General features: G+C 41.8%; 2 protein-coding genes and 1 pseudogene across 4 annotated transcripts; 1 reads left to right on the top strand and 2 right to left on the bottom strand.

Annotated features, from left to right (window-relative positions):
- Nucleotides 1–13,655: 13,655 nt before the first annotated feature.
- ATOX1 (antioxidant 1 copper chaperone) lies at nucleotides 13,656–25,499 on the bottom strand. Its single transcript, XM_069484343.1, has 4 exons — nucleotides 25,440–25,499; nucleotides 20,136–20,211; nucleotides 16,676–16,846; nucleotides 13,656–13,790 (listed from the first exon to the last, which is right to left on the bottom strand). The coding sequence occupies exons 1-3, from the start codon at nucleotides 25,443–25,445 to the stop codon at nucleotides 16,722–16,724; spliced, it is 207 nt and encodes a 68-aa protein (XP_069340444.1). The 5' UTR covers nucleotides 25,446–25,499; the 3' UTR covers nucleotides 13,656–13,790; nucleotides 16,676–16,721.
- Nucleotides 25,500–37,748: 12,249 nt separating this feature from the next.
- On the top strand, nucleotides 37,749–70,607 carry G3BP1 (G3BP stress granule assembly factor 1). Of its 3 annotated transcripts, none has more exons than XM_069483904.1 (12): nucleotides 37,749–37,846; nucleotides 52,460–52,601; nucleotides 55,326–55,407; nucleotides 57,289–57,462; nucleotides 59,880–59,970; nucleotides 60,971–61,067; nucleotides 61,925–62,126; nucleotides 63,716–63,817; nucleotides 64,064–64,175; nucleotides 64,392–64,520; nucleotides 64,921–65,030; nucleotides 67,088–70,607. In XM_069483904.1, the coding sequence occupies exons 2-12, from the start codon at nucleotides 52,507–52,509 to the stop codon at nucleotides 67,292–67,294; spliced, it is 1,401 nt and encodes a 466-aa protein (XP_069340005.1). In that variant the 5' UTR covers nucleotides 37,749–37,846; nucleotides 52,460–52,506; the 3' UTR covers nucleotides 67,295–70,607. The 3 variants fall into 3 exon arrangements, with proteins under 3 accessions (XP_069340005.1, XP_069340007.1, XP_069340006.1); XM_069483906.1 differs by having other exon boundaries at nucleotides 37,763–37,846; nucleotides 52,489–52,601; XM_069483905.1 differs by lacking the exon at nucleotides 37,749–37,846 and adding an exon at nucleotides 38,307–38,393 and having other exon boundaries at nucleotides 52,489–52,601.
- Nucleotides 46,506–47,100, bottom strand: LOC138393195 (SERTA domain-containing protein 3-like; annotated as a pseudogene).
- Nucleotides 70,608–71,634: the final 1,027 nt, after the last annotated feature.

The raw sequence follows: 71,634 nt of genomic DNA, 5'->3' as shown, positions 1-71,634 counted from the left end.
GCTATAAGTTGGGGGTCACTTCCAGTAAATCTCCCAGCCTCTCCGGATCCATGCTTCCCGCTCTGAAAACTGAAAGGGCTGAAGCAAGGGTAGAGCCTTCTACTGTAACAGTCTCTGAGACTGGGGGGAAGTCTGAGCCACTCCCTGCTAAGAAGCTGCGGCTGCTTGGAAACGCTGTTTTCAGCGCCTCGGTAAACTACACCACCTCGGGGAGCTCCCCAGCCCAGCGGGAAGGCTGCTGAGTGACAGGGAGCTTTTCAAGATATCTGGCGGGAGCTCTGCTGACTCAAACTATCCGCACAGTTCTGTGCTGAAGGTAACAAGAACACCCCTGCCAGTCCCCAGAGAGAAAGCCCCGTAAACTCATGTATGGGGGAGGAACTTCCATAGAAGTCTAGAATGTCAAAGCTGGAAAAACTCTTAGGCAGTTTCTTGTTTGGGGGTTTTTAAGGCACATTCTGTGAATACTTTGCACTTCCACAAACTATTCATATTCATCTCATTTTGTATACCCAAAGCTATTTAAAATTAGAAGTGAAAAACGACAAAGACACCTAAATCGGTCACTCATCAAGTTTGAACACACCAGAGACCAAAATCCGTTAATGTGTCGTGGCAGATTCTGCTCTTTGTCCCTTTTTTCCTTTGGTGTGGAGACTACAATTAGGTGGGGCCATCCCCACCCAGATTAAAGACCACATTTCCCAGCCTCTCCTGCAGCCAGGTAAGGCCATGTAATTAGGTTTGGGTCAATGGGATGTAAGTAAAGGCTGTGAGTGCCACTCCTGGAAGTTTCCGTAAAGAGAGGTGTTATGCCCTTCAGCTCATCCCCCTTCTTGCTGGCTCTAGCATGGATTTGATGGTGGGACTCAATCATTCACCTTGGGCTTTAGATTGACAGGGGTCCTTGATACTCAGTGAGTCCCCTACTGATGAAGGACTTATATCGAGTGCCCTGGACAGCTCACCTGCAGACTTCATTGACATGATAGAGACATACACTTGTATCTTATTTAGGTCACTTCTATTTCGAGTTTTTGCCTTTTGCAGCCAAATCTAATTGACACATTAGTAATGTAATTTTTTAAAAAATATTTTTATTTAATTTTTTTTAGAGACTGGGTCTTACTATGTTGTCCAGGCTGGTCTCAAAATCCTAGGCTCAAGTAATCAGCCCACTCAGCCTCCCAAGTATCCAGGATTACAGGCACATGCCACTGTGCTCAGCAGTAATGTAATATTTTTACAGCTTGTGGAATAATCCTAAGGAAAACCACTCAGGTCAAGAAATAAAATTTTGCAGCCACCCCAGAAGCCCTCTGTGTGCCCTGTCCCAATCACAACTTCCTTCTAAAAGCAACCTCTGTCCTAACTTGTATAGTAAATACTTTCTGTTACACAGTAATGACATAACAGTCCCTTAAAAACATGTTTGTCAAAGACTACTTTTATCTGTTTTATATGGGATATTGCCTAAGATTGCTTGACAGAAGGCTTCTTCTGATCAAAAAGTTGGAACAACTGAAATAGTCTGACCCCTTCATTTTACAGAGGAAGAAAATGAAGTCAGACAGTGGAAAGATGTTTCTTTTCTTAAATTGACAAATAAAAATTGTATATATTTATGGTGTACACGATGTTTTGATATATGTATACATGAAATAGGATGTTCTGTGATCTATCAGCAAATTAGTGGCTGAGTGGACTCAGGTTCTCTCCGGCTTTTTAGCATTTTGTTTCCCAATGCATTTCAAGGGGAGCAGCCCTACATACAAGGTATCAGCCTTGTCCAATGATTCAAGGATGGGAGAGACTTGCAAATACAGCCTCTAGTACAAGGCATTCCATCCTCAACCAATGCCAAACACAAATCTCAGGAGAAAGGGGCTACCAAGAACCCTGACCATGACTCTTCCCAGACAGCTTTGCGTCTTTACCCAAAGGAACGCATCCGCAAAGGTGGAGTCAGACATACAGCCACACAGTGGAGATGGCAGTCAGAGGAACTCAAAACTCTGCACTGGGACATCTCTCCCACCGTGCCATGTGCACTGAGCCTGACACTCACAGGCCATCAGAGGTCACTGTGGTTAAGGGTGACACGGAGTCTCTGGAGACCAGCGATGTAATGCAGAGATGCAGAGAGGAACACGCCCAGGCTCTCCTGCTGTCTCTGCCGGGCTGTTCTGACCGGTAGAAGGCTGCGCCTAAGTCAGTTTCAGGAGAATCCTTCATGCTCAGGAAAGTCAATTATTTTATGCTGTGAAAGATGCCCATCATGCTTTTGTGTAGGGCATGGCACTGGCCAAGGTCTTTCCTTGGCCAGATTCTATAGCCCACTCTCCTAAATTCTTGGAAGTTTTGGGGTCAGGCCTGTTGGCTTCTGCCTTATCATATAGGTTAGAATTAGGAAGCAACATTTATCAAAGATGTCATTATTTGTTCTGTGGGGAAACGGAAGGTGTTCTAAGGACTAAAAGTTCGGAGAATGATATGCACTTTATCTCCTTTTTGAAAAGTCTCAAGTACAGTATTAGCATATTGAAGGCTCTGAGAATTCCTACCAATCAAGTTTTGCTTGATTTTAATAGACCTGGCATTTCCCAAACTTTTTTTGACTTTGGGGCCTTGTGTTTCACTAACAGCATTCTGTCCAAAACAGTTTGGCAAGTGATACTGCAGCCTTTGATGCATAAAGGAGGCATTAATACACATAGGATAGACAGCATGGCTGGAAAATCACCTCTCTGGCCCAGGTAGCCCACCTCTCTGGAAAAGTACTAAATCATCCCAAACTCTGTAAAAAATCCATTTTTAATAGCCCCAAGAAGCAACTGCAGAACTGATCTAAACCTGCCCAGTCTGGGGTGGGTTCCCAGAAGAGAGCTGGCTGGGACCTGCAGCCTGGCACCAGACTTATTGTACCAAGAGCCCTGGCCAGCCAGCAGCCACCCAGTGTGTGTCTGGACTTGTTTTTCCTTCCTTTCCCTGCTCCTTTTAGAACAGAGCTGAATAGCTCCAGTCTCTCAGGCCTGCTCCCAGCCAACACTGGACCCCTCAAAGTCTGGCCAGCTCCTCTCCCACCGCCTTGATAAACAACCCCCTTCAAGCTGGGAACCACAGCACTGGGCTGTTTTTCTCCCTCGTGCACCCCAGGAAGCCTCTCCTCTTTGCCTGGGCTTCCTTCCCAGGGTCTTGGCTGACAACCCATTTTAAAGCCATCCTTAGCCCAGTAAGTCACCTGAAGAAAAAGGGACTCACAGAAGGCCCAAGATGAAAGACTCTTTAATCCTGTGGCTTTTTGAGTTTTTGTTTTTAGCAGGAAAACCTTATTTTCAAAGCAAATTATTACGCAGAATTTACCAGTTTATAGAACAGATAAATAAGGACATTTATGCAGACTTGTTTATTATAGTGCAACACTGGAAAGAAACTAAATGTCCAACAGTAGAGAACAGGTTTAATAAAATTATGGCAAAAATCATACAATGGAATACTATTCAGCCATCTAAAAGCATGAGGCACCTCCCAACAATAATAGCAAAAGTTCTGAGAAGATTCTTATTTTATGTGGACAATATTTGGTTAACAGTTCCATTTTAGGGCAAAGACCAAGATTGTTAATTATTTTGCTAAAATTTACCACCACCTATTCAAATTTGTCTAATGTTTATTTGGAACTTAAATATAGTGACCAAACATCCTGGTTTGCCCAGAACGGAAGGGTTTCCTGGGATATAAGACTGTAAGTGCTAAAACCAAGGACATCCCAACAAAGGGATCAGTTGGTCAGCCTATACTAAACAGAAATCAACATTATTTTAGCAAGAATAGATAGATTATTACCAACTTAAGCCCACGTTAATAAGCCAGTGTATTTGCAAATGACATTGAACCAGTGTTTATACTTTAAATAAAAGGGCAAAACTATGTGGACTGATATGAAACATGAAACTATCTCAAACTATAGTGAAAAGTAGGGGGAAAAAGCAAGGCATAGAACGGCGTGCTAAGTGTGCTCCCGCTTTTAGAGTTTTCTCTCTCTTTTTTCTTCCCCTTAAGGTGAGAGCAAGGGCGCAGTGGGGATTTATCCACACGATAAAATGAAGTTCGTGACTTCTTGTTTATTTGTATACTCCATCATAAGAGGCTGTGCTGTTTTTTTCACCAAATTTTGAGGATGTATTTGCGATGGTCTGACTTGAAATGCAGGTTGTTTGGCACATGAAAATTGATGCTGCTAACTCTGCTGAGGACGCCTGAAAGAGGTGAGCAGCCGTTCCCCAGAGCTGACCCTGGTTAAACAGGGAGGCCCACGTGATCACCAATCGGAAAACGCAACTCAGATGCGTTCGGGTCCCCTGGCAGGGAGAAAGCACAGCCTGGTTTCCAGCGAGCCTCTAAAATAAAGGCTCACAAAGCAGACTCTCCAAACAGAAGGCTGCTTCCCACATGGGTGAGTGCAGTCAAGATGTCGTGTGTAAGGATGGCTGATAGTTGTTCTGAAAGGAGCAGCTCTTTTGGATATTGTATTTCATTTGCATACACAATTTCTGAAAGATGCATATGAAATTGGAAATAAGAATCTCTGAGGAGGAGGACCATGGATCTGAAATGAACAGAATGTTTATTTGATTATATTATATATCCTTTTGAATTGGCAATATTTTCCACGTTTATATATCAAGTCTTTTTTTTTTTTGGAGACAGAGTCGCACTCTGTTGCCTGGGCTAGAGTGCCGTGGCGTCAGCCTAGCTCGCAGCAACCTCAAACTCCTGGGCTCAAGCAATCCTCCTGCCTCAGCCTCCTGAGTAGCTGGGACTACAGGTGGGACTACACCCAGCTAATTTTTTCTATTTTTGGTAGAGACAGGGCTTTCACTCTTGCTCAGACTGGTTTCAAACTCCTGGCCTCAAGCAATCCTCCTACCTGGGCCTCCCAGAGTGCTGGGATTATAGGTGTGAGCCACTGCTCCTGTAATTACTGAAGCTGGGTGATGAATGCATGGGTTTCATGATGCTATTCACTTGACTTTCATATATTTTTGTAAACTTCCATAAGAAAACATTTAAATAAAATCCAACTAGTTAATTTTAACAAAGAAGAGCTGCAGTCTTGGTAGGAAGGTGCTAGAGACCTGAAGCCCCACCCTCAGCTCTTTCCTTTTCCCTGAAGTCCCTCAACAGAACCCCAGGTCTCCATAGAACAGTTTGAAATCGCTGATCTAGACATGGATCAACATGTTTTTTCTGCAAAGGCCAAGATAGTAACCATTCCAGGCTTTGTGGGCCATATGGTCTTTGTTGCAACTATCCAATTCCACCATCATGGTGTGGAAGCAGCCACAGATAATATTAACATGTAAATGAATAGAACTGTGTTTCAGTAAAACTTTATTTGCAAAGACAGATGGTGGATGGGGTGGGGGAGGGTAAAAATAAATAAATAAATAAAGACAGACGGTGGCTGGATTTGGCCCACAGGCTGTAGTTTGCCAACCCTTGATATAGACCAAGCCCTCCTTTTATAGATGGGGAAACTGAGACCCAGAAGGTTAAAGTGGCTCAAAATCTCTCTCTCTCACACACACACACATACACACACAGAACCTTGTGAGAGCAACTACTGTAGATCCCAAAATATGACTTTGGGCCTGTGGTACCTTTGGTGTTATGGACAAATTAAGGTAAGAGAAGCCAAGTTAGCATTAGTTCCCAAAATAACAGTAGCTATAAGAAAAATGAAGGTTATTTCATTCTCATTTGGAAACAAAGTCTGGACATAGCCTAGGGCTCATGTATAGGATCCATCATCTCCAGAGACCCAGGTACCATCCTCGGCCCATGACTTCTCCTCCTCAAGGTCACATTGTGGACCAGCATGGCTGCTGGAGTTCCACCATTGCATCCGCATTTCAGGCAGCAGAAACAGGAAAAAGGGTTAGGGCTTTCTAATTGTATCAGTTCATTTCAAGGCTCCTCTCTAGAATTTCCTTGCATCTTGTTAGCCAGAACTTAGTCACGTGCCACACTTAGGGGCAAAGGAACCTAGGAAATACCTTTATTTTGGGTTGCAATATGCCCAGCTACAAATTGGGTTCTATCACTAAGGAAAAAGGGATGAAAGACTTTTGAATAGGCAATTAGCAGACTCTGTCACAAGTTATTTGGATGAATGTGAGTTGGGTCCTTTTCACCTGATAGACTCCAGGCCTGGGGTATTTAGTGGCCATGACAAAGCAGCATGGACCAATGGAAAGAGCACCCCAGCTGTCACCACTTCTGTATGAGAACTCAGACAGTTCACCTTCCTGTTGTTTCACTCTACCTGCTCACAGTGAAAGGGCTGCAACTGTTCCACTTGGAGGATTTTATCCCTAGGAAATACTGGGAGACCTGATAGCTGAAAATATAAGCTTTAATAAGTTGTGGAAACATAATTCTGTTCATCTGAGTTCAGTTGTGGGGAATGGGCATCACCTGAGCTCAGAAAGGGACTGCATCAGGTGCTTACAGAAGGGCTGGAAGGGCTGCAGAGAGGGGTTGGGTGAGGCTGGGCTTCCAGGAATGACTCCTGGAGCCCTGCAGGGGAACTGGCCACCAGGGGAGCAGCCACGTTGCAGTCCCCAGAAAGGCAGGGAAGCAGGGGGTAGCCCTGGACAATGAAGTCCAAGTATGCACTGCCATAGCTGTGATCCAAGGGACTGAGAAGCCACAGCCACTACCGCCTCTCAACATCTATGAGGCTAGTGACTAGACACGGGAGCACCACTGCCAAATAACCTAAGTCTCCATGCTGGGCTGGAACAGCTAAGATCTGTGGGACAGTGGCTCTTCCTGATTTTCTCCTTCCATCTAGCAGAAGTGGATCTAATTGACGAAACCTAATTTTTCGATGAGAACCTTAGCTACAAGGAAATCAGGTGAATACAGGGTTTGGCTTTGAATACAGCCTCGCATATGGAAAAGCACACAGGGAAGAGGCCGAAATGGATGTGGAGTGCCAGTGAACTATATGAGCCACTCGGTAGGAGATTAGCTAAGCAAATTAGGGTACGTTCTCACAGTGGAACGTTTTCCAGCCATTAAAATCAGTCTGGTTTTTAGCCATTACGTATTTTCCAGCCATATAAATAAGCAAGACGGGACAAATCCTCTTAGAAGAATTCCAAATAATACATTCCAAATAATAGACGTAGATGGAGTGGAGTAGGAGGTGGAGTTTATTTCCCCGTGCATCCTTGGATGTGGCTGCACTTAGTGACTTGCTTCCTGAGAATAGGGTATCAAAGGGAAAAATGGTAACTTTACATGGAGGCACCTGGCAAATGCTACCTTAACGCTGTGACCAAAGTCAACATTGACAGTGACAGGCCATGTGGATATCGTGTACCCCTGAGATGATGTAGTAAGAGGGACACCTTACCTATGTGTATGTTCTTCCCCTAACACTAGTCCAAGTGTGAGAAAAATGTCAGATGAACCCAATTAGAGGGACAGTCTATAAAATACTTGCCCAGTATTCTTCAAAACTATCGAAGTCATGAAAAACAAGGAATGATTGATAAACTGTCAAGGTCAGAGGAAATTAAGGAGACCTGATGACGAAATGCAATGTGGTACACCAGACTGGATCCTGGAACAGAAATAGGACATCCGTGGGAAAACTGGTGAAACACAAATAACATTTGGAGTTCAGTTAATAACAGTGTACCTAGGGACTTTGGTACCAAAGTACCGGTTAGATCTTAGTTTTGACAAATATACTATAGTTATATGTTAATATTAGAGAAAGCTAAGTAAAGGGTATATGGGGACTCTTTGTACTATCCTTACAAGTTTTCTATAAATCCAAAATTATTCCAAAATTAAAAGTTAACTTTTTCAAAAAAGGGATAAATATTGCTCTGAAATGAAAATGAAATTTGATATGAAAATATGTTCGTGAGCTATTTAGTGAATGCAACGGGTTATAAAACATCAATACTAATAAAATGGTTAGTTAGCACTTATTGAGTGCTTACTGCATGCGAGCCTCTGTGCTAAATGATGTCTGTGGATTGTCTCATTTAATTCTCAGAACCACCCTGCGATGTAAATACTATCATCCCCAATGTACTGATGGGGAAACAGTAGCCTAGATAGGTTAAATAACTTACCAGTAAGATAGGGAGCTAGGATTTGAACCCACACAGTCCACCTCCAGAGCCTGAGTTTTGAAATAGTACCATATATCACCATTTATGCTTACTTATACTGTATATGTTTACATAAGCCTAAAAAATACATACTCCAAACAGTAAGAGAGGATTTTCTTTGTCATATAGAGATTATGGGGGGTGGGGAAGAGGCTGTTACATACATAAGATTATTTTAATTATTTACAATTATCCTGTATTATTATAGTAAGTCAGATATTTCCATTAATGACAACAACAAATGAAGCATTGGACTTTTTTTTCTAAGGCCTGTGCAGTTCTAACTCCCCAGGATTCCCAAGACCCCTGACGTCTCTGAAGGTTTGGTCCGAGGGGAGGAAGAGGCTTGAGGTGGTGGTCGGAGCATCACTCGGCCCTGGAGGTGAGTTGGAGCTTTTGGAGACTCCAGGCTGCGCTGCCAGCCTCGGCCTTCCCCTTCTCCCTCCAGCCCTCCCTGCCCTCTCTACGGCTTTTCTGGCCTGTCTAATTACTAGGAGCACAGAGAGAACCACCGCTAATGTTTAGGCGAAAAAGCAGCCGTATACCCACAAATGGCCGCCTCCGCCTCCGTGAGGGCTGTTACCAACTTGGACGCTGGAAGGGATCGTGACCGAGGAAAGCGTAGGGGCCAGGCCCCATACTGAGGCAGCCTCAGTCCTTCCACAAAGTGGCAAGATTCAGGGACACAGTCTCAAAAGTGTAAAACGGCGAAGCCAGGCTTGAGTGAGCGTCTGTCACCGGTGCTATCGCATTGCCTGTAAGGTAGGTGCCATCCGGGGCCACATCCCCGGAGGAGATGGATGCCGTAGTCCCCGGATTCCTCCACGTGGTAACCTCGGGCTCTCTCAATGCAGCCCAGCTCTCTCAGTGGGGCCCCACAGCTGCGTGGCCTTTGCCATGTTTTCTCAGGTTCCACTATCCAAGAGCCATCAACCAAGGGCCTAGTGACCAGGTGGTCCTGAGAACTCAAAACTCTGCTCCTGAGGAATGGCGGAGGGAGGGAGTTCAGGACATTCCTTGTGGAGTAGAGGGAAGGGGTGGTGGAATGGAAGGGGAAAGACTTCTGCCTCTGAGGATCGGGCACGGGCAAGGGCTAGACTATCGCCCTGCCAGTCAGGACAAACTCAGGTCTGCTCGTGAGAACTGCCAGGGAGATGGGGGTGGGTTCAATGTCAGCACCCCCTTGGCAGAGCTGTGCAGAGCACGCAGCTGGCCGTGTCCCTCTCAGGTCTCCTCCACTCCTGGGACCCTGCAATGATGACAACCGTGGCCACACTGAGCTCCTTCCACGTGCAGGCATCATCCCACTTCGCTCTAAGAAGGTATTATTATTCTCACTTCACAGGTGAGAAAACTGAGATCCTGGACAGTGAAGCAACTTGCCCAAGTTCACACAGCTGGTAAACAGTCTGCCTGCACAGCCTGTGTTCTGATCCAGGATACAGCCTGCTTCTGGGAGTCCGGGCATCTGCTGTTCTAAAAGGATTAAGATCCTAAGAGCCCATGAGAAATACACCAATAAGAGGTGGCACCCTTATTTCCAGAGGCTTTGAGATTTTATTTCAAGGCTCCAGTCTCCAGTGATGAGATTTGCCCAGGGACAGACAGACGTGCCCTGTCTCAGGAAGCAGATCAGAAGACTTGTCCACTTCAACTAAGTGGCCACAGACCCTAAAGACATGGAAATCTAAAAGCAGCTCTGATGGACACTCCCAAGAAATTACAGACTTAGGCTTTTTAAGAGACTCTCACTAATTAAAGGAGATGGCGTGGAGAGAGGAGGGTGGTGACCTGAACAACTGCTCATCTCCCACATGGCACAATCCCTGAGGTTCCATTTTTACTTTTCATAGTCTGCCGGGGTTGAAGGGATCTAGATCTGAAGTTTTTCAAACTTCAAGTGATATAACTGTGAAAATTTTGGGTCAAATAAAACACTATTTATGGAATACCATTATCAAGAATTAGGCACACGATCATCTTGTTTAATTCTCACAATAGTCTGGCAGGTACTATTATAATCCTCACTTTCCAGATAAGGAAACAGTTCCAGAAAAGAATTAGTAATTTTACCAAGGTCACATAGTTATTAAGTGGTGGGGGAGGAATTTGAATCCAGATCTGAAGTCTAGAACAGGGCTTAATACTGCTGGGCTGTAGGAGGAAGCCTGGTAGATAAAATGAAGAGTTGAGCTGTCTTGATTTGGGTTGGAAGAGTCCAGCCCACGGAGACTCTCCCTTGTACCCTGTGGGGCCCTTGGGGAACCTCACTAGCACCAGAGCAGTTTAAAGAACTGGGAACAACTCAAATGTCCATCAACAGAGGAATGAATCACACCTTGTGGGGCATCTATACAATAGAATACTTACTACTCAGGGATAAAAAGAAATGTGATACCTACATGTGTAAATATCAAAATAATTATGTGGAAAGAAAAAAGATGAAAATGAGTACATACTGCAATTGCATTTATATAAAACTCTAGAAAATGCAAACTAATTGATAGTGACAAAATCAGATGAGTGGTTACTTGGGAATGGGGAGAGGATGGGAGGCATTACCAAGGGGCGTGAGAAAACTTTTTGAGATGATAATATGGTCATTATCTTGATTGTGGTGATGGTTTCACAAGTGTGTGTGTGTGCGTGTGTAAGATATATATATTAAAAATTATACACCTTAAATATGTAGTTTATTGAATAAAATTCTACCTCAAAAAAACCTGTTAAAAAATAAAACTCAAAAGTCAAAACAGGTTATCATGTCTACCTCATATGTGAAAGGCCCTGAGTTTGAAACTGGGTAGAAACACACACACACACACACACACACATTAAAACAAACAAACAAACAAACAAACATCAAATGGGCTGGGTGCAGTGGCTCGTACCTGTAATCCTAGTATTTTGGGAGGCCGAGGCAGGAGGATTGCTTGAGGCCAAGAGTTTGAGACCAGCCTGCTCAATATAGCAAGACCCCATCTCTACAAAAAATAGAAAAACCAGCTGGGCGTGGTGGTATGCACCTGTAGTCCCAGCTACTCAGGAGGCTGAGGCAGGAGGGCTGCTTGAGCCCAGGAGTTTGAGGTTGCTGTGAACTATGATGATGCCACTGCACTCCGGTGCAGGCAACAAAGCAAGACCCTGTCTCAAAAAAAAAAAAAAAAAAAAAAAAGTTAAAAGTGGCTTCTCTCTAGTTGTGAGGTTCGTACTGGACAAGCCAAGGTTCTGGCCACTAGGTGGACGGATAGGACAATGAAGGCAAAGTGAGTGGGAGCTTTGCCCCATCAAACACAAAAACAATGGACAGCTACTGGGAACACCCCAGGGCTGGCTTCGGGCTGCTGTACTCACAACCAGGGATCTTTGACAGAGATATAAACCTGCTAAAAGGATTAGACCAGACTGACAAGACAATCTCCTCTCCTGTAAGATTAACTTGACAAACACCTACTGAGCATCTACCGTGTGTGAGGGTCTGTCCAAGTCCATACCTTTCGGAGACGAGGTTAGGATGGAATGAGACAGATGGGAGGGCATGACACTCAATAAGCACCCCCAAAATGGTAGCCACGACTCACCCATCAATATTCCCCAAGTGCTTGTTCCGTGTGCCGAGGGAATAGATGCTTGGCCTGATCCTCGAGGATGGGAAAGATACGTGAACGGAAAGCTTTGCCACAACACGGAAGCTTGCAAGGTAAATGCTTTGAGGGCCAGGAGGAGAAATAAATTACTTCCAGTTGTGGGGAGGTTTCATGGAGGCTATGGTATGCAAGGGAGGGAAAGGAATTTGTACATGGAGAGAGGGGAGGCTGGCGGCAGATGTCATTCCATTCGAGGGGCAACATGAGGGAAAGCAGGACACTTGGGGAGCAGGCTGGCTGCAGGGAGAAGATGGAGTGTCTGGGCAGGTGGGCTGGGCCAGGTGCAGGAGGAAGCCCTGAGCCACATGTGGACACATCTGATGCCCACCCCCACCCCTGCAGAAGCCTGTGCTCTGCTGTGATCTCACTTGCTCCATGGACAGGTGACTCAGCTGGTGGTAGGTAGGTGGGGGAGCTTCTCCAACCCCTCTGGGGCCTCGAAGAACAGAGCCGAGTGCCTCAGCTGGAAACGTGGCATAGAGTCAAAGGAAATGAACTCCTCTGAGGACCACTCGCTCTAAGAGGCACCAGTGTCTCAACCCTTGGGCGTTCCCAGTGGGCCAGCCAGCCTGAACCAGGACTCCTGGGGAAACTGGAAATGGAAAAAATCACGTTTGTCCTCCCAGGGCCCACAGAAACCGTCAGACTCCGCGGATGAGCAAGTCCAAAGGACACCGCCACCTGGTGGCTAAGAAACCCACATACCTCGAGGGCTGCGAAGGAGTCCCTGTGCCCCCAAGGGACCATAAAGGCAGAAATGGCCAAGACTTGTTTAGAACTCTCACAACAGGATTAAAATTATGCTAGCACACCAGTTTAGAGTTGAAATGAGAGTTAATAAAGTCTTATTTCTGCCTAGGAAGTCCCGTGAGGTGCAGGTACTACACATTGTGCAGATGAGGAAACTGCCTCTTGGAGACACCAGTGACTAGTCCAAAGTCATGGCTGGCCCAGGGCAGAGCCAGGTCTTCTCCCAGGGTGCAGCAGCTTTGGGTCCCCAGTGTGTGCCCAATAAATGGTTACAGTAGTGGTTTTCAACATGTGGTCCCCAAGACCTTTTCAGAATTCTGGTATATGAGATAAAGACAACTTTTGTAAGATGTCTTTTCCTCTTTCTCCTAGCAATTGTACGGTGATGTTTCCAGAGTCTAAGTGACCTCATCTAGTCCAGATGGCCCATGGGATGTGTGCTTGGGTATTCCTGTGTTTTTAAAATTCCCATTTTAATTTCTAATACAGTATAATCCACATAACCGAATGCTTGAGATCTTCAATAATTTTTAAAAGTATATAAGATTAAAAAGTTTAAGAACTGCTGGTTTAAAGAAAAAACATTAAAATAAATTTAAGCTACACAAATGAAAACATTCCCTTTGTTTTGACATAATCGAGTCAACTCTGTGAGGCACAATTCCTAGTCTGAATGGAAGTCTTAATTGCCATTTCTACAGATCTTTGACTAATGAAATGTACAAAAATGAGTGAGTAGAAAATGTTTTCTGAGTGATTTCTAACTGGCGAGCACTACTCTAACTGGTTCACATGCATCACCTCATTTCATCCCTACAACCACCATCTGCATAGGTGCTATCATCACATTTTATGCCTGTGGACCCTGAGAAGTGAATGGCCCAGCTGGGGGGTCCTGGCGCTCGCACTCTATCCCAGGCAGTTTATCTCCACAGCCTCTTTCCACTATGCTAACTGCCTTAGCATTTGATATAGCTTAAATGCAATTCACCTGATGGACAAAAGTTTTTCAAAATGGGGAGTCTAAGCAGGAGACATCAAGACCACACGAGACAACATCTCCAACAAAAGCAGCTTGACTTTATTGCAGGGAAGCTAGGAAGGAGTGGGGTAAGTGAGGGTCTTTGCAGAAATGTCATCGCTGAGCAGGACTGCCAAGTCCGAGGTCTGTCTGGAAGCCAGGAGGATCAGCATCCTAGGAGAGATGAAAAGTCAGGTGGAACAAAGGCGCCATCTGCTGCGGACATGGTGACACTGCAGAGCAGCAGAAGTTGCACCAAGAAGCAGTGGTTGGGGGTGAGGTGGAAACTTTCCCAGAGTGCGGGAGCAGGACTAGAACCCCAGTGTCCAGCCCTGTACACCGCTCCCACCAAGTGTGTTACACTCGGGTTGACTGGAACCCGTCAACCTTGCTAAGCCAATCACTGCCGAAGCCCTCTTCCGGGGAACTCCCAGGGCTGGTGGGGTACCCAGCCAACAGTACTCCCTGTCCTGTTTCAGATTATGCTGGGAAGGCAATGGACAAAATCACGAGCAACCAAATCCACCAAGAGCCAGACGATCAAGGTGACTTCATAACCAATAAACACTTTATCTCTGTGCTTCCCAGACCTGGTCACTGGGGAGCCTCTTAAAACAGACTTTAAAGATAGGCACTGCCCGAGTGTGTAGGGTAAAGCGTGCTTGCTGGGTGATTCTTACCGAGTGCTGCACCTGAATCTCGGGGAGCCTTTTCCTACTACACACGGTTACTGAAATATGTACGGATAAGATTATATGATGTCTAGGATTTGCTTCAAAGTAATCTGGTGGGGGAGTGTGGCATAAATGAAGCAATGATGAGAGTGATCTAGTAATTCTTGGATCTGAGTACTTGAGGATTCATTTTATAACTCTACTCACATAAGTTTGAAAACTTCCTATAACAAAAAAGCTAAAATAAATAAAAACTACTGTGAGAATTATGCAGCCACAGAAAAGGATAATGTACAGATACATGTTACCGCTTAAATGAATCTTGTAAACATGCTAAGTTAAAGAAGCCAGGCTCAAAAGGGTCATATATAATTCCTTTTACGTGAAATGTCCAGAATAGGCAAATCCAGAGCGGCAGAAAGCAGATTGGTGGCTGCCAGGGGATGGAGAGAGGGGTAGTGGGGTGAATGGGTATGAGGTGTTTTTCTGAGATGATGAAGAAGTTTTGAAGCTAGAGAGGAGTGGGGGTCACACAACACTGTGAATGCAGTACAGTCACTGAATCCTTCACTTTACAGTCGTTAATTGTATGTCATGTGAATTTCACCTCAATTAGAAACACTAGAAAACACGCATGTTTTTTATGAGAAAAATACACATTAAAACTACACATGGTTTACATCCAGCAGGTTGTCATTCATACGCCCAGGCCAAAAGTTTCCAATCCAAGGTGTCTGCACCCATGTATACAGCCAGCTCAGGAACTTTTCTCTTCCCTCCCTTCATTCATTCTTGTCACAGAGCACTTTTATCAAATACAATCTTATACAGAGATTGAATTTGAAACAATATGAAAAGGGCCCTTTGGGAGTGAAAGAGGGGCCCAGAGCCCACCCGCTAACCCTCCCTACAAAACTCTCACGATGGAGGAGGAGTGTGAGGAACACTATTCCACATCAGGTGGAAACGGCTAATGTTTTACTCCCTTAGGGAACAATTCTCATATTTAAAAGGATTGTACTACTTTCCTTCCCCTGTAAGGCAGGAAAATAGGGTGGAGGTTTCAGCCCCATTTTACAGATTGGAGGACCAAGTCTCAGGAATGTAAAAAGTGCCCAAAAGTCACAGGGTGAAGTGAGGGCAGAGCTGGAACTGGAACCCCAGAACCCTCATTATTCTTCCTGGGCTTATTCCTGCAAGTGGCTTGTATCCACAGGTGGGAAGCAGATGCATCTGACATCTCATGACTTGCATGTGTTGTCACCATATACACAGAACGCTGCCATGGCTCAAGTTCCAAATACATTCCTTTAAGAAGGAGGCTGTACTCGCAGGCGGCTGTCATGATCCGCTTGCCTCTACCTGGGGAGTCCTCCGTGGACCCATTTACAGGGACAATGCGTCAGTAACAGAACTCCAAGTCGGGATACCTGACTTTCTTCCTGTCTCTGCCACTCACCTGGGTGGGGCTTGGGTCAAGTCACTTCCCCTCTCGAGGCCTCATTCTTCTCATTCACAGTGAGGGCCCTGAACCACATCAGGGATGTGGCAATCACTGTAATTCACGAGTCAAATGCACTATGTGGGCAGTGACAGCCAGGAGGGCCCTGCTGAGACTGCGGCTGGATCAATGAGGAAGGTCTGCCCTGGTTCCAGAGTGAAGAGTGTTGGCACAGTGCCACTTACTGCCTCCCTGGATTACATAATCGAAGGGAATATCCAGCTCAGATGCTCTCTTGCTTTTGTGCCAGTCTGGGCAGAGGGCATACTTAGGAAGGTGACAGCAGTTTCAAGCAGAGAAGGGGGCAGAGTCTGATTAATTCACTTGGTCAGAGCATAGGAGCATGCCCAGGACACAGGCACCAAATCTGATAGGACAATTTGTCAAAGCCAGAGCCATGTGTGGTGTACACTCCTAGAGTCCCAGCTACTTGGGAAGGTGAGGCAAGAGGACCACTTGAGCCCAGGAGTTCAAGCGCGTAGCACCCTACAAACATGCCTGTGAACAGCTACTGCCCTCCAGCCTCGGCAACAGAGCGAGACCCCATCTCTTAAAAAAAAAAAAAAAAACTACCGAAGGAGCACTGCTCAGGGTCTCAACTTAAAACCTGCTAACCATGAAGCACCCCCAAGTCCTAAAGGGGACTCTGGGAGACATTACACGATGTTCTGTCTACTTAAAGGGGCTGTAGGGATTCCCTGGACTTGTGGTTTGGAACAGACAATAGTGAAATCTTTGTGACCACTCCAAAGAAGGCAGACAGTGGACTGAAAAGAACCCAGGACACTCTCCTGCTCCACTCAAGCTCTCAAAGGCCAAGGTATTACCTCTGATGGGAGATATGAACCGCAGGTCTGTTCAGCAAGTGCTGGGACCTCACCTACCTGGCCCCTTTGGTCCATCCTGCTGGCCAGGGGGCCCAGGCCCTTGCTACTCGGGGCCGAGGTAGGAAACAGTCTTTCCTGTTTTCTTCAGGGTCGCCAGCAGAGTGTCCATGCTGTGCTCAGATTCAATGGAAACCTTCTTGTTGGGGAGATCAACTTCAAACTTAACTCCTGCAAGAAGAGGAAATGGGGTGTGGGGAGAGGAAGCAGAGACCCTCCCAGTTACAGTAAGAAAGAGTTCAGGCTCCTAAATTATTGCTCACAACCACCCTTCCCCTTTCCTCTAAACCAGGGATCAGCAAACTCATTCTGTAAAGGGCCCGGAGTAAATGTTTTAGCCATTGTGAGCCACATATGGACTCTGTTGCACACCCCTATTTTTTGACAATCCTTTAAAAATGTAAAAACCATTCTTAGCCATACAGAAATAGGCTGTGGGCTGGATTTGGCCCATGGGCTATAGTTTTCTAATCCCTGCTCTATACTAGGGCTTCTTTTAAGTTTTTTTTTTAATTGCAAAAGTTATATGGACACGCCATATTTTTTTTTAAAAAGTAAACATTTCTGAATAAAAGTAGAAAGTATCAGGCCTCCTACTGATCCCACCTTAGAGATCAATGTGAATAATACGGCATCTATCTAGTCTTCCTCTCAGACAGACAAATGAAAAATAATTCTGCCAAATGGCATCATAGTATATTAACAGGTCTTGCTAATATTTTACTTTTCAATGTCCAGGCTATCTTCCCATCTTAGCATATACAGACTTACTTTATTCTTTTTTTAAAAGTCTTCCACAGTGTGGATGTACCATACATCTACTTAATTACTCAATTCCCTGTTAAGGGACACTAAGGATGCTTCCCATTTTTCACTACTATCACATAATACTATATAGTAAACACACTTGAACACATATTAGAAAACTTGTGAAAGTATCTCCATACCTTACATTCATAGAATAGAAATTGTGGGGCAACAGATATTTGACACACTTTGAATGTTAACAGATACTGTGAAATTGCCCTCCTAAATGGCTGTGCCAATTTAAAGCTTCCCAACAGCACATTGGGAGGACCCAGGAAGAGTCTTTTTATAATAAAAGAATGCAGAGGGGATGGGTGCTGTGGCTCACACCTGTAATCTCTGCATTTTGGGAAGCCAAGGTGAGAAGATTGCTTGAGCCCATAAGTTCAAGACCGACCTGGGCAACCCAGTAAGACCCCATCTTTATATAAAAATTTTTTTTAAAAAAATTAGCCAGGCGTAGTGGCACACGCCTGTAGTCCCAGCTACTTGACAGGGTGAGGCAGGAGTATCGCTTGAGCACAGGAGTTTGAAGTTGCAGTGAGCTGTGATCTCTCTAGCCTGGGCAACAGAGCGAGACACCATCTACAAAAAAAAAAAAAAAAAAAAAAAAAAGAAGATGCAAAGGGAAAGCCCTTGATAGGTTCTGGAGTAGCCTCACCAGTGACTTGCTGGGGGACAACAGGTCAGTCCTGTGCATCACAGGCCTCAGCTTCCCTATCTGTATACAAAGGAGTCAGGGTTGGCCAGCCCCTATGGTCTTTCCAGTTCAAGGATACCATTGGTCTGTGATTCCTCAGCCCAGGTACTGTTCTTCTAGGGCCCTAAGCAACTCAGAAAACCCTCCAGACCCTTCTCAAGAGGCCACCCAATCAGGGATGGTAGTGAAAGATGGGGAGAGACCCGCTGAAGCTCAAAGGCAGATCCTCCAGCATTAGTCAGTGGGGCTTAAAATCATATGGCAGAGGGTTTAGTCATAATCTCTGAATCTGTACATAAGGGAATAAGGGACACCGGCGGGGGGCGGGGGGGGGGAGTGTGGGGAGGAGTGCAACGTGTCCTTGCTGCACTCTGGATTTTTGTTTTTTGGTTCAGTAGAGTCTCCCTCCTCCTTGGAATAAACATTTTGATAATGTCATAGAGCTGGAAGAAACTCTGAGATTGTCAAACACAGTGGATTTCAAACCATATTCCTTGATGCCCAGGTTCCCAGGCAGGTGTCCTTGAGCCGTCAAGAAGTAGGTGTGCTCCCACTTCATCCAGAACTCACTGCTTTGTGTATGAGGGGCTCTGGGGCCGAGTTTCTTCTTTTTTGGGGGAGGGGACAGAGTCTCGCTCTGTCGCCCAGGCTACAGTGCCGTTGCATCATCATAGTTCACTGCAGCCTCAAACTCCTGGGCTCAAGCGATCCTCCTGCCTCAGCCTCCTGAGTAGCTGGGACTACAGGCACGCACCACTGTGCCCGGCTTATTTTTCTATTTTCAGTAGAGACGGGGTCTCACTTCTGCTCAGGCTGGTCCCCAACTCCTGATCTCAAGCGATCCTTCCGCCTGGACCTCCCAGAGTGCTAGGATTGATTACAGTTGTGAGCCACCGTGCCCAGCCTCAGAGTTTCATTTTTAAAGCATCCACAGCAAAAGCTCATACACTGACATTCCCATACTATAGCCCAGCCGGGGAAACCCAGGCCTGAGGGAGAAGAGCCCACAGTCACGTGGCAAGTCAGCAGTCAGGTTCTTCCACTGTTTCAGATTCTTTCAGATTAAGAGCCCAGCGTATAGGGCTGGAGGCCAGCCACTGATTTGCCGTGGGTCTCTGGGCAAGTCACTTCCCCTCCCTGGCACTGGCATCAACATCCCCTTTCCACAGATGGAAAGTACAGCTCAGAGGGCTGTAATGAGCTCACACTCATGTGGAAGCCATTTGAAAACTATGTGTTGTTATTACCTAGGGTTTTAAAAAAGAAAATCTTAGAAGACTGACCGAGCCCGGGCACTACCAGAACTCCGATCACAACTCAGTCATTACCTCTTTCAGCCTCAGGGCCAGATCCCCAGCCCTCTCTGGGCCTCAGTTTCCCCAGCTGTGAAATGAGGGGGCTAAATGAGAATACTGATTTTCTAAGTATGTCCAAAAGAGGTGCTTTAAGAATTCTGCACATGACTGGTTCAAAATTAATTTTTTTTCAAAACTGTTATCATTTAAAAAAATCTTTTAACAGAAAATGAAACTTGAATGTGTCACTGAGCAAAACTTATCACACAGGAGATCACAGACATATTAACTAGCACTGCCAGGGCTCCAGAGCTAGCCCAGGCAGTACTAGTTAACTTGGCCAAACCCCTGCTCTGCCATTTATTGGCTACGTGATCCCAGCCAAGTTACTTAACCTCTCTGAACATCAGTTCCCTCCTGTTTAAAATGGAGATAGTCAAAGAAGCTCCTTGCAATGGTTCTGGTGAGGATTATATGATGTGATCCGCATAATCCATTAAGAACGGTATTTGGCACATGCTAAGTACTCAAGACATTTTATTTTTCTGTTATCATCAGCTTAAACTAAAACCTGTCCAGCTATGTCTGCATGCAGTTGAACATGATATAAGCGTATCTGTCTCCCCAGCCCACCGCCTACTGAGGGCCACTTGCTCACCTCCCAGCTTGTTGAGGACCCGAGAGACCGCGTCAGCGCAGCCTTCACAGGTCATGTCCACGGAGAACTCGTGCTTCTGAAACAGACAATGGGGGACCATGAGCCAAGCCCTGCGGAGTGACTCACACACTGCGCCAGCTTGCAGACCCACTGGGGCCAACAGAGGGCAGAGACTGGGCAGGATCTGGCTGGCATCAGTCATCAGGATTCTGTTTCTGAGCTCCAGCCTCTTCAAATGTAAAGTGGAATGACAAAGCGTTTCTGTATCTCACAGGCTGTATTCAATGAGGTCATCCCTGTGAATCCTTTGGCAGCGTCTGGTACCCAATGAGTAGAATCACCTGGAGAGCTAGCTTACAGTGGTTTTTTTCCAGTTCTATCTTCAAAATCGTGATTGTTGAGGTATGGCCTTTGTCTTAGGACCACCAATAACTCTAACATGGATGGGACCCCATACCCTGAGCACTGCTGAGTTTGTGGGCCCATTTATGCATCAGAAAATTACTTTTTGCCTTAGAATTACCTGGCACCTTGCAAAACCTACAGGTTCTGATCAGCAGGTCTGGGCTGGGCCATCTATTATGTCTGGTAAGCACCCCAAGTGACTCTGCTCTCATCCAAGCACCTCATTCTCAGAGGCAGCACCTGAGTCCAGGGAAGGGAAAGGGTTTTTCCTGGGCTTCCCAGCAGGCAGAAAGGAACCCCAGGCTCCTGGACTCTTCATGTAGGCTCTATAGCTCTATATCCTATAGTCTCCACGGTCTCTAACAAAGCAGGAGTCTAAAGGTGAGCTCCTAGAAGACAAGGGTCTTGTTGGTTCACTGCTGCATCCTTAATACTTGGGACAGTGCCTGGCATAGGGTGGGTACTTAATACATTTTGTTCAGTGAATGGATGATTGACACGGGACATTTGCTTTGCTATCAGACAAGTACTTAAAGCAATACCTCCTTTATTTTAAAATCTCAGGAAATGAGAACATCTGGGATCAGATAGCTCTGGCTTCAGATACCAATGCTGGCACCTGCTAGCTGTATGGCCATGAGTAAGTTGCTTAACTCCTCTGTGCCTTGGTTTCTACACCTGCAAAGTGGGGATAGGAATGTCTCACCAGGTTAGTACGTGGGAGGAACGTAGGATTTTAAGCATGGCAGCCAGCATCCAAGACAGCCTCAATGATCTCTGCCTTGTGGTATTTCCATCCTTGAGTAGTTCCATTCTAAAATGTCTCAGGGTTGGTCTATGTGTCCAACAGAATATGGCTTGAAGGGATGCTATGTGACTTCTGAAGCTATCACAATGTCCTAAAAGACACTGTGGCTTCTGCCTTGCTCTTTCTGGGATCACTCACTTTAGAGGAAGCCAACTGCCAGGTCATAAAGATACTCAAGCAACCATAAGGAGAGGTCCACATGGTGAGAAACTGAATCCTCTAGCTAACAACCCTGTGAGTGAGCCACCTTGGAAGTGGGTTCTCCAGCCCCAATCAAGCCTTTGGATGACTGCAGTCCAGCCAACATCTTCACTGCAACTTCACGAGAGATCCTGAGCCACAACCAGTTCAACTCAGATGCTTCCAGATTCCTGACTTGCAGAAACTGTGAGTTAATACATGTATATTTGTTGTTTTAAACTACAAAGTTTTGGTGTATTTATTAAGGAGCAATACATAGCTGCATTTTTCATGGAGCACTTCAAAATATTTCAAGTCTATTACCTCAACTGGAATTCTGGGTATAGCCATACATCTTGCTGGAAGACCTCAGGCAAAAATCTCTGCTCCAGAAAGGCTCCGGTTCCCTTACCTATTCAAAAAGGTACTAGCCAACTCAGTTTTTTCAACTTCAGTGAGTGGAAGAATCACCTGGGGAGCTTGTGGAACGTGGAGCTCTCCAGGTACCTGCCTCAACTGGCTCTGTGGGTCTGGAGCAGGCCCTGTGACTCTCCACTTTTAACCTGTTGAGGAGGGACAGGGAGGCAAAACTACACACCTGAGAAAAAACGGGGCTAAGTGGCTTCTCAGACTTTCCTTGTCTCTAAACACCTTTGGGTCTGGATTATCGTCGTGCTTTACAGAGGAAACTGAGACCAAGAACTAAGCAGCTTGGCTTTCCAGAGTTGGGCTGTTTAACCTTTATGACTAGTAGACCACTACTTTTATTGAAGCCAAACCTGTAAAACCTGCCTTAAAGAAAATGGTCGGTTTTTCTTTTCTTCTAGCTAAACACCTCTGCTTTTTTTAGCTTGTTTAAAGGCTACTCAAAAACAACAACAAATTCTGAAAAGGATTTGTAGTGGGTATTGCAAAATCTTGTCTTTAAAGTGTGGTCCTCAGACTAACAGCATGAGCATCACCTGAGAGCTCATCAGATATGCAGAATCTGAGGTCCCACCTTAGACCTCCTGAATCGGAACCCTCACCTTAACAAGACACCCAGTTCATTCCTGCCCAGATTACAGTTTGAGATGATGTTCTAGAATGCAGATTGGCAAACTACAGCCTGCCCTGTGAACTGGTTTTACAAATAAAATTTTGCAGGAACACAGCCAAGCTCATGTGTTTACTTCTGCACTGGAATAGCAGAGTTGAGTAGTTGTAACAGAGACCCTGTGGTTTGCTAAGCCTAAAATATTTACTATCTAGCCCTTTAAGAAAAAGTCTGCTGAGTCTAGGAGAACCAGCAGACAATCAAGACTCATCAATGGTTTGAACCTGTATACTGAACCAAAGCTTTGAAGGATTTGCAAGTTCTCATGTTGGAAGATCGATAGGAGAACTAAATCCACTGAATGCCTACTATATGTCAAATTCTCATTATTTTAGTCCTCACTCAGCCTGGAAAGGGAGCTATTCATCTTATTTTACTCAAGAGGAAAAGTGAAGTTCCCAAGGGTTCACTAAGCTGCCCACAGTCACGTGCTAAGTACTGAGGATGAGATGCGAACCCAGGCTTTCTTTGCTCCCAGGAAATCTTGCTGGTTTTGGAACAGTCGAGCGCATTGCCAACTCCCCCACCCCCATAACCCTGAATGTCTGCAGAAGTTCTGAGAGTGGGCACACCTTGTTAAGGAGCACGATTTTTTGCTGCCCAAGGACCTAAAGTCCAGAGATGTCAGAAGCTCTCTGCTGCTGACTACAGGGAATAGCTCTTTCATTCCCCAAAGCACAAAGGTCAGAAGCCAGAAAGCAGCTTCTGGGTGGCAAACATTACAATTCGGTGCTCTCCTCCTCCACCTCTGAGTGGCAAAAATAAGCTTGAGGGTGATGGAAAATCTGCTTAATGGACAGAATGATCCATTTTTTACAGGAGAATCTCAAGACCAACTCTACCATTAGATGCATGATTTGGGCAGTCCCAGGGCCTCAAGGATCTTTTATAAGGACTTATGAAATGGGTCCTTTAAAGTAGGTTTTAAAAGTCAGTAAGCTGTACAATTCTTTAATAGAATCTCAGAACTAGAAGAGTGAGGATCCAGGGGGTCACTCTATCCAGTCCCCTCCCGAAGAAGGAATTCTTTTTCAAATATCCAGGACATTCAGTCCTTGAACACTAATGATTGGGCGTTTACTAACAATTGAGTGCCTACTATTAATATGTGCCAGGCATTGTTCTAAGCACTTTACGTGCATTATCTTGTTTAATCTTCACAACAATCCCATAAGGTAGGTACTACCATTCATTATCCCTTCTTGAGAGATGAAGATACTGAGGTTTAGAGGTTAGGTCACTCAATCAGGGTGACATAGATAGTGAGTAGCAAAGTCAGTATTGGACACAGTCTCTAAAACCTCAACTCTTAACCACAGAGGTCCTTGTTAAAATGGGATTGCAGCCTGGCTGGCCATGATGCTATCCCACTTGTCCTAGGTCTACATAAGAGCTACCATTGCTTGGGGACTAGGTATGTCAGTGGTTGTGCTACATATCTTACTGGCATATTTTATTCTCACTTTACAGGTGTGGAAATCAAGGCAGACAGGTAAAGCAACTTGCCTGAGGTCACCCAGTTGGCAAACAGGGGCACAGATTTTCACGGAGGTTTCTGGGATTCCGAGCCCTGTGCTCCTAAGCATTTGTATGAGAAACCTCTTGGGTAACACACTCTTCCCCTTCCAGTTCTGGGGCAGTCCCCTGACGAATACCCTCCTTCCTTTGGCTGTTCATCTTGTGATATGGTGCCAAGCGCCTTCCTCATTCTGATCATCTGCTCAGGAGGGTCTTTTGTTTGTCAGAATCCCCAGAGGTGGACACAGAGCAATTCTCAAGCTGGCCTTTTGCTCTCACCCCCGACAAAAAACCTGATGGCCGCCACACTCCCAGTCCCAGGGTAATTAATGCTGTCCTCTAACATTGCCACAGGTGGACTTGCTCAACTGGTAGGGCTGATTCTGTCAGGTTCCTTGTCCATAGTCTGTGTTGTCTGAGGATCTGTCTCACTGCACCTGGCAAGACCCAAGGGGAATGTCACTTGAGATGTTTATGGCTCTGCCCAGGAGGCCTCAGGCTCACCTGTCAGCTCCCCAAAGATAAGCTGCTAAGACACAGGGCTTCTGTGGATTCCTTCTGGTACCCACTTGGCCCAGAGCCATGAACTAGGTACCCTGGAGGAAAATGCCAAACACCACGTGACCCCAACCAGGATGCAATTGGGACCAGAGCTTCTTCCCAAGCTGGTGTGACTGCTTTTGCCAGGCACTTCTCATGTGGTCAGAAAAGAGAGGCTGGGAGCTTGAAGATAAGGGGCTTAATCCTGCCTCTACTCAACTTCCAACACAACCCTGAATAAACTACTGGGCTTTCACTAAATGAAGAAAAACATGAACCTCTGAAAACCTGCCCTGTCCATGCCATGAGGCAATAGCCGGGTCCACCCACTTGCCCAGAGCCACCTCGCCGCCCTCTTTCAGGCCAGCTCCGCGCGCAGCGTTAGCCTGGTGGAAGGTGCAGGGGCTAGGCGCCCCGGTTCCAGCTCGCCACCAACTCCCTGATCATCCAGGACAACTCTGCCCGCTCCCTGGGTCTCAGTTTCCCCATGTACGCTGGGAAGGTTTCGGTCTGTAATCCCTGGGGGCCTTGCAGCTCTGGCGTTCCAAAGCCTGGCTCCCAGATTAAACTCCCTTCGGATTCGATTTTCTGGAAGGTCGCAAAAGCCGGGGGCTTGGGTGGGGAGGAGTAAAGGACAATAGCAGCTCCGGCCGCGGCCCGAGCCCTTTAAGAGCAACAGCTGGACAAACGGCTGTGCAGGCTCGGCGCAAGCCGGGGACCGCGGGCTTGCGCGGACGGGAGAGGCGCGGCCACTTACCGGCATCTCCCGGGCGGCGGAGGTGGCGGCGGCGGCGACAGCAGCAACAGCAGCAGCAGCAACGCCTCTCCGGGCCGGGAGCGCGGGCGCGGCGGCGCTTCCGGGAGTGCGCGCCGAGGCCCCGCCTCTCCGGGCGGCGGGTCCGGTCCCACCACCCCGGCGACCGCGCCGCTCCTTCCGGCCCGAGGCCCCGACGCCCGGCCACGCTGGACAGAGGAGGTGAGACGGGCGCTGCGCCGGCCTCCATCGACTCGTGGCCTTTTGTAGGACGCCTACTGCGTGTCAGGCTTGCGTTAGGGAGCGCCAGGCAAGGGCAGCGCAGTGAACAGGACAGATGTGTCCTCCCCTAAAGGGACCATCCCAGTGATTTATTCACTCAGTCAATATTTACTGAATGCCAGCCAGGGGCCAGCACCGTGCTAGGCATCCAAGACGCAGTGGTGGAAAAGACATCGCCTCGCAGGCCGCGCGGGAAGCAGGCGAGGACAGTGCGGTGTTAAAGGAGCCGTGTGCTGGCGGCCAGACTGGGGGGCGGGGCGGGGGGCCGGTTCTCAAAGAGAAGGGGCTTCGGTGGGAGGTAATCATCTGAGTGAAGGGGGAAGAGCATGCGTTCGTCTGATGAAGGAAGGTGGGCTATTTGGGAGGGAGACGGGCCGAGGGAGAACAGTGTTCCAGGCGCGGGGCTCAGTATGTACAGGACAAGGAAGACAACAGTGGTGGCTTGGGAGGCAGAGCCATCGCAGAGCGGCAGGCACACAGAGATGGAGAAACAATGTGAACAGGACGTGAGTCCCCCTCCATGAGTGGAAACAGATGGATACAGGCTTGCTCTAGGCACTTAGCAGAGCCAAGACCTGGAACTTCAGACAGCCCGACAGACACACACCCATAAAGCACCTGGGAGGTTGTGTCTTTGGATATTCCCTGCCAGGACCCTGCCACCTGAGAGCTCACTCTAAAACAATAATTTCAAAGATCTATAGAGCTGCTTAGAGAGCTTGTTAGAAACTCGTATTTCAGGGCAGCAGCACAGATGGTCTCCCCTTGCACTGTGCTCTCAATAATTTTTTTTTTTTTTTTAAAAAACCTCTTATTTCTAAGCCTCACCCTAGATACACCTCCCCTTCATTTCAAGTCGCATTTTTTAGGCCTCCTCCCTCCTCTGGTTTCAGGATCTGGTGGCTGAGGAAAACTATCATCTCATTTTCGAGGAAATGTACTGGTTATTGGTTTATTGTCTCTCAGCTCCAATTCACCCTTTTTGCCAGCTCTGAAAATGGATCCAGACCCTTTGAATATATATATTTTTCCCTTTGCCTACTGGCAGGATGTTAAGCTTTGTCAGTAAGGCTCTGGAGAGGCATGGAAGGAGGAAAGGTTTTCTTTTCTGGCTCCACCAGGCTCTTGCACTGTGTGTGGTAGCCCCAAGCCCAGCTTCTGAGGATGCCTTTCTCACCACCAGGCTTCTGCTGTGCACAGGGACAGCAGCACCCAGCAGCCAGCAGCTTCCCCCAATACCCTACCCCTGTTGGGTGGTTTTATACAGAGTGCCTCCAGTGAGATGCCTTTCTCTGAACAGCTATTCTCCAGCATCCTAGAGGGAAGTTTTCCAGCCTAGAGGGTAGATTTCTAGCAAGTTCCACCAGCACAGCACCGCAGCCACTTCTCTGCTGTTCAGTGGGCCACAGCTGAAGACTGGATCTCAGGATGGGGACCAGGGTGCAGGTTTTGGGGGAGGGCCCTTCCTTGATCTGTCTTAGCTTTATGGACAGTGGCTGTTCCTTATATCTGCTATTCTGTTTTTCTTTCTCTTCCTCCTCCTCTTTTTTAATATTTGCTATTCTTATATTCTTTAGAGTTCTCTTGTTGCTAATCAATCCCTCATTACTACAATCTCATTATAATCTTTATACTTTCCTTGTTCAAATTACAGTGTGGTTTCTGATCGGATCCCGACTGATATGGGGATTGACAACAAGCTGCCTACTTTAGTTTAAGTAGGAGGATAATGGATCCACCCTTAGCCTAAGTTCAAGGAATATAAATGGAAGAGATAAGTCTAGGCTGGCTCATACTAGCTCAGGATGGAGGTCCACCTCCAGCATGATGAATGGAAGGCGCATGGATGTTAGAGCCTGTCTCAGTCTGCTCAGGCTATGATAACAAAATACCACAGACTGGGTGGCTTTAAACCACAGAAATTTATTCTCTACAGTTCTGAAGGATAGGAGGTCCAAGATCAAGGTGCTAGCCCCTTTGGTTGCTGGTGAGGGCTCTCTTCCTGGGCTTGCAGACAGCCACTTTCTCTCCATATTCTACCATGATAAAGACTGAGAGCTCTTCTTATAAGGGCCCCACTCCTGTGACCTCATTTAGCCTTTATCACCTCACAGGTTTTGTCTCCAAATACATATTGGAAGATTAGGCCATCAACATATGAATTTTTAGAGATAACAATTTAGTCCATAGCAGAGCTATACAGACCAGAGTTTGAATCTCAGCCCTATCATTTACCAGCTGTGTGACCTTGGGCAGATTAATTTATCTCTCTAAGCCTCAATATCCTCATGTATAAAATGGAGACAGTTAAGGTGACTATACAATTTTGTATCCAGACCTTTTGAGAACGAAAGACAATGCTGTTAATAATTTTGCAGGACAACAGGCAAACACCATGACTATTCCAGGCAAACCAGGACACATGGTTCCCTCAAAGAAACCTACTTCACAGTATTGTTGGAATATATATGATAATGTATGCAAACTGTCTAGCACATTGCTTGGCACATGGTAGGCATCAAAGAACTTTCCATCTAATTACTAGGCCCTCTGCTGGTCTCCCTGGCACTGGGTACTTCCCCTACTGGCAAAATACTCACCCATTAACTCTTCACCTCCTACCCACCTGTTAGGAATTTCCTAAAGCTCAAAGGAAAGTAGGAAAGATGGATTGGGTGGGGACGGGGAGGGAAAGAGGGTGCTGACAACCTTAGGTCCAGCTTAGCATCTTGGTAGCACTGGGAACAACTGTGCACTTGGGGTGGACGTAGCAAAATTGCTGTGGCAGTGGGAGGGAGTGGGAATGAGAGAAGGAAATCCTTCCCAAAGGCAAAGGCAGTAGTATACAGTGCAAGCCACCCAAGGCAGAAGAGTGAATGGGTTAGAGAGTTGGGGTTGGAGAAGGATGGAGGTTAAGCAGAGAGAGAGTGAGGAATTTAATGAGAAGACAACATTATAGATGGCAAATGAGGATCTAGCAAAGAGGAGAGGAAAATGTACTGGGTTATAGTTCCTATATAAATATATACACAAATTCCATGTATTTACATAAAAATAAGCCTGAAATGAACTATAGCCAATGTTATTAGAAGTTGTCTTGGATAGGTGCAGGATTACAGGTAGAATCCCAATGTACATACTGTTTTAAAATTTTCAAATAGCACAAGATGATACATAGTGAAAAGCAGGTCTCCCTCCTATCCTGAGCTCTCCTTCTAAACAAAAGACATACTATTATTATATACAGATTTGTACCCTGCTTTTCTCACTTTACAAAATATTAGATATTATTCCTTAATAATACATATCTGTCCCCTTCATTTTTAGTGCTGCACAGTGTTCTATTATTCATTGTACCATAATTTATTTCACCAGTCCTTGTGGTAGAAATCATCGGTTGGCTAATCCAACACCCATTCCCGATCCTTTTGCTCTTGCTACTGTAGAGGCTGGAATCCCTAAATACTTGCTTTGCCATCCTCACTTGTGGCCAGGTGTGCCCATATGATATGGTTCTGGCTAATGAGGCAAAAGCAGAAGTCTGCTAGGAGGCTTCTAGGGCAGCTCTTGCTTTTCTTACAAAGAGAACAAATAGCATTCCTTTCCCCTTCCTGCCCAGAGCGCTGATGTGATATCTAGACTGCAAGCGCACCTTCTTGCAACCACGAAGGCAATGCCAAGAGATGCAGAAATGCTAGTTCTGACACTATGTTGTCACGGAACCAATGCCAGCCAGACCTGGCCTCTAGACTTACGTGAGAAATGTAACCCATGTTTATTTCACCTGCTGCTAGTCACACTTCCTATTACTTGCCCCAGACACAGTTCTTGTTGATGTATTCATAGTCCTCCACTGATGGACATACAGGTTGCTTCCAATCTTTTAGTATTGTTAGTGATGTAATGACAGTCAATACACATACATCTGTGCTTATAATTTTATGTAGAATAAATTCCTAGATGTGGAATTGCTGCTCATTCTTAATATAGATACAGATATAGTAGATTGCCTCCCAAAAAGGTTTTATCAACTACATTCTCATATCCCAGATCAATGTGTACTCACCCTTACTCATTCCGATATTATAGGTGATTTTTACTTCCTTTTTTATACTTTTCTTTGCCATGTTTTCTATAATAAATATGTATTAAGAAAAGAATCAGAGGGGAAGATATTTTTTAAAGGCAGAGTTTAGGAATTCTGAGTTCCAGACTGCCTAGCAGTCTCATTACTAGCCCTGTAAATTGAGTAAGTCATTTCATCACTAAGCCAGGGGGCCTGGGACATGGGAACATGGATATAGAGTCCCTGCCTGTAGGAAAACAGCCTGTTGCATGGCAAGAGTGACACCATCTTGAAGTGAAACCAGCGTGACGACAGATGTTTGACCCCTGCATACCAACGTGTTTTGTTGCATGGTCTCTAAACTATGCCTGTAGCATCGATAACCCCTCATAAAGATGCTTATCTAACCTCCCCAGCGGTCACAAGTTTTATAAAAAAGTCTGAGGCCTGAAGAGCTGCGTGTTTTACCCTAACAACTTGCTATATAAAGGACACTTTCTGGAGGGCGGGTGTGGGGATCTACCATCTCGCAGCTGCCTGAGACATTACTTCTGTTTGCAAATCCCTATTAAATGTTTCTGAGAAATTGGATTTTTTGGCCTCTGTCTTCGGCCTCTCAGCTCCCTTGGCCTTTGAGGGTCTGTGCACCATGGAACTCTGCCCTTTCTGGCTGACAGTGTTGTTGTGAGGATGGGAATGTGTACACTGCAGTCATGTGTAGACAGCAGGTTCTCAGACAGTGGTTGGTACTTCTAGAACCCACCTACTGGGTGACTCCTTGGCAGATGTAAGCAGATTCTTTGCAAAGAAAGGCCTTCGTAGCCGCCTGTTTCCTGTATTATAACACAGGTACACACTAGTTGCCTTACTGCTTATCCACCAAGGGACCTTTAGTAGAATCAAGGGTTCTGAGCTGAAAGGGCCCTCCCAAGCCACGGCATGAGAAGAGAGGGGCTACAAAGCCAAGGGAACCTGGGCTGCAGGCGTGGGAGAGGCAGCGTGGTGTCCTGCAGAGCTGCAAACTGGCAAACCTGGCTTACAAACACATTTTATCCAGTTCCTACAGTATTCAAAATATTTTTGGATTAGTTAACTGCATTTAAGAACACTGAGTGTGGTTGTGCAATATTGTGAATGTATTTAATGTCACTGAATTTTACATTCTACATTTTACGCTTAAAGATGGTGACAATGGTGAATTTTATGTTCTGTATTTTTACCACAATTAAAAATTATTTGTAGACTGACATGTAAAATTAGTTGCTTCCTTATACCAAGACTAAGAAAAGCATTAAAAAAAATAAAAATTCCAAGACAGGTATGGTAGCTCACATCTGTGGTCCCAGCTACTTGGGAGGCTGAGGCAGGAGGATAGCTTGAGCCTAGGAGTTCAAGGCTGCAGTGAGCTAGGCTGATGCCATGGCACTCTAGCCTGGGCAGCAGAGGGAGACTCTGTCTCCAAAAAAGAATGAAGAAAGAAAGAAAGAAATAAAGCAAGCAAGCAAGCATATAGTAAAATTTAAAATCCACACACCCTATGATGCAGAAATTCTACTTTTTTGTATCTACTCTGAAGAAACACTCCCACATGTATACAGAAAGCAAAGATGTTCACTATAGCATTGTCTATAATATTGAAAAAAGGTCTTGCTATGTTGCCCAGGCTTGTCTCAAACTCCTGGCCTCAAGAGATCCTCCTGCTTGAGCCTCCCAAGCTGCTGAGATTATAGGCATAAGCCACCACACCTGGCTAGATGCTTTCAAATTGTCTTCAGAAAGGCCATGCCAATTTATATTTTGTACTAGCAGTATATGAGAATAATTATTTTTCCACACCCTTGCTGACATTTGATATTAGCAAAGTATCATTTTTCACAATTTGATGACTGAAGAATTATTTAAATTCTTTTTGCCTTGGTTTCCCTAGCTGTTGAATTGAGCTGTTTGAAAATTAGGGAACTATTTTCTTTCTTCCTCCCCTCCCTCCCTCCCTCCTTCCTTCCTTTTTATTTTCTTTCTTTCTTTCTTTCTTTCTTTCTTTCTTTTGTTTTTGTTTTTCTTCTTTTTTGACAAGGTCTTGCTTTGTCTTCTGGGCTAGAGTGCAGTGGAGTCATCACAGCTCGTTGCAATCTCAAATTCCTGGGCTGCAGTGATCCTCCTGCCTCAATGTCCCCAGTTGCTAGGACTACAGGTGTGTGCCACCAAGCCTGGCTAATTTTTCTGTTTTCAGTAGAGATGGGGTCTCACTCTTGCTCAGGCTGGTCTCAAACTCCTAGCCTCAAGTGATCCTCCCACCCCAGCCTCCAAAGTGCGGGGATTACAGGCATGAACCACCGCGCCTGGCCTAAAGAGCTATTGTTTATATATTTTATTCTTGTTTTCTTCCTTACTGGGCTTTGAGTTTCAAGTAATACAAACTTGACTGTGAAGCTCAGCTCTGCCACTTTCATACTCTAATCTTCGGGCAGTCATTTAACCTTTCTGAGCCATAGTTTCTACATCTGTAAAACTGAGTTAATACTTCATATAGTTTTTGTGAGGATGAACTGAAAAACTTTGCCTAGTGCTGTGCCTGGCGCATAATAGATGCTTGGTACATGCTATGTTATTTGGACTTGAAGTTTTGTCCCTCCTCTAAGCCCCAGAAAGTGAGGACTCCCAGGTCTGTGTGTAGTACCAGAGTGTGCTGCCAAAGAGTCTCTTGCAAAGAGCTTTGGCTGCAGACTAACAGAATTTGCCAGGGACTCCAGAACTCTCAAACCACTTTGAAATCTGTCTGTGCAGTATTATCTGGTGTCATGCCTGAGGGAATGAAAAAAAGTCCTAGCCTTTCAGAGGTTTCTGGGGAGACTATGCCTCTTTTCTGTACTTTGGGCTATATCCTCCTTCCCTGATGAATCAGTAAAAGAACACGGACTTAAAGTTAGAGTCCTGGTTTCTAGGCCTAGCTGTGAGATCTTGGGCAAGTTGCTTAACCTTTCTGAGCCTGTTTCTGTACTTGGGAAATAGGAAATAGGGTTATTGTGAGCATTAAATGGGACCACCCTTGTAAAGAATATTGCCAAGGTGCTTGGCTTATGGTCAGTGCTCCACAGAGTTTGAGGAAGTGCTGTGTTTGCAGATAGTCAATGCCAAAGGAGGGAGGAATTGTATGATCTTTGTATGGTAGGGAGCAAAAGTAAAAGAAGTTAGCAGTCCAGGGAGAGGTAGATTAAAACTCTGATGCCTCCTTTTCAAAATCCCTCATATACCTACCTATAAAGGGTTAATGTAATATTACATCCCTTTTGTTTGTTTTAAAGATCAAAATTTCTATATTGTAGTTCTTCATATCACTATTAAAATCTATAACATTAACTTAAAAAAAGAATAACATAGGCACATGTTTAAAAAAATCATACAGTACCAAAGGATACAGAATGAAAACTAAGCCTTTTTCCTCTCCTGGCCAAAGTTCACCTTCCTATTAGCAATCATTAACAGTTTCCTGTGACTCCTTCCAGACATAACATGTACAGCAAAAAATAAAAAAAGTTAAAAAAAGAATAAATGTGCACAGTATAACTACAGCAATGCATATATCTTAATCAGCCCATGCCATTCTCCCTCTTTTTTACACAAACACAGGTGTACTTTCCCCATTATTCTGTACTTCCCTTTCATTTATTGATATCTCTTATGAGATTTCTCTATAACTGTACAAGTAGATCTACTTCATTTTCTGTATGATTGCAGGACAGTTTGCTGTAAGTGTACTGTATTGTAGTATTGTGTCTAACTAGTCCCATATAGCCAGACATTCGGGTTGTTTCCCATCTCTTTCTGCTACAGACAATGCTAGGTCTTTGTTCACAAAGAGTTTAACATTAAAGATAGATTCTTATTATTATTATTTTTTTTTGAGACAGAGTCTTGCTCTGTTGCCCGGGCTAGAGTGCCATGGCGTCAGCCTAGCTCACAGCAACCTCCAACTCCTGGGCTCAAGCAATCCTTCTGCCTCAGCCTCCCAAGTAGCTGGGACTATAGGCATGTGCCACCATGCCTAGTTAATTTTTTCTATATAGATTTTTACTTGTCCGGATAATTTCTTTCTATTTTTTTAGTAGAGACGGGGGTCTCACTCTTGCTCAGGCTGGTCTCGAACTCCTGACGTCGAGCGATCCTCCCGCCTCGGCCTCCCAGAGTGCTAGGATTACAGGTGTGAGCCACCTCGCTTGGCCTAGATACTTATTTTTAATCACTGTTCAAAAATCATTAGCTGTTTGGGAAAAACTGATCAGATATTCTTAGGATCGTTCCATACCTAGTATTTTCCATCACCCACTCCTCCCCACCACCAAACTGTATTTTCTGGGGTCTTGCCTATCTCCTTCTTCCCACCCTGATTCCCAATGCTTTGAGAACTGGCACAGAAAGAGAAGGGTGAGGTAGTGTATTGGAGGGATTTGCAGAGTTATTTATTTATTTTTTCTTTTTTGTATTTCTTTTATTCTTTAAGACTTGTCCAAAGATTTATTTATTTATTTTTGGTAGAGACTGGGTTTTGGGGTTTCGCTCTTGCTCAGGCAGGTCTCGGCTTCCCAGACTGCTAGGATTACAGGCACGAGCCACTGCGCCCCTGCGGATTTGCAGATTTTGGTTGGCAGTGGAGATAAAGACCAGCAGGAGGCTGGGGATTCTCCCTTAGTGACTAGACCAGAGTTTCTCAGCCTCAGTACTATAGACTTTTTGGCTGGATAATTCCGTGTGTGTTTGGAGGGAGTGTGTGGTGGTTCTCCTGTGCATCCCTGGCCTCTACCTGCTTGATCTCAGTAGCCCCCCTCTACCCAGTTGTGACAATGGCTTATTTCTCCTGGGGGCAAAATCCCTCCTGAACCACTGCTCTAGACCTGTGGTTTCCAACCCCCAGGCTGTGGACAGGTACTGGTCAGTGGCCTGTTAGGAACCAGGCTGCGCAGCAGGAGGTGAGCAGCAAAGCTTCATCTGTATTTACAGCTACTCTCCATCATTCATTTGCATCACTGCCTGAGCTCCGCCTCCTGTCAGATCAGCAGAGGCATTAGATTCTCATAGGAGCTCGAACCCTACTGTAAACTGTTCATGTGAGGAATCTAGGTTGCACATTCCTTATGAGAATCTAATGCCTGATGATCTGAGGTGGAGCTGAGGTGGTGATGCTAGCGCTGGGGAGCAGCTGCAAATACAGATTTCATTAGCAGAGAGGTTTGTGTAATTGTTTCATTATATATTACAATGTAATAATAATAAAAATAAGATGCACAATAAGTGTAATGCGCTTGAATCATCCCGAACACTGCCCCCCCCCCCCCCCCCCCCCCCCCCCGGCGGAAAAACTGTCTTCCATGAAACTGGTTCCTGGTGTCAAAAAGGTTGGGGAACGCTGCTCTAGACAATTCATTAGTGGTGAGTTAATCATTGAACATTTACTAAGTACAGTATTACTGAGTATCCAGCATCTGGGGCCTGAAGGTTTATGATCTGTCTGGAGAAACCACCACAGGAAGAAGCCAACTTGGTCTCTTCTCTGGAAGACAGCTACAGCCACTTAACGGGTCTCGCCTACATTCTCCCTCTAGTAATCCATTTCCTCTTCCTGCTTTTCTTTCTTTCTACTTCTCTTTACAAAACACAATACTTGAACACACAATCGATCCTAACCTACTAGATTCCCTAGGGGTAATGACTATTGTTTTAAATTTACAACTTCCCTATGTACTTTTCTTATGCACTTACATACCTGCTTTAACTTACAGAATTTTTATGTTTTGTTGAACATGATTTATTTTTCAATTAACGACACAATTAAGAACTGGAGACCAATCTATATCTGTATAGTTCTCATTCTTATTTAAATTGTTGCATAATGTTCTATATTATGTGCATATAACCGTTAAACAGTTTGCCAATTGATTAGCATTAAGTTTTCAGTTTTAAGTATTCCAACATGCTGCAGTGAACACCTTGGTACATGCCTTTGTAAACAAATGTGGCTAGCAACCAAGAAATTAGATTACTGTTTTGGGGATATACACAATTTTATTAATACTGCCAGATTGCCTAGTAAAAAGAGCTGTATCCCTTAAAACCACCCCCAAATGTGATTAAGAGTAGCCACGTCCCCGTCACAGGTTACCTGAGTTAAATTACCAATCTGTAAATTTAAAATTTCACCAATCCGCTCTCATTAGTTCAATTTGGAGAGTCATTTTGTAAAATGCAAATCAGTCCACCCGTTAAAAACCTCCTAGGGGCTCTTCACTGCCCTTAGAATACAGTCCAAATTCCTTTGCGTGGCAACCAGGATCTTGGAGGTTCCCTACTCCGGAAAACTTTTAGTGGGGTCTCTCCTTCGGGCTGAGCTCCCTCAGGGGCCTGTTTCCTGGGAGCTCCCGGCCCAGCGCAGCGCCCCTGTCTGAGAACGCGTGACCGCGAGCAGCGACAGCATCGTGGACCTCAGCCCCGGGAGCTCCATCGGTGTCCAGTGAGCGGGCCGATGCTGGAGTGGGCCTCGGGCCCACATAGGACTTTCACGTCGCTCCTGGGCCTCCCCAAGTCCCAGCGCGGGTCCCACCAGACTGCTGCCGGCGTCTTTCCTTCCTCCAGCCTGGGCTGGGCCGGCCCGCTCGGCCTCTCTCTCCCCAACAGCGACGCTCCACGTGCTTCATTTCCAAAATTCTCCGCCTGGTCACATGCCTGGAATGAGAACAACCCGGGGCGTGTCCATGCTAACGTGTTGGACCTAAAGCTATTTCCACATAAAATGCTCACGGTGACCGACAGAGGGCCCAGCAATATACTAAGCGACGTGGACTGGAGCAGGCTGGGGCGCCACTGAGCCCCGAGGCGTTTCAGATCTCTGGGACGTCTGTAAAGGAGTTTGACAAGTTACCTTTTAACGGCGAAAGGACAAGAAGAAATAAGCCTCCCACCCCTACAGCAATCGGAAAACTGAATGACAAAGGTGGTGACGCACAGGATGCTGCACGGAGGCCCAGACCACCGTTCCTCAGCAACGACAAAAGGGAAGCCCCGTGAAACACCCCGAGCCGACCGGCCAGCCTGCAGCAGCACTTAAGGGCACAGGCCGAAATGCGGCTCTCCACTCGGGTTTCCACGTGTGCCTTTTTACGGGATCTCGCGTACGCCCCGGGAGCGACTTTCCTCTTCGGCTTTAACAGCTGCCCAACAATAGCGCTGACTAATGATAAGAGCCAGCAAGTGCCCTTAGGCTGCCCCATGGAAATTAAAAAGTTGTCATAAAAACAAGGAAAAACCCGGGAAACTTTTCCACTTGGTTCTCCAGCTACCAAACTGTGCGGAAAAGGCAAGAGAGGGGACCTCAGGGGCCAGACCCAGCAAGCGCAGGGAAAGAAAGGAAAGAGGACAGAAGCCGGAGCCCGGACAGCCTCATCGCGGCCCCAGAAAGCCCGGCGGCCCTGGGGCTCCGGCTCTTTGGAGCAGTCCAACCCCCCTGTCAATCAACTCCTTCCGGCGTGGAGATTGGCCGAGGCCTTCCTTGGCCTCCCGGGCGCCCGCCTCCTAGTTGCTTGGGGTTTACTTCCCCAAAGTACACGGGCCCCACCTTGTGGAGCAACCGCTCCTGCATGGAAAACGGATCTCCGCCCTGGGGAAGACGTTTTAACGAATGAGAGCAGCCTCACACACTTATTGGCTATTATGGGTATCAGTCAAGGAACTGCCCACTCTCCCTTCCACGCTACCTTCCAGCTATTGGTCGCGCACAGTGCCAATCTGTTACTAGGGAAACGAGATTCTCATAGTCTCATAGGCATGAGTCAAAGCCAATCAAGAGCCACGCCTTCATCCTGAGTCCGTACCCAATTGCTGTTCGAAGAGTCCAAAGAACGCAGTCGGGATTGGCCATCCGCTCGCCCGACCTGGCCGCAACAAGTTAGGCTGAATCGCGGCTATATAGACCGGCGGCGGAACACGCGTGTGTGCGGACGCAGTTGCGTGCGGGATTTCTGCCATCCTCAGTGCAGTGGAGCAAAGCTTGTTCCTCTCCCGCTCTGTTGCGCAGGTACGCCGGGGTGTGGGCGGGGCGGCGCGGCCTGAGGACGAGGACGAGCTGGGGCGGTTGGGAGAGGAAGAAGTCCGAGCGGCGGCCGCGCGAGGCGCGTCCCCCAACCCCCACTCCCTCCGCCCCAACGGCCGCAGGCGCGCGCGGCGGATGGACGGGCGCGCGGCGGCTCCCGCCCCCTACACCCCCACCGGCTGGAGCGCGTGGCCGTGTCCGCCGCGTGCGCGTGCTGCGTCCAACGGCCACGCGGGGCGGGAGCGAGCTGCGGCCGCCGCCCGGGCCCTAGGGCGATCTCGGGGACCAGGGGGCCCCGCGGGGCCAACTGGCCAGCTTTTCCCGCCCGTCCCTCCTCCCTGCCACGCACCAGCGGAGTCTTTTCTCCCTTAGCTGAGGAGCTCCAGCTTAGTCCGGACCAGGAGGGGGCTTTTTATTTAGGGTTGGGGGCAGCGCTAAAGTACGGTAAGAGTGTTACCGGCCCGCAGAGAAGTGCTGCTGCTTCGCTTCACCGGGAGAGGAGAGGGAGCAGCGATTGCATGGATGCTTAGTGGTAATAATAACTAACGTTTGTTCTAAGCCCTCGCTGTGTGCCAGGCACTGTGCTGGGCAACTTGTGTGCCCCGCATTTAATTCTCACAACGATCCAAAGAGGTAGGTACGATTATTCTCATTCCACAGCGGACTAAGGCACACAGGTGGAGACGGCCAGGGGCAAGTATTTGTTTGAACCCAGGTCCTCAGACTCCTGGCCCCCAAGCCTGTTTTATTCTTTGCTGCAGCGCCATGTGCGGCTCCAGGGCACCTTTGCGCCAAGAGCTCTTGTCCCTGGGGCAGCATCTGCCCCCAAAGGCCAACTGCCGAGGCGATTGCAGCGGCATTTGCACTTAGGCCAGTTGTGGGCTTCCAGGGGGACTAGGGTTGGAAGTGGGCAAATGACAAAGAAAAAAGGTTTGGACTTCCTTCATACGTGTGTTCGTACAGATAGTTAATAGATGTCCTGCCGTAATAGTTTCTGGAAAAAGCAGAGCAAAAAATAAGTGCACGCAAATGAACACGGACTATGTTCTTCATCAGGTTTGAAACTCATAGCATGGTGATGGGAAATTCCCGCCAGCGGGAAGTTAGGCTCTGGTGTTAGACCTTGAATCTTCCCCCCCCCCCCCTTTTTTTTTTTTTTTTTTAATTGGAGCAGACTTTTGGAGAAAGACCTTTGAGTAGATGAACTTAATACTTGAAGAATATGAAATCCAGAGTGATGAGTTTCAGACCTCACCAGCATCTGTGGGTTAAAATATGAACTTGACCTGTGAAAAGGAGAGGCTCAGAAAAATAAAAATATGAAATTGTAATGGAAAAAGGTTGGCGCCCAGTTACAGTATAAATTTGACCTCTGTGGAGCTTATCACGCTACGTGAATTACTGGTGTTTGATACGTATTGGAAAATACGCTTGTGTCAGATGAGATTTCACATGTGGATGAAAGTCTTACTAGATGTATTTATTTAGCATTTACTCTGCTACACTCGTGTATATGCAAAAACATGGAAGATGGCTTTCTTACCTTCAAGAACTTGAGTTTATATTTTTCTTGTAGCATTTTAGTATTTTCGGTTAGTTTAAAGCCAGTATATGCCTTGGTTTAATGAAATAAATGTTACAGATTCAGATCATTAACTTTAAATCACAAATGTCTGAGACAAAACTATAATAAAAGTTTTGGGACTAGCTCTTTTGAGTTAATTTTGAATTAACTAGCTTTCAACTATTTTAAAGACATTTATTTTGCTGTATTGTATAGTTTTGTATGGATGCTTTTTGGAAATCAGTCTTGAAGGGTTTTTTGCAGTCAGAAAGAGCACATAGTGCACATCCTTGTAAAGAAATTAAACTATGAGGAAGTTTTAATATTTGTGTTTCCATTTACCAAGTACTTTCCTGATATTTCTTAACAGAAAGTAGCTAAAGGATTAAAATGTTGTATAGACAAGTTCTTTCCTTTGTTGGTGTTGCCATAAATAACAACTTTATAATGAAACATTGTTTTGCTTGGAACTTGGCTTGTGTAGCAATTCCAGTTACCTGCAAATTAGCATTTTAACTTAAGTCTTAAAGGTGAGCAGTTATCAAATGTTAAAACACTATAATGACCTACATTTAAACTGTTAAGTTTGAATTTAGCTAATTTTATTACTGTTTGAGGTAAAATATGTCAGAATGAAATTAACCATATGCATTATTGAGAGAAAATTTGTTAGTTTCTACTTTAAATGTTAAAGAACTATTCTTGGCCTCTGGCAAATGGTTATCAGGTGGGTAGAAATCTGCAAATTGTGATTATTTCACAAATTGGTACCTCACCTGGTCACTTAGGCATTCATTTATCAAGAACAAGTGAATTGAAGCAAATTGTGATAAGGCTTTTGGGCCTCCCGACTTCCCAAACAAGTCATAGACTACTTTTGTTGGAGCCCCGTACTTTTCAGTCTGAGCTTTTGTACCTCTTCTAACAGGTAGAAAAGTAGGCAGTTCTTTGTTCTTTATTTAATTCACACTCAGCTTGATATTCTCAGCTGACAGTCCACTAAGGGAACATTAGGAGATTTTGGTAATGTTTGTGACCTACTTTAGAGCAGTTTTTCTTTTGTAATTTACGGATTTTTTTGTTTTACTTGTATTTTGCATAGAAAGTAAAGGGCAGAGGGTAGTTTTAAATTTTTAAAGGTTTGTGAGCTGTATGTGGTCCTTAAGACAGATGTTGCCAATGTTAAAATATTTAATGTAAAGCCTAAATTTGTGACTAAAACCATTTTTTTTTTCTTTTTGTCAGTTTAATAAAACTGCCTGCTTGGTCTTTTAACATTTTGCAAATTGGTTGGTTGTTTTAAGTGTTTCAGAATTCAGATAGGCAGTGTATGTTAATTTTATGTTGTGCTTTGACTGCCTTGGATAAACTATTCTGACTTTACAAAGGAGGATAATTTTCAAAGTAGGTAGGTCAGAAAAATCTGCTCTGCCCGCCCCCCCCCCCTTCCTGCCCCAGTTGTCAACAGCTAGTGGGAACAACCTTTGGTAGTGAATACTGTCCTTCCAAGCCCTGGAGTTAAATTTAGATTCAGCAACTGTAACCTCACTTGTAGTTGGTGATCACATAGTAGCAATTAACTAGATTTTTATGTATCTAAAAAATCAGATATTTTCTTTCTTTCTTTCTTGGACACCCAGTTTGGCTTTAGTTGGGAAGGCTGAGTTGCAAGGCAGGTGATAGGGTTAAGAGCTAGGAATAGTGCACACGTGAAGAATAAAGAGTCTGTTTTACAAGGCTGAAAGCAGTTTAAAAAATTGCTCTCATGGGCTGTGGCTTCTTAAATAAATAAGGTCTTTAGATGACTTAAGTGATGGATTGATTCCCCCTTCTGTCAGGTGATCAGTCTTTCATGTTGTAATATTGCTTGGCTTTTTAGCGTGTGTGCTGTATTTTAGGTATTTAATAAAAAGTAAAGATTAAAGAGGATTCAGAAAAAGAAATCTGGCTTCCTGGATGATGTGCACATCTGCTTTGTAGGGATCTAATCTTTGGTGGTTATTAACTTATGTGGCTATATAATAGCATCGTGTATTCTACTGCCCTTTGCGTATTTTAAAAATGCTTTCAGACATCTTGGATATTCTCATATTTTTACTAAAAAGAAAATTAGAACTCTGAAACCCAAATAGTTTTCTAAACTGGTTTGTAAAGCATGTGGTACCTAATGGGGTACTATATAGCCAGCTATTTCCTTACTCAAAAAACTTAGAGGGATTCTGAATCTGGAAGTTGTGAATGGGGCATCTTCTCCCCTACACTGTTGATGCAAGACTGTAGGCTGTGCCTCACTTACACCCGTGTTCGTGGACCCTGTGTCCTTAGGGTTTCCTGGGGTGTATCCAACCTATGTCTTGGGGGATTCTAAAGGATAGGAAATCCATATTTTTAAAAGTTTCCCAGATGAGCATTAGTATTAACTGTAACATACCTTTTTGTTTTGATAAGAAAGAACATAGATTTATCCTCAATTATGAACCTAAAGGACTACCTTTTAATTTTGGATGGGGGGAGGGATATGCTAAGAAAAATAGTGAAGTTTTCCAATCTTGTCTTGAGGTTTTTTTCGTTCAGGAAAACTTAGTATTTTTGAGATAATTTTAGAGGGAGAGTTGCAATACAGAGAGGTCTTGTAGACTCATTATCCAGCTTCCCTAATGTTAACATCTTATACAAACTTAGTAGAGTTATCAAAACTAAGAAATTAACATTAATAAAATACTGTTCAGTGATGGACTTTATTTCTACTATTGTCCCTTTTCTGTTCCAGGATCCAATTCAAGATGCATGTAGTATTCATGTCTCTTTGTTCTCTTCTGGTCTGTGACAGTTTCTGCCTTTTCTTTACCTTTTATGACCTTGACATCTCCTTTGGGTTTGTCTGATGTTATGAGTAGACTAAGGTTATGGACTATGGATTTTGGGAAAGAATGCCACAGAAGTGATTTGCCCTTACCACATCATATTGGGGGTATGTAATATCATTCCTGGTTGAATTTAACCTTGATCGTTTGGTTAAGGTGGTGTTTGTTAGGTTAGTGTTTTTCTCCTTTCCATAGTATTCATTAGAAGTGAGTCACTAAGTCCAGCCCGTGCTCAAGGGGAGGGAGGAATTAGGCTCTACATTCTAGAGAGGGCGGAGAATCTAAATTTGTGGACATATAACTGCTAGTTAATATTTGGAGGAGATACTCTGAATCCATGCAAATAAAACTCTCCTTAGTTTTAGCATCTATTATTGGATCCTGGCCTGCAGTTATTTCAGTGGTGTTCTAATGGTGATTTTATTTCCCTCATTCCTTCTACAGCATTTTAAATTCTTTGTAAGGAAGATTTGTCTCTCCCCCATATTTTTTTATTATATCAGCATGAACTCATGGAAATTTCATTTTTTAGGTTGTAATACAATATTGTCCTAATTTATTCATTATTATTTTGTTGCTCAGATTGTTCCAGCTTGTGACTTCCTTTGTTCTTTTGATTCTTCCCTGTGTTTTTTAGTCACCATTATGCCCCAGTTTTTTTTTAAAGCATTTTCTTGTATTAATTACCAGATTTTCAGGCTCATCTTGTATTTTGCCTGTCCCAGGCCCAGAATCAACCATTTCTCTAAGGAGCTGTTGGACAGAATTTTGAAGGGAGGTGACAGGTGGTAAATATGAAGTGCTTGGAAAATAGATTGATGGTAGGCCCAGTGATGGTGATACTGCCCTTGCTCTGAGCACATGCTGGCTTCTGTATTAAAGTTTCTCTGGTTCTGGGGAAACGTTTTTGTTTCTCTTACATTAAAGAACCGAATTTCAAATGTTTGAATATATAGCATAACCTTGAAACAAAATTTATTAAAGTTTAATACTCATATTGTCCACACATACCTTTGCTGTTTTTTCTTAGTGTTTTTGATAACTTTATTAAAATAGAATAAAAAGACCACTTAAATACCATTGTACTCAGAATTGCCAGTTAACATTTTCATTGCTCTTTAAAGTTTTAAGACTTCTCCCCTCCCCATACAAGTTTCCATCCCCTTCTCTTCTCTCTTGAGACCTTTATCCTGTCTTTCCAGGCTATTTTATTGATGTAACAAAAAAAAAAAATTTTTTTAGTAGCTTTATTGAGGTATAATTGACACAATAAACTGCACATATTTAAAGTGTACAGTGTGATAATTTCTGGCATGTATGCATACCTATGAAACCTTCACCACAATCGACATAGTGAACCTATCTATCCTCACCCCCCAAAGTTTTCTCATTCCCCTTTGTATTCCCTCTTTCCTGCCTGGTTCTTTTACCCTTCCACCTGCAGGGAATTCCTGATCTGTCACTGTAGATCAGTTTGCATTTTCTAGAATTTTTATGTAAATTAGAATTATGTTATATGTTCTTTTATTGCTAAGTACTGGTCTGTTGTGTAGATACATCACAATTATCCATTTACCTGTTGGTGGACATTTGGTCTGTTTGTAGCATTTTTTGTGTTTTTGATTGTAAATAAAGCTTTTGAACTTTGTGTAGGAGGTCTTTGTATGGCTATATACCTTCATTTCTCTCGGGTAAATGCCTAAGAGTGGAATGTCTGGATCATATGATAGATGTATGATTAAGAAACTGGCTGGCTGGTTTCCAAAGTGGTTGTACCATTTTACTTTCCCATCAGCAATGTTTGAGGGTTCCAGTTCCACCACATGCTGGCCAATACTGTGTGTGGTCAGCCTTTTTAATTTTAGTCATTCTGAGAGGTGTTTAGTGGTACCTAACTGGTTATAATTTGCATTTCTGTAACTAATGATTAGTGTCTTTCATTTGACATTCCTAATAATTTCTTCAAAGTATCTCAAATCTTTTGCTCATGTTTTATGGGATTGGTTATTCAGTTTTGAGAGTTCTTTATATATTTTGCGTACAAGTGTTTTCATCAGGTATGTACTTTGCATATATTTACTACCAGTCTGTGGCTTGTCTTTTCATTCTTTTAATAGTGTCTTTTGGGGAGCAGAAGATTTTAATTTTGGTATAATCTACATTATCAGTTCTCTTCTACATTATGTTTTTGTTGTATCTAAAATCTTTACGTTTTAGTTTGAATCATTTTGAGTTAAATTTTGTGTATTGTCTTTGGCATGAATTGAGGTTTTTTTTTTTTTTGCATATGGATATCTAATTGTTTACCATTTGTTGAAAAGAATATATACTTGTTGGAAATTGTCCATTTATGTATGCATGTATTAGTGAATTCTATTCTGTTTTCATACATCCCTTTGTCTTTATGTTCAGACTATTTTTAAAATACATTTACATATTTATGAACAGTATGTGGTATCTCTTTGTGTATACTAAAAACACTTTTAGACATATTTAAGGCTATCACACAGTACATATTTGGCAGCTGACTTTTCATCTCAATGTTTTTGAGATCTGTTCTATGCTCACTTTCTGACAGCCATAAACAGGATGACTATATGTCTTGGTTTGCCAGGCACAGTTTTATTCGCTTCAGTTAACATGGCATAATTATTAATATTACTGGTTTTCATTCTGATAAGTACACATACGGTTATCTTAGATATAGAAGTTTCTATGATGTGAATAAACTACAGCTTATTATTCATTTCCCGTTTGATAGACATGTAGATTGTTAGCAATCTTATATTTTAGAAATGGAATGGCAGTTATTTCTGTTTTTGTCTTGTGCAAATGGGTGAGTTTCTCTTGTATATGTGTCTAGAAGAGAATTGTTAGATTATTCATCAGAGCATTTTTGAATTTATTAGATAACTGCAAAATTGTTCTCTACCGTGGTACCAGTGGAGACTCATCTTCAGCAGTTTTGCATGCTCGCAGGCTCTTTTCCTGCTTCCTTGCCAGTGTTTAGTATTGACTGAAGTTTTAATTGGGGGATCTCTGGTGAGAAGTAATATGTTTTAATTTGCATTTTACTGATGATGTATTATTTTTATTTTAAAATATTTATTTACTTTTTTAGAGATGGTCTCAACTCCTGGGCTCAAGTGATCCTCCTGTCTCGGCCTCCTCAGTAGCTGGGACACAGGTATTCATTACCATACCCAGCTGACTGGTTACTTAGTCTGTTTTGTTTGTTGCCCATTTAGTACTTTCCTGAGAATTGCCTGCTTCATTCCCTTTGCCTGTTTTTTCTCTTGGATTATTTTTATTTCAGTGATTTATATGCAGTTTTATATATATTCTGGATACTAATCTTTTATTATGTAGTGTATTTCTTATTTTAAAACTGACACTTACAGTGGGCTATCAAGGCATTTTGCTACTTGTTAGAGTAAGCTCTGCTATTAAAAATTCAGGTGGAGTATGGTTGGCCTTCATGCTTCCCTGCCCCTCTGTCTGTTAAAAATTGGAATGTAATGCTCATAGTTCTTTAGGCTTAAAGGAAACATTCTTAACATTTTTTTGTTAACTTCAGCCAAATTATTTCGGGGAATTTTTTTTCCCCTTCCAAAATACTTTTATTAAAAATCACAAACAATTAAAAAAAGAGCCACTACAAACCTTGCCTTTCTTTTAAATGTGGCATGGAGCAGTTTGGTTTCCACCCTATTGCATGTGGTCCAACCTGGTTATGAATAAGGAGGTTGCTGCCACTGGGGTCCTGCCAAGGAAGCCGGGTTCAGCCCAAGGGGAGGAGACCAACCCCTCCCACTGCCTCAAGGTGCAAGAGGCAGAGCCTGGGTTTCCATAGCAACCTGGCAGCATATCCCTGTCATCCTGTTACAGGTCTAGCCTTTATCTTCCCTAAGGCCGCAGTGGTCACAAGGGGAGTGGGAGCTGGAGGGAAAGTCAGTAGAAATGTCTAAGTGGAGAATTAGCCTCCCAGAAACAGTTTCATTAAGGCACTTGGAACAGATACGTTAATTCAGAAAGACCCACCTTCACAGAAGACTGTGGTAACAGGACACACACACGGAAGACAGTTTGTGGAACCCTGAAACAAGAGGAAAGGAGGCCATAGTCGCTGCGTAGAGCCCCCACCAAAACACACAGTTATATCCAGGAATCCCACATACTGAGGCTGATAGGAGGAGTGATCCCCTCCATCAAAATGTTAGGACCCCAGAATGATTTCCATGATGTGATCTAGTTCATTCCGCTCCCAGGATCCTGGGGCACAGGAGAGGTTGTGAGGAGACCCTGGCTGTGCTGGCGCAGACTCCGATTTCACTGCAGATGTGTCATTGTCCAGAAGGAAGTCATCCAGGCCAGAGTCCTCAAAGTACTGGGAGCTCATAGCTTCTATGAAGACCCTATCACGTTGGGATGGCACTTCATTCCGGAGGCCCGGGGGAGCCACTGGATTCTGCGGAGGCTTCTTCTTATCCATGGAAGTCTCCAGCTCCCTGAGGATAGTACTGGTGGTGGCTGACAGGGAGAAGTCTTCCTCAGACAGGAAGAGGGGCTAGGAGGGCAGGGTGGCGCCGGGAGCCAGGTGAAGTGTGGCTTGGGAGGTGCTGGAGGGTGCTGTGGGTGATTACGTGCCTGTGGAGGCTGGGTGCTCAGGGGCCCAGGCTGCACTGGATTTTGTCTGGGGAGATGTGGAACACGGCTTGCTGGGAGCTCCGAAGTCTTGCTGGACTCCAGTCCCACTTCTCATCTTCCTCCTCTTCCAAATCTGAGTTTTTCTTCTTCAAGCCTTCCACCATTATGTCCTCAGCTGCCAGGTTCTTAGTGACCGCTTCCCAAAATGCATATGAGGAATTTCTTTGGAGTTGCTATGTAGTCTAGAAACTTGGGATCAAGTGGGAAATTTGAAAGATAATGTAGTACAATTGACTTTTGAATAACAGGTTTGAACTGCTCAGGTGCATTTATGTGGAGTTTTTTCAATAAATACATTGGGAAATTTTTTTGAGATTTGTGATAATTTGAAAAAACTCATAAATGAACCTTGCGCGTAGCCTGGAAATACCAAAAAGACTAAGAAAAAGGCATGTGATGGATGCACAGAATATATGTAGATGCTAGTCTGTTGTATCATTTATTACTAAGATAGACACAGGTCTCCTATACAAAGTTAAAATTTACCAAAACTTACACAAACGCTTAAAGACTACTTGGCACCGTTTGCAGTCGAGAGAAATGTAAGTCAACCTAAAGATGCAGTATTAAATCATAACTGCATAAAATTAACTAGAAGGTACCTTACTAGAGTAATTTTGTAGCCACCTCCTGTTGCATTGAGCTCAGGTGTTGGGAGTATCTGCTTACAGCTGTGTGATGCTAATCATTTCTGCATGAGCAGCTCATCTCTCCAGTAAGTTGGATACTGAAGTAAAGTGTTCTCTCTTGATTCTCCTGTATTTCTCATCATGTTTGGTGCAAGATATAGGTCCTCTTGTAAACCTTGAATAATATCATGGGACCCATACAAAGTGTCACTGGTCATGTTGGAAGTGCTCCCAAGAAGCAGAGAGAATCATGACCTTGGAAAAAGTTCGATTGCTTGATGTGTGCCATACGTGGAGGTTGCCTGCCATTCCCGATAGATGATTCATCTTGTAAACAGATGACATAAACTTGCGGTATCAATAAGCGCAGTATAGTACTGTAATGTGTTTTCCTTATGATTTTCTTAATTTCTTTTCTCTAACTTTATTGTGACTTGTAATATCCCACTCAAAGGTTTATTCTTTTGGTCTGCAAGCATTGTAAGAATGAAGGAGTGATCTCCAAATTACAATAATTTGGAATGTTTAACAAACTTGCCTTGTCTTAAGAAGGTGGCACCTATCTGTTCTGACTCCTCCACATCAGAATAGGGAAAGGAGGAGGGTTGCTATTGACAGTTGAAATAACAAAACTAGTTTGTTTCCTATTGCTGATTTTGATAAGTGCTTCATAGGCATATATTGTTATATTAGGAGCAGCCGGAGTCTGTACTTGGAGAAATTTGCAAAACCTCTTTAGGAAAGACACCGTGTGCTGGGAGTGTTTATAAATGAGAGTGAATATTGGAACTTTTAGCTTGAATTTTCATTGATAATACATATATTTTTTCTTTTTCTTTCTTTCTTTCTTTTTTTTTTTTTTTTGAGACAGCGTCTCACGCTGTTGCCCGGGCTAGAGTGCCATGGCATCAGCCTCACTCACAGCAACCTCAAACTCCTGGGCTCAAGCGATCCTCCTGTCTCAGCCTCCCGAGTAGCTGGGACTACAGGCACGCGCCACCATGCCCGGCTAATTTTTTCTGTATATATTTTTTAGTTGTCCATATAATTTCTTTCTATTTTTAGTGGAGACAGGGTCTCGCTCTTGCTCAGGCTGGTCTTGAACTCCTGACCTCGAACGATCCACCCGCCTCGGCCTCCCAGAGTGCTAGGATTACAGGCGTGAGCCACCGTGCCCGGCCGATAATACATATATTTTATAAAATATTTGCCACAGTGGATCAGTAACTGGCAAAACGCTGTCTTTTGTATGATGAATCCATTTAAATTTGCTTATGTAAATTATTTTTTTTTTTGTTTTTTTTCTTTGGAGACAGAGTCTTGCTTTGTCACCTATGCTAGAGTGCAGTGGTGTCATTATAGCTCACTGAAACCTCAAATTCCTGGATTCAAGGGAGATCCTCCTGCCTCAGCCTCCCAAGTAGCTGGGACTGCAGGCACATGCCACCACACCCTGCTAATTTTTTTTTAGTTTTTGTAGAAATGAGCCACCACACCTGGCCTGTCTCTGCTCTCTTAATCTAAATACTAGAAAACCTGACAATTCAGTTTTGATGATCAGGAATCCACTTTGCTTAAATAAAATTCCAGCTCCTTTTGTGTGAGAAGATTGAATCAAATTGAGTCTATTATGTGTCAGATGTTAGTAAGTTTTGGGGCTAAAAAGTTGAGTGAGACATAGTCTCTGCTCATAAGAAACTAGGAAAAAGCTTGGATTCTTTTTTCAGTATGTTTTATCTGTCCATAACAAATGTAGAATTCATGAAGCCTTTGACTAATTTAGTCAAAATTAAGGACTCAATTTTTTTTTAAGCAATGAAGCAACATAGTTTCTTATTACTAAAATGCAATGCCTGTTATCTTTAAATATTGCCACTGTTTCCCTTGAGTGGATCAATGATATTTATTACAGAAGAGCTTGAAGGAGAGACTAGGAGGCAGCCACCACTTAAATGGCACTAATAATGTGTATAGTGTAAATGGAAGGCTGCAAGGGTATTTGAGGCAGACTTGATGTTAAAACTTGCACCTTTAGTATTAGAGTATTGAAAATTTGCTTTAGTAGCTATTGCATATTTCTGAAGTGAACAGTTTCAACCCAAAATACAGTAACATCTATTTGGGAAATTAAAAACTAATTGAGACTGTGGTTTTCAAAATAATTAAGGTAAACTATTAAAGTGTTAAACTAATGAAGAAAACTAATATTTGGAAAGTTAGTAAATGAATAATGCTGCTCTCTTTGACAAGTTTCAGAATTGTAAAGCTTGGTTAAGAAAAACCCACAGAGGAGATCAGTTTGACATAGACACATGTTTACCTGTACTTCTTTGTCTTTATCAAGATGACCCTGAGATAAAATGTTGAAAATGCTGTGACCAAATCAGTAATGTGCTTTTAAAAAATTCTTTTCATTTGAATTATCCAAGGTAACCTCAAGGGGAAAAGAAGTTCTAGAGATCTAATACAGATTTAAAGTTTTCTTGCCTTTGATATATAACTTAGAGGATTTTCATCATTTTGCATAGGAAGATTAAATGTGAGCAGTATTATTTCACAAAATGTTATTTAGAAATTTATGACCAGTCTTTTTGGCAGTGTCAAAGGGTGCAGTTAGGTTGATGTAATAATGGTGTTTTTTGGCATGGTCTGGGGAAGAAGAGCAGGTAGTACTAAAGAGAAGCAAGTGTAACAAGAGTTCAGAGGTAGGAATTGATGTGTGTACTGTTTTTTTCCCTCCAATCTCTTTATCATGAAGGCTCCCTTTAATACATTAACTGCTATGTGAGTTGTATTTAACTCAGGCTAGTTTTGAGCCCGGGCCCTCATGAAGCAAAACCCTGCAGTTGGTTCGTGAAAATCTTGTTGATGTTCTTATTGTTACAATTAATATTGATAATTCAATTCTAAAAATGTGGATTAAGTGAATTGAGGTCAATACATTTCATTTTTCTATTTACCTTTAAATTACCCTTAAGCCTGACAAGTCAAGAAAAACACTTTACCCTTATGAACTAACTATTTCTCAAGTTTTCACATTACTTTTTACATTACTCATATTCAGGTTTTTAATATTACCTTTTTATTTAACGACACAGAAAACCATAAAAAATAACATATGTTTTCGTTCAATTAGAAAGAATCCTTTTGTTTTTGAAGTTTTTACACCATGGCCCCAAGGAAAAATTTTTTTCTAGTGTCTCAGTCAGTGTGTTAAATTGCTTTTAATATTGTAGATATATCGTATACTTTGGTTAAGACAGGGAAACAAAATGTTCTGTTTAGTCTCTTTATATAAAGAAATATATAAGTACAATTTAATGGGATGAAAATAATAGCAGTTTTATCTGTTTCTCAGGAATTGGGAGATCTGTCTCGTCCATTTCTGAAACTAGTGAGATCTGGGGGAATGCCACATAATCGCAGTTTCTCCTTTTGTCTGAGGTTGGGTCATGTGTTAGTGGTTTTAGAGTAGCTAAGTTCTTTTTTAAGAAGGGAAAATTTACATGGGAACACTAATGTATGAAAAGGTGGGATTGCTCTGATTTAAATGAACTGTAATAAGAAGTCTCAGAACTTGGAAACTAAGACTAGATGACAGCTAAGAACCTCTGATGTCTAGCTTTTATCTTTAAATTCTGGAGGATCTAATAGCAGTAAGAACTTTTGAAATTATTTTGGACCAAGAACCAGGGAAAAACAGCAATTTTTCATTCTGCTTCAGGTTAGTCTACTTCTAAGTACATTAGCCTAAGACATAGGATTCAGGTTTTTGTTACTGATTCTCATAGTCACGCCTGAAGGCAAACTACTCTGGTATAGTTGGGAAGCTGTTCCATATTGATCTAGTGGCTGTAATTTGGGGGGAAATGAAGAACAAGCCTTGAACTTAGATTTGGTGAAACAAGTGCTAAGTGGGCAGATATTTGAGAATAATGCAGGAATGAACTAGATGAGGGTAAACATCTTCACATATTGCTTGTTCTGAAAGTGATCAAGAATCAATCTATTTTGTGCATCCTGTAAAATAAAATTTATCTCCTTTTTCTTTTATACTGTAATTAAATCTGTACCTGTATCCCTCTGTTTGCCTGTGTGTTTTAGTCTGGTTTTCTGTGTCTCCCTTAAATGAAAATTTGGGTAATCTCATTTCAGATATTTTTTAAAGTTTGTTTTTTTTTTTTGTAATAGTTGACAGTAACTCACGACTCATTGTGTGACAGATGCCTGTTTTGTCACTCAAAGGTGTTAACTTTAAATGGTGATAATTTTGAATATAAACATCTTGTTTGTTAACTTACCCCATTTTGTTTTGAGATTATATTTGCTCTATTATAGAATGAACTAATAAGCATGTTTAGAATGTTTAGTTTTGTAGTTTCTTTTTTAAAGATACTGTGCTAGAAGTTTATCTGATTTAGATAGACTAGAAAATGTGATAGGTTGTCCCTGGTTGTCAAAGCTATATTGTCACAAGATTATAAGATTATTGCCCTTGAATCTAATATTGCCACAAATAAGAATGTTTGTGATTTTACAACTGGAACACTCTTAAGTGGGTTTAATAACTTAAGAAAATTATGGTAGGATGCATGTCGGAAATACGTATCTTTGAGGTTCTTATATCCAGTTTTAAGAAAATTGAATGTTGGGGATAATGGTGAATTCTTCACAGTGATTTCCCCCTCTGTATATTTATATGATTGCAATAAATTTGAATGTGTAAAATCTCAACCAGTGTGAGGTTTGTTTGTTCTTATTGCTGACGTGATCTTGTCTCTGAGTTGGTTTTAGCTAAATGATTCAGTCTTTTCTCTTGTGTTTGATCTTTCAGGTCGGACATATTTGACTTTCTTTTTCCAGGTTGAATTGACCAAAGCAATGGTGATGGAGAAGCCTAGTCCCCTGCTGGTCGGGCGGGAGTTTGTGAGACAGTATTATACACTGCTGAACCAGGCCCCAGACATGCTGCATAGGTAAGACATGTTTCTCCTGCATTGTCTAATGCTCCTTTTTAGTATGTGAGTACTTACTCTTGAGGTACTCACATTCATCGTGTGCCTTGTAGGATTGTTGTATAATATAGTTCTTTGTACATAAGTACCAATAAATAATGGCTGTTAAAATTACATAAGAATTTTAAAAAGAATATGTAACTAATATTTAAAAAGTTAGACTGAAATTACCTAAACTTATACGTTATCAGAAAATAACACCTGAAAATGTAAAAGTATAATAGTGTATTATTTGTTGAGAATGCGCTGAAGAAGATCCATGACTATTCCTGTAATAACATACTTTTGTGTGGATGTGCTTTTAAAAACTGGAGTACATTTTTAGTAGAAATGATGCATGCTATTAGAACAAAGATGTATAAGACAATTTATGGAAGTATGTAGTAATGCTGCACTAAAAATTTTTCTATGTGTATGCAAACATGTTTTTAATGTACTTTTAGCTTTTTTTTTTTTGACTTGATTTGGAGTCATACATGTATCACGTTTATTTCAGTGGCCACCAGATTTTTTATTTAAGGGAGTTGTATCAAACTTATCTCCTAACGATGGGTGTATAGATTCCTTCACTGTTTCCTTTTACAAAAAATGTTGCATTATACAAAACTCTATTAATGTGGACTTGTTAGAATAGAAGTTTCAAAATGTGGATTTGCTGGACCAGATTATTTTTTCCTTTATGTTTGGATCAGCTTGCATATTGGATGCCACATGATTATTAATTGTAAAGGAAAATTTATAAATTTGTTTTCAGTACAGGATTTAGGATTGCTCTGAAGATGGAAAACATCTTTTTTTTTTTTTTTTTTTTAAAGGCTTTATAGTTCCAAAACATTTTTATCCATTTTCTCTTGATCCTTAGAAAAACCTTTTAGTAAGGCATTGTAGGAATCTTAACCTCATTTTGCAGATAAAGAAATTCGGGTTGAAACTTTGATGGTATGCATTTACATGACTGTTAAGTGGTAGAACGGATCTTTTATCCTTTTTTCCTTTTCCCCCCTTTTTTGTGGTGCTTTATGTCAAAGTTTAAAAGTTGGATGTGAATTCAAAGTTTAAAAGGAGCAGGAGTTGAAAGAAAGTAACCAAATGCAGTAATATATTTCTTGTAAATATTTATTGACTTTAAGACATCTTTCCCCCCCTACATTTCCTCTCTTAGGTGCACCTTAGGGACAATGAAAAGTGGTTTGGCCAGTAGGGAACTGATTCTGTAGCTGGTTTGCGTCCTTTTGATAAACTTTAAAAGTAGAAAGGCCAACTTGGGGGTTCTTGGGGGTCCACATCTGTCCCCTTTTTGGGAGTGAGGGATATAGAAAAACATGTACTGGCTCATTTGTGAAAAAATGTTTCTCTGGAAGACAAACGTCAAGAAATCCCAATAGTGGTTATCCCTGGGATAGAGCATTTTGGCATGTGTGTTCTTTTTCCTGATGGAGTATTTACTGTTGTAATGAAAACCGTGCAGTTGAGGATATACGGGAGTCAAAACTATAGGGAACTGAAGTCTGAAGTTGTTACTACATCAGCAAAAATTGTTAACACATTAACTGCTATGAGAATTGTATTTAACTCACTCTAGTTTTGACCCTGGGGCTTTGTGAAGCATGTATAAAATCTTGTTGATGTTCTTATTGTTATAATTAATATTGACAATTCTAAAAATGTGGATTAAATTAATAGAAGTCAATACATTTTATTTTTCTATTTATCTTTACCTTTAAATCACACTCAAAGCTTTTATTTTATTTTTGTAATAAAACACTGTGGCCCCAAGGAAAAGTTTCTTTTTTTTTTTGTGTGGCAGTCAATGTGTTAAACTACTACACCAGTAGCATGAGCTACTGGTTTGTTTCTTTTAATTTTAATTTTAATTTTTTGAGACAGAGTCTCAACTCTGTTGCCTGGACTAGAGTGCTGTGGCGTCAGCCTAGCTCACAGCAACCTCAAACTCCTGGGCTTAGGGGATCCTCCTGCCTTAGCCTCTCGAGTAGCTGAGACTACAGGCATGCGCCGCCATGCCCAGCTAATTTTTTCTATATAGTTTTAGTTGTCCAGCTAATTACTTTCTATTTTTAGTAGAGAGGGGGTCTTGTTCTTGCTCAGGCTGGTCTCAAACTTCTGATCTTGAGCAATCCTCCCGCCTCGGCCTCTCAGAGTGCTAGGATTACAGGCGTGAGCCCCACCGCGCCCTGGCTGAGCTACTGGTTTTTTAATGAGAACTGCTCATAGGCATTCTCAGATATAAAAGGATTCTCCCAGTCCATGGAGAATATAGCTGTCCTAGCATAAATGCCTGTTTTCTTCTTGAGTAAAAACAGGAGCTTGTGTTTAATTTTAAGTGACTTTCTTAACACGAACTACAAGATCTTTCCTAACATGATCAGCCTACTCTGACTACAAGATCTTTCCTAATATGATCAGCCTACTCTGAAACCTGGAATTTGTGATTTGTAAAAAAAACAAAAAGTGTTCTGCTTCATTGACCAAATCCATTCCATTCAGCAATTGTTGATGGAGTGGCATGTAGGGAATGGATAGATAATTGCATAAAAGGATGGAAAAGAAAATACATTCCTACCTTCAAGAGTCTGCCAGGGAGGTAGATAGGTACCAAGTGGAAAAGTAAATACCTGGTCTTAGGATACTTGAAGATGACAACTAAATTATCTTTCTGCTGAACAGATTTTATGGAAAGAACTCTTCTTATGTCCATGGGGGATTGGATTCAAATGGAAAGCCCGCAGATGCAGTCTACGGACAGAAAGTAAGCATACCGTGCTTTATTTCCTCTGTTAAGCAGGTAGAAAATAACCCATAAAATTGAGGTGGATACATGCTTAATAGATTGTTGATACTTGATCAAATTTCTCAACTGCTTGGAAGTTTGGGCTAGTATTTAATTACTGTTTGGTTAATATATTTGAAATGCTTATGTAATGTTACATTTGTTCATTTTGTATGATACATTCTGAAGTTTTTGTGTGTTTAAAGATAATTGGCGTTAGCGTGGGGATTATCTTTTTTAAACTTTTAAAAAGTGTAGAAGACTGAAACAGGATCTGCACCTCTCACCACTCATAAGAATTAATTCACGATGGATAATGGATAAGAGACTTACATGAAACTGTAAGAGTTCTAGAAGAAAATGTTGGAAAAACTCTTATGGGCATTGGCCTAGGCAAACAATTTATGAAGAAGACCCCAAAGGCAATCAGAGCAACAAGAAAAATAAATGAATGGGACCTGATCAAATTAAAAAGCTTCTTTACAGCCAAGGAAACAAACAATACAGTGAATAGACAACCTACATAATGGAGGAAAATATTTGCATTCTATACATCTGATAAAGGGCTGATAACCAGAATAGATTAACCAGCATAGATAACCAAAGAACTCAAGCAAATCAGGAAGAAAAAAACAAAGAACCCCATTAAAAAGTGGGCAAAGGACATGAACAGAAACATTTCAAAAGAAGATAGACAATGGCCGAGAAACATGAAAAAATGCTCAACGTCTCTAATCCTCAGGGAAATGCAAATCAAAACCACAATGAGATATCATCTAACTCCGGTGAGAATGGCTTTTATCAGAAAAAACCCAACAATAAATGCTGGCCTGGTTGCAGAGCGAAAGGAATACTTATACATTGTTGGTGGGACTGCAAACTAGTACAAACTCTATGGAAAACAGTATGGAGATACCTCAAAGAACTAAAAGTATGACTTGGGGGGAAAGGTGGTACAGGAGCAACGTATGTAACCTGCGATTCTGTATCCCTCATAACAAGATGAAATTAAAAAAAAAAAAAAAGAACTAAAAGTAGAACTACCATTTGATCCAGCAATCCCGCTCACTACTGGGTATTTACCCAGAGGAAAAAACTACATTTTATAACAAAGTCACCTGCACTCGAATGTTTATAGCAACACAATTCACAACTGCAAAAATGTGGAAACAGCCCAAGTACCCATCAATACGTGAGTGAATTAATAAAGTTTGGTGTATGTATACCATGGAGTACTGCTCAGCCATAAAAAAAAATGATGAACTAATACCTCTTGTATTAACCTGGATGGAACTGGACATCATTCTTCTAAATGAAGTATCACAAGAATGGAAAAACAAACACATGTACTCACTATTACATTGGGACTAATTGAACTACACTTATGTGCACACATGGAAATAAAACTCAACGGAAATCAAGCAGGATTGAGGAGAGGATGAGTAAATTCACACCTAATAGGTACAGTGCACACTATCTGGGTGATAGGCACACTTATAACTTTGACTCAAAGTGTACAAAAACAATTTACGTAACCAAAATGTTTGTACCCCCCGATACTCTGAAATAAAATTTAAAAAAATAGTAAGAAAAAATGGCAACAATGTGTTGAAAGTTTAGGTGCATACTTTGATTACTGCTTCTTGTTTGAGATATAATAAACTATACTTTTGATTTAAAAAATGTATTAATTCAGTGAGACTCTAGTGTGGTTGCTGGGAATAGAGTAGAAAGAAAGTAGAGTCCGCATATTTTGTAATTTAAACATGCACATTGTCTTAAGCTGTGCTGCGTTAGAAGGTTTTTTTAAGTTGGAGATGTGTAAATTTTTAGGCATTAACTCTTGCCTTGATTTCTTAGGAAATCCATAGGAAAGTGATGTCACAAAACTTCACCAACTGCCACACCAAGATTCGCCATGTTGATGCTCACGCCACTCTGAATGACGGTGTGGTGGTGCAGGTGATGGGGCTTCTCTCTAATAACAACCAGGCTTTGAGGAGATTCATGCAGACGTTTGTCCTTGCTCCTGAGGTATGTGTAGGAATGATTTGTTCTGTACGTCAAATGTATGTAAAAAAGAAACAATGAAAGGTTATGCATATCTTAAAACTTTTTTTGGAATTTCAAACTTATGGAAAAGTTGCAAGAATAGTACAATAACTTACCCCTCGCCTAGAGCTACTGTCAGCACTTGCCCCTAATTGTTTATTTACCTATCGGTTTTTTTTTGTTTTAAACCATTTGAAAATACATTGGAGAAATGTCCGGTCATCCTCACATACTTCAATAGGCATTTCCTAAGACGAAGGGATTCTCTTCCATAACTGTAGTACAGTTATCAAATTCAGAAAGTATTGATGCAGTGTAATTATCAACCTGCAGCCCATAAAGTTCTTTATGGTCCTTTTTTTTCCTGGTCCCAAGATCCCGTCCACAATTAGACATTGCATTTAGCTATCATGTCTGTCTAGTCTCCTTTAATCTACAATAGTCCTTAATTTTTTTTCATGGCATTGACATTTTTGAAGAGCACGGTCAAGTTACCATGTAAAATGCTTCATACGTAAGTGTCTTTCAGTGCCTTACATTCGCGTGGTATGTGATGTCATTTAGACCTATTAGTAGTGATGTTAATTTTGATTATTTAGTTAGTGATGTTCACCAGGTTTTGCCATGTAAAGTTAAATATTTTTCTTTTTTTGGTTTGTAAGTAAATTATGGGAGATTCTTTGAGACTATGCAGATGTCCTGTTCTTCATCAAAGTTTTATGCATTTGTTCAGCATTCTTGGCCAGAACCAACTGCTACTTTGGTAGGAGATGGAGATTATCTAATCCCATCATTCTATAGTTAACTGGCATTCTAGTGTAAAGAAATTTCTCTCCTATCTTATCTTTCGTAGATTCTTAGTACATTTAATTGATTATAATCCATTACTAACTATAACGTGTGAAATGTTCACATCTGGTCAGTGTAAACCACCTCAGGCTGCCTTTTGTGTCTTTTTTTTTTTTTTTTTTTTTGAACACTTTGTAACTTTGTCCCAGGCTCATTTACTGTCCCTGCTAGCCTCAATTCTGGAATCAGCCGTTCCTTCAAGGAGGCCTGGTTCTTTTTAGTTATTCTTATCATGGAAGGACCACAAGTTTATGTTGAATAACTGCATTTGTGCCTTCTTCCAGATTGGTCCAGACCAAATAAGGTCAGGAAGCCTATCTACTTAAGCACAAAAAAGTGGCTCATTAAGAGCTTGCTGAATAATTGTTTTCTCTGTCATTAATCTTAAAATAATTTTCTATTTAGGATAGTGAACCTAAAACCGTTATATTTTTATTATTTGAATATAAAATAGCTTTCTATTGAAAAACTACATGAAGTCATTATAGGCATGATTTCCTAGAAGAAGGCTTAGATTAAAGTGTGAAGACTCAGTCACTCCTGTAATCCCAGCAACTGAGGTGGGAGGATTGCTTGAGGCCAGGAGTTCCAACACCAGCCTGGGCAAAAAATTGGAACCCTACCCTCTCTAGTCCAGGAAAGAAAAAGCTGAGCATGGTGGCACATGCCTATATTCCCTGCTACTCAGGAGGCAGAAGCAGGAGAATTGCTTGAGCCCAGAATTTGGGACTACATTGAACAATGATTGTGACACTGTACTTGAGCCTTGAGTGACAGTGAAACCCCATCTCGTAGAAAAAAAAGACTTGGTAGACTTATAAATATGCAAAGAATCAATCACCTGGCCTGTGATTGTCATTATAGGTTTAATTATAGTTCCTCTTTTTTCTTTAAACTGTCTCATTTATTACAGAAAGAATTGAGGTATATGTTGATATCACTCTTTTTATTGATAAGAAACAGCCTTAGAAATTGAATAACTAGTAAATGACATAGTTGGATTTGGACTATTGTGTCTTATACCTCATGTGAGCAAACTTTTTCAGCTCCGTTATCCTTGAGTACGTGTATTAATAGTCTTGGATACAGATTTAGGGAATTTTAAATATCTGCTGAAGTTAGGAGTATGATTGTTTCCTGATGATTTGAGGTGTGGGCTGTGGCATCTTATATACTTAGAGTTTTGTCAACTTTTGGATATCCATTTGGTGGTAAAGGATAAATGTTTTCAGCAAACAAAATATATGTGAATGTAGTCTTTTTATAGCCATAATGTAGAGCAGGGCTTTTCAGTTTTGACATTGTTGATGTTTTGGGTCGACCAATTCTTTGTAGTGGGGGCTTGTGTTTTGCATTGTGGGATATTAAGCAGCATCTCTACCCTCAGTTGTTGTCATTGAAGTCCCCTCTTGGGAAAACTGAAATGTCTCCCGTCTTTGCCAAATGTCTCCTGGTGGCAGACCTGCCCACAGTTGAGAACCATTGGTGTAGAGTAATCTGGCTTTTTAAAACTCTGTGGAGTAAATGAAAACTTTTTGTTGGCATTGCAGGGCTCTGTTGCAAATAAGTTCTACGTTCACAATGATATCTTCAGATACCAAGACGAGGTCTTTGGTGGCTTTGTCACTGAGCCTCAGGAGGGTAAGTTGTGAAACCCTGTAAGTTGTCTAAATTTTCCTGATGGCATCAGACCTTAAGAGGCTATGGGTTTCTCCAGTGTTTTATTATAATCTGTGTTCATTAATAACTATTAATAATAATTGTCAAGACATATGAAGATTCTGGGGTTTTACCCTACTTGAAGTTAAAAGGTAACCTTACTTCATGAATGTTAATAGAAGACATAAGACTTCCAGGTTGGAAGTGGACAGATTACAGCAACAGTAGTAGCATTTTTGCTACAGTTCCTACAGGATACCGTGAAGAAGGACAGATGGTTACTTGTATTGCTATAGATTGTGTCGAAAATGTGGAACGCTGAGTTTAGGGAACCCAAATCTTTTATTATATAATGGGAACTAAACATGCCTACGCTTTGTTCTGGAGGGAGATGTTCTTTTCCAAAACTGTTTGCCATACAGATGTTTTTGAAAGACATTCTGGAAGGAAGGGTAGATGTGAAAGATGTGTAGAAACACAGAGACCTATGAAGAATTTTCTCCGACCTGGTAATATTTGAGTATTTTTTATGTGGCTGAGACTGTTCTAAGCACTTTATATTCGCTGTGTAATACACCACCTTATACATAGGTACTTCAGGTAATATTGTCCCCCATTTAATAGATTATTGCACTGTGGTGCCATAATTTGCCCAAAGTAATATATCTAGTAAAGTGGGAGAGCCTGCATTAGATTACTGCCTAATGTAAAGTAATTTGCCTAGTGTCGTGTAGCTAGCAAGGTGATAGAGCCTGCATTAGGTTACTGGAAATATGACCCTCAGACACCATATTCTTAACACTAGAATAGCCTTAGTTTTATCCTTAAAGTCTGTGCCATGATGTTATGAAACTGCCCTGCTTTCTTTACTTTTACATGTATGTTTTCTTATTGTCCTTTGATTATAGCAAACAGTGTAAAAGTGAATATATTTGTGAATTCCGTGAGCACGAATAACTTTAAATAGCTTTTTCTCACTTAGAATCTGAGGAAGAAGTAGAGGAACCTGAAGAAAGACAGCAGACACCTGAGGTGGTTCCTGATGATTCTGGAACTTTCTATGATCAGACTGTTGTCAGGTAAGGAAAATTTTGTTCCTATAACCAGGGCTGCATAAAAATTTACATTTTATAATCTTTGTCTTTGTTGGTGGACAGTCATACGTTCTCAGAATTATTTCAGAAAATAATTTCTCAGAAGAAAAGTTTTGGCAACTTGGACTAAGCAAAAATATATAATTTAATAATAGATTGTATTATGAGGACTATTTAAATAGTATTTATCAATTGCTTTCTGGTTTAGTTTCTTCTTGATGCTAAGTGAAAAAAATTCTGGATTTTGTATGAAGAGTTTAATGTATCAAGGCATCACGTTAAGGGCTTTGGGGGAGTATAAAGTAGATAAGGACGCTCACGTAATTGGAGATCAGGCATAACTAATGTCTTTTTTCCCCCCCAAAATTCCTATGTGTTTTTATTATATGTGCGGGTATGGTAAAAGCCACATACCATAAAATTTACCTAACTTAACCATTTTTAAGTCTACAATAGGTACTATATATGTACTGTTGTACAACAGAACTCTAGAACTTTTCATTTTGCAAAACAAACTATAGGCATTGAATAGCAGCTTCCTTTCCCTGCTTGCGTAGCCTGGTAAGAGTTTTTATGATGTGTGCTAAGTGAATTATAATAGTTGTGGGATTCCAGCTGAAGGAGAAACAACATTCATTTTGATCCTTGCTTATCAGAATTTATCAAATAAGTCATTGAGTGTTTTTTTAATTGCTTTTATAAATGCAGATATATAATTCTTACATCTTTTTTGGAGAGAGGGAGCTACTTTTATGTTCAGGTCTCTGGTTAATTAAATGATTGGGAATTTCTTGAAAAATGAATGGAGACAAAATGATATTTCTCAAATTTTCCAATGAAAGTAATGACATGGAAGAACATTTAGAGGAGCCTGTTGCCGAACCAGAGCCTGATCCTGAACCAGAACCAGAGCAAGAACCTGTATCTGAAATCCAAGAGGAAAAGTCTGAGCCAGTATTAGAAGAAACTGCTCCTGAGGATACTCAGAAGAGTTCTTCTCCAGCACCTGCAGACATAGCTCAGACAGTGCAGGAAGACTTGAGGGTATGGAACATGCTTACTTTTTATTCTGTTTCTCATTTATCTTTTAAAATCTCTCTTCTCCTTTATTATCGTTTGGTTGACTTTTGTTAGATGCATTTTCATGTTTTGGTGGTTCAGGGAAATTTCTTACATATTGAGCCATGCCTCAAGTAAGAGGTATGATACCTATTACTTTATAACATGAAAAATAACCACCCCCTCCCCGAAGGTATCTTGAGTACCTTTTAGGCCAGAAATTTCAGGTGCCATTGTGTCACCGTATTGACAACCCTTGTCTTTTTAATATTTCATCTTTTACATTGTAAAATATTATATGCTTGTTAACAACAATGCTAAGTGTATCACATCATTTTTAGAAAAATGACATGCCAGAGTAGACTTTTTCCATGAAATCTAATTAAGGATAGCCTTACAATAAAGGTAGAAACAAACTGCTGAAATAGCTACTTTTCTAGTTGGAATGCCTGATTTCAAATTTTGGAGTTTTCAGTTATTCACCCATTAGGGTGATTTGTTAACTGAACTCACAGAATCTTTACATTTGATGCTCTGGAAAGGAATGTTTTTTTTTCTTTTTCTTAGTGTTGTATTTATAGGGTCAGGGTTTTTTTTTAATGCCATTTGTTCAGTTAATTCAAGTACCTCTTCTGCTAGGCACTGTTCTAGGTATGGGTATTATATTGGTAAAACAGATGGGGCTCTTGCCCTCTGGCAGCTAATAGGTGAGTAGGAAAGAGAAATATTGAAATGACTTTAGCTTGTAGGTAAAAAAGTAGGTTGTCTGGATTGAGAATGGACAACCAGTTAGGTGGCTATTCTAGTAGTTACGGTGAGAGATAATGATGGCCTGGATTAGAGTTGTGGCAGTGGAGATGAAGAAGAGATAATTAGGTGGAATAACAGGGTCTGGCAATTCTTTGTTGTGGGTTTGTTTTTTTTTTTTTTTGAGATGAGGTTTGCTGTGTTGCCCAGGCTGCAGTACAGTGGCACAATCATAGCTCACTGTAGCCTTGAACTTCTCCTGGGCTTGAGTGATGATCCTCCTGCCTTAGTCTCCTGAGGTATACTACCTGGCTAATCTTTTTAGAGATGGGGTCTTGCTCTTTTGCCCAGGCTGGTCTCGAACTCCTGGCCTCAAGCCATCCTTCCACCTCAACCTCCCAAGTCACTGGGATTACAGGTGTAAGCTACCATGCCTGGCTTGGTTGTTCTGCGGTTTTTTAAATGGGTTGGAAAGGTGTTTATGATGATTCTAAAACTGGTGTAATTGGGTCAATGTTTGTTCCACAGATTGGGCGAATCATAGGAGGAAGAGTGGAGCTTGTTTTGAAGGAGAGAATTTTCCTTGATTTACAAACTTGAAATTGGCTGAAAATAGCTTTCTTGACCCTAAACCTCTCAAATTGGCTGATACTTGATTATCAGTCCCAAGGAATTTTAGTACTAGATTGTGAGTAGGTGAAAGAAAGGGCTCGCAAAGATACTTACATTCCATCCTGCCTATGAGAATGTGATGCATATATTATGTATAGTAGCTTTTATACTGTTTTGATACATGGTATAGTCATGTAATATTGGTGTTCCCTTAGACTTTTTCTTGGGCATCTGTGACCAGTAAGAACCTTCCACCCAGTGGAGCTGTGCCGGTTACTGGGATACCACCTCATGTTGTTAAAGTACCAGCTTCACAGGTGAGGTTCTAATAAAACATGTGCATTAGGCAAATGTACTTGCATTTTGGTAATGTGATTCAACAGAGGCTTAGATAATGTAGAAACTGGTACATAGGGCAGAGGAGAAAGGAGTGGTTTTAAATGCTTTTTTTTTTTTTGATGAGGAAATTGTCATTTTCTACTTTAAACCTTATTTAGCTAATAAACTTCATAAGAAAGTAAGCCTGCGTTGTTTTTACGTAAGAGTTAACTTAAATGTTTCAGCCTCGTCCGGAGTCTAAGCCTGAATCTCAGATTCCACCACAGAGACCTCAGAGGGATCAAAGAGTTCGAGAACAACGAATAAATATTCCTCCCCAGAGAGGCCCCAGGCCAAGTAAGGGCTCGGAAGGGTGATTTCTCTAGTTTGGGCGATTCTGAGATGAGAGCTTATTTGGGGGAGGTGGTTTATATTTGTGTATTTATGCTTAAAAAACAATTATTGATAGAATTACCTCTGTGTAAGGTAGAGGGAAAACCATTGGATGGGAACAGTCACTGAGAGTTGTCGTCCTTATCTTGTATTTCACTGCTGTTTTTGTCTCCTCTTAAGTTCGTGAGGCTGGTGAGCAAGGTGATGTTGAACCCCGAAGAATTGTGAGACACCCTGACAGTCACCAACTCTTCATTGGCAACCTGCCTCATGAGGTGGACAAATCAGAGCTTAAAGATTTCTTTCAAAGTAGGTGGTTGAGTTTTGAACACTGAATTCATCTAGTGCAGTGTGGTGCAATAGCAATAGAAGATGAGCCACAGATGGAAGCTGTAATTTTCTAGTAGTTATGTCATAAAAGAGTAAGAAGAAATTGGAGAATTTAATAACATTTTGTTTAACCCAGTGTATCTAAAGCATTATGATTTCAACATGTAACAATATTATAAGAGATTTTATATATATATATTTTTTACTAAGTCTTTGAAATCCAGTGAATAGTTTATACTTTTTGGGAACATCGTAATTCAGACTAGCTACATTTCAAGGGCTCGGTAGTCACGTGTAAAGTGTATTTATTTAATGGTATGCATTTAATGTTTAAAGGAAATGTTCTAAGCAGTTACTTGAGAATCTGTTTCACTTGCAGGTTACGGGAATGTGGTGGAGCTGCGCATTAACAGTGGTGGGAAATTACCCAATTTTGGTTTTGTTGTGTTTGATGATTCTGAGCCTGTTCAGAAGGTCCTTAGCAACAGGGTAAGCAGTTTTTCATTTTTTTTTTTAATAGGTGTATCTTGGTTCTTTAGAATGTATTTGTCCTTACAGTCATGTCTCCATCATGTAACATGACAGTTATTCTAACATATTTAAGTAATTTATTCCATCATATTCAACTGTTATTAAAGACTTAAAGACCTGCCTGGGGGTTTTGAACAACAAACTTAGTTTTTGAATAAGTGAATGATGAAAATGTACTAACTAATAGTTACCAGTGCACTGAAGTTTATGTAAATTTCTTTCCTTGGTGGTGGCTTCTGGTGTAAAGGAGATGAAATACAATATTACTTTTACCTAAGAAGAGAGCCCATTTGCCCAGGGTAGTCTTGGTATGTAGCTGTTGTCTGCATGTAACTATTAAGAGCTTCTCCTTTAATTCTGTAAATTGTCTGGGTTTGGAAGATAAGTTATGTAGATATCCTACTTGGAACCATATTTATTTATAATATTCTTACTGTTATACATTATAACGTAGATTTGTAGAATGGAAATCTTACTGTGAAGCTCTAAAGAACCCTTTGCTTCCCCAATACCTTTCATTAGCCAAAAACTGTGTTGCGTAGCAGTAGAGAAGAGCAAGGGTATAAATGATACCAGTTTACTGAGATGGGTATGGGATCTTTAGAAGCTATGCTTTTTTTTGAGGTGAAATTCACAAAACATAAAATTAGCCATTTTAAATTGTACAGTTTAATGGCAGGTAGAACACATCTCATACCCTCTCTCCCCAGCCTCTGGCAACCACTTTCTGTCCCTGTAAATTAAAACTACACATTTTGAACCATATAATAGAAATGTTGTAGATCAACGATGTTCTCCAGAGTGCTAATTGGTATACTACAAAGTATAATGTTGTCATATTATGTGAGCCTTATAATCTGCAAGTATGTGTTATCTTTAAAATTGTTTAAACACTTGTCTTGTGAAGCATCCCCTACAAAACTGAGAACGGTGGTTTATTTCACTAAGACCACTGAATTCTGAACTCAGAAATGTCCAGTATGCTTTGTAGATAAATCCATCATTCAGCATGTATTAGGTCTAGGGGCCACTGTTCTTTTCATTGTATTGATAGAAGTTATACTCTTTGCAATAATTTTTTGTGAGAATAGAAATAGCTTATATAGACTGATTACCATGTCATAGTGTAGCATTGTGGGTCAGAGCTTCTATTGGTAGTAGTCAGATGGCCTTGGTTTGTATTCCTCTTCCATTACAAGTGTGGTGACTTGTGAATCAAATTCTTTAACTGCCCTGGCCCTTAGTTTGTTAGTCTCTAAAGTAGTTGTCATAGCAACCCTTAGGGTTGTTGCAGAGATTAAATGCATTAATAAATTTGATCAGAACACTTCCCTGGCACATGGTAAGTACTGTTAGACATTAATTTTTTAAAACATTTAGAAAATTATATTGCCACTGAAGAACACAAATCGAATTTGTTGGAATGTTTGGTAACCCTTTGTTAACTACTTTGGCTCTGTTAGGAGAAAAGGGCAAGACTTAATGTGGATGTATCTCCCCCCCTTGTTAAGATTCATTCTTTTCATTATCTTCAATATTTTTTCAAAATTCTTATAAGATGAATAGCATTTTGTTATATTTTGGTCAAATTAATGATGTTTTTATTTAAGATGTGTTTGTACTTTGCATAAATATGTATGGTAACATCTTTCCACATTACGTGATGATGAGGTTTTATTCTAAGCTTCCGAATCCATGGAAAAGAAGGCAATTCTTATATTATTCTGTTTACATAATTTTATGAGAAAATTAGATTTCCTTTAATAAGTACAATGAGAGTTCCTTGTGCTGCTCTGCTATTTAAATTGGCCCTTTTTTTGAGTTGGCCTGCATACCTAACCACTTTTATGTATATTTGTTAATGGGAAATTATGTGTTCTGAGTTCCAAACAAAAACAGAACTGTGAAAACTTAGCTGATGTGTAATCTGCTGTTTCTTTATGATAGCTTTGTTTTATCATTAATAGTCATAGCCTATCAGCACTTAGTAAATCTGGTCACCTTGATTCTTACAGCCCATCATGTTCAGAGGTGAGGTCCGTCTGAATGTGGAAGAGAAGAAGACTCGAGCTGCCAGGGAAGGGGACCGTCGAGATAACCGCCTGCGGGGACCTGGAGGCCCTCGAGGTGGGCTGGGTGGTGGAATGAGAGGCCCTCCCCGTGGAGGCATGGTGCAGAAACCAGGATTTGGAATGGGAAGGGGGCTTGCTCCAAGGCAGTGAATCGCTCTTCACTGATCTTCATGCAGCAGTTCACACCCTGACTCCTGCAGAACGGTGAATTTCTTCAGCCAGCCTTTGGTATTTTGGAGTATGATCCTAGTCTGTTATAAACTGCTTAAGTTTGTACAATTTTACTTCTTTTTGTGTTAATGGTGTGTGCTCCCTCTCCATCCCTTCCCTCTCCTGACCTTTAGTCCTTCACTTCCAATTTTGTGGAATGATATTTTAGGAGTAACGGATTTTTAAAGAAGAAAAAAAAAAGACTGAATTTCCTTGCTTACTTTGCATATACAGACTGGATTTTTTTTTTAACAGCCATTTCCCCAAAGGAATGTCTCGCTTATTACTGACATTTGGTATGTTTCATTCATTGGAATATTTCTTACTTATTTTCTACGTGTTTCAAAAGCCTGTGAGAAATACAGGATTTGATAAACATTTTGAAGGCAGGAAAAGCCCAAATTGTTTCTTCTTTGAGAGTCATGACTACCTTCTGGTGTGGAGAAATTGCCATTGGAAAATTTGACAATTTTGATGCTCACTGGTATGGTTAAAAACTGAATAAAAGGTGTTAATAGAGTTTTTTCTTTTGATATTTGATCATAAAACAATTCTAAAACCTGTTTTTACCATTAAAATTTAAATTGTGAGATAGGTTTTAAATGTCTAGACTGCAACTGATATGCTTTTCTTGAACTGTTATTGTTAGATTTTTTTGAAGTAGAGTTTTTCATGTTTAATTTGTATTTGTAAAAAAACAAAAAACAAAAAAATCCCCCAAATGCAGATAACAAAAAAAACAGAGCAAAACTGTTGTGCCTTCTATTTATCTTTGATTCCAGTCTTGGCAATTGCTTAAAGAAAAATAATAAAAAAAATCTAGATTTGTTTTATCAGATTCAGAGTATGTGGGGAATTGTAGAATCCCTCTTTCATCACCTTGTATGTCTTCTGTTAATATTTGTTATGCCTTATTCTAAGACTGAGTCTCAAACTGGAATGCCTTTGAAGACGGATGCTTCTATAGAGGTCCTTTGACCTAAATAGTTGAGCATTTGTATTTTTATTTTGGTATCTAAGCAGATTCCTAATCATAGCCCATAAGAAGAAATGTGACATTAATATTGGACTTTGCTGATGTGCTCTAATGTCTGCAATTTTCTTTCTTTAAATCATAGCCACATGGTAAATTTTCTATTTTGTTACGGTTCTCTCTCTTTTTTTCTTTTTCTTTTTTTTTTTGATGGGCATGCAGTGGGTGCTTCTTGGAAATGGCCAATTTTTATTAAAATGTTTCTGGAAGAAAATTTAATCTGGTAATAGAGACTAATACTCGTTTTACAATAGTATGTTACTTTTTGAGTGTTGTATGCGAGGTGGGTGAAGGTTTTGTTTACACATGTGTGAAGCAAGCCTTTGTGTGATACCTTGTCACTGCTAATTGAAGGTTAACCAGTTTGTCAAATTTATTTATTTTCTTCTTAACAGTGTCCATCTTTTGGCCTGCATAGGAATAGGAATGTTGTGTTTTGCCTTTATGGAAAACCTCTAGGTTGCTGTGAAGGAATTAGTTAAGACTAAAATGAAGTTTGATGTTACCAGTTTGGTCCCAGTACCTCAAATATTTGAAAATTGCCAACATCTCCGTCACATAAAGAAACTTATGTAACTGAGTCACCTCGCTGTTTTTTGGGTCAGTTTAAGTAACTGTTGGGTAGGTAACCACTTCATTTGGCCCAGGCCAGTGATAATTGGAAGGAATTCAGTTATAGCTTATATTAAGCTTGTGGTTGGTACAAAAAAATAAAAAAAAGTTAGGCTGAGTTACTTTTGAAAAAAAAGAATTTAAGTTGCGGTGACCTTAAGCACATAAATTACGGATAGCCTAGGCATTATTTTGTGAATCCTAAATCATACATTTCAAAACAAGGAGTTCTTAACACAGAGGCTTAAGCGCACTAACTAGATGCAGTGATCCTCAACTCGGCGTTACTGTCACATCCTAGAGGGCATTTGGAAATGTGTGAGATTTGGAGGGGTTGCAGGGGAAGACTCCGCATCGGGCATTTATCGGGTGGGGGCCAAGGCTACCAAATGTTCTGGAAAAATGAAGCAGCCCCACTGAGAACACCAATACTCTCTATTCCTGTGGGTGGGTGGAACTGTGGGATTAAGAGAAGCAGAATCAAGACTCATTCTTTTGAAATTCAGCCTCAGATAAATAAAAAATAGGAAAACAGGAATCTGTTTCAGGAATTAGAGTAACATCTACTCTAATTAATAATTTTGCTTTCTATTGTTTGTACCATGTCTGTGAGTGTGTGTGTGTGTGTGTGTGTGTGAGTGTTTAAATGTGGAGAGGGAGTAGCAATATATGCTAGATGCTGCTTGTGACTTGTTGCAGGGAATTACTGCATAGTCTCAGAAAACAAAAGCCTTCCCCATTGATTTCAAGTACTTAAAAGTGGAGTGGTTGTGGGGTTTTGAATAGCATTGTATCTGAGAAATAGGATTTAGTATCATGGTCAACACTGTTAAGAATCTCAAAATAATTGTTTACATTATTGCATATGGAATAAACAGAGCTTAGAGATGCATACATTCACACAGCTGGGAAGTCAAAATAAGTTAGGGCAAGGTTTTCTACAGGCTCATTATATTCAACATTTTCAGATTTTAAAGCACAGTTTTTCATCTGTAGAATGGCCCAATTGCAAAGTGTGCTACTGAGGTTAAAACCCTTGACCCAAGAGTATTTTAGCTGGATAAGATTTTGGTTCAGAGGGTCTCAGTCTTTTAAGGCTTGTTGAAAATAAATAGATATCGGGCCTTATGAAAATATCTTTGTTTTCACTGTGAGTTTTGGCTTGTGTGTGTATTCTAGTGTTCTCAACTTTCTCAGCTGTTATTGGGTAGCAGTGAAATGGATAATCCAAAAATAATTTGATTTTTAGATGAATGGGCTACTATTACAGCATTAGTTGAATTGCACTTTAGTTTTAGGTTAGAAAATTTAATTTTCTTATCTACCCCAAGGAGGATAACCCCAAAATAACAGGTGAAGAAGCAACAGCATCTGAGTAGTTAAATGGCAAGGCCTCCAAATCATCCATGTGGCAAAGAGCAGATTGGCCTCCCAAACTGATGCTTTTTCTCTAGAACCACACTGGTTACCTGTTTATATTTCGATGCCATATACCATAATGTAATTACTACTGTAGAGAGACCTAAGTCTGAAAGACATTCAGAACAAGGTTAGTGTCACTGTTCATAGTTTCCTTTAGGGCTAACAAGATAATTAAACTTGGATTTTGTAGGTGTCCTTTTGATTTACAGATTCTGTGTGATAACACAATTTGTTCTTAAATTATTTTTCTTATCTGGTTTGATAGTACGTTTAGTACAAACCTGAAATCTGGATGCAGACAACAATATTTTTATTAGAGCACTATCCAGGTGAGTTTATAGAAGTTGTGTTTTATGCTTATAACTGCCACTCCCATTACTTGTCCTTCATCCCCTTATTTGAAAACCCTTGAAGAATTTAAATGATTTAGTGGAAAATGTGGCACTTTATAGACAGCAATTTTGTTAGAATCTATATGGAAATCTTGCTATGAAGTTTAGATTTGTATACCACTGTTTACGCTGAGTGACCTATTTCTTTTAAGTAAATGGTTGCATTTGTCAAATCTACTGATCTAAAGATGTCTTTTATATCGTAATTTTGTTTTTGTGTTACTTAAAACAATCTCTGCAGAATTGTATCCTGATGAGATAATTATTGACCTTATAAAGGAAATAACATCAATGTTTATTTGAACATAAGGTTTTAGCTAACTAATGTACCAAAAGTGCACAGTGCACAGTGGACAGTTAGAGAGCCTTCCACATATTTTAGCAAGTTAGCAATGTCTTGTATGGGATGAGGGGTTGGGTTAAAGTTGCTGATGAAGTATTAGCCATGTGGCACTAGATGGTAACTAAGAATTTCTGTTTTTAAGGTAGTAATGCCTTTTTGGGTTCATGTTTGTTTACTGTGATATTCAGGTTCTGGGGACCATAGGTGGGCATGTCAACTCTTAATATACTATAGTAAAGGAGAAATTGTGGCACATGGGAGCTACAACTTAATCTGTTTACAATCTTATTAGTGGATATGTATCTAGCTCAGGATAATACTGAAATTAGACTTCCTTGCTCATGCTTTCATATAATAGTCTCAAATCAGGGCTTGAAGCAGTAAGGAATTTAGAGGTCATCTAAAACCCTTAACTAGTTTCGGTTTTGATTATGATTCTGTATTGGCTTAGAATCCAGGTGGTTCAGTTTTTGTTTAT

The sequence above is a fragment of the Eulemur rufifrons genome, chromosome 10 (genome assembly GCF_041146395.1).
Source record: "Eulemur rufifrons isolate Redbay chromosome 10, OSU_ERuf_1, whole genome shotgun sequence".
Lineage (NCBI taxonomy): Eukaryota > Metazoa > Chordata > Mammalia > Primates > Lemuridae > Eulemur > Eulemur rufifrons.
This window is presented reverse-complemented; position numbering and strand designations above follow the sequence as displayed.

Excerpts from the sequence above, each read along its gene's own strand:
- ATOX1 (XM_069484343.1), bottom strand. Across the intron at positions 16,847-20,135 it reads GGTCCTCAACAAGCTGGGAG|GAGTTAAGTTTGAAGTTGAT; the intron begins GTGAGCAAGTGG and ends CTCTTCTTGCAG.
- G3BP1 (XM_069483904.1), top strand. The coding sequence starts at position 52,507 with ATGGTGATGGAGAAGCCTAGTCCCCTGCTGGTCGGGCGGGAGTTTGTG. Across the intron at positions 61,068-61,924 it reads TATGATCAGACTGTTGTCAG|TAATGACATGGAAGAACATT; the intron begins GTAAGGAAAATT and ends TTCCAATGAAAG. Across the intron at positions 65,031-67,087 it reads AGAAGGTCCTTAGCAACAGG|CCCATCATGTTCAGAGGTGA; the intron begins GTAAGCAGTTTT and ends TGATTCTTACAG.